Here is a 72089-nt window from a genome sequence, read left to right on the forward strand (position 1 = left end):
TGGGGAGGGTGTTTGAATGAGTGTGTGTGTGATTGAGGGAATGAATCTGTGAATGAATGATTATATGAATAAATGAGTGTGTGTGTGTGTGTGTGTGATAGCATGGATGTGTAAGTGCTGGAACCTAGGCATGATGGGACTGTGATTGCTGTTAGCAATCACACTCCTATCATGCCAAGTCAGCTAGTACATGCTGAAACCTGGCCAGCTGCCCCCCTTGTGTAGTGATGCTGCCAGCAGTATGGGGTCTGCACTTACAGCCACCCTGTACCAGCATGTACTGGCTGACTTGGCATGATAGGAGTGTGATTGCTAACAGCAATCACAGTCCCATAATGCCTAGGTTCCAGCATTTACTGGATGGATGTGTAAGTGCTGGAACCTAGGCATGATGGGACTGTGATTGCTGTTAGCAATCACACTCCTATCATGCCAAGTCAGCCAGTACATGCTGAAACCTGGCTAGCTGCCCCCCTTGTGTATTGATGCTGCCAGCAGTATGGGGTCTGCACATCACTTACAGCCACCCTGTACCAGCGTGTATTGGCCGACTTGGCATGATAGGAGTGTGATTGCTAACAGCAATCACAGCGAGCACAGTCCCATCATGCCTAGGTACCAGCATTTACTGGTTGCCTGGGTATGATAGGAGTGTGATTGCTGTTAGCAATCACACTCCTATCATGCCAAGTCATATTGCTAATTTTGTCCAATTGTGCGTTACCTACTTTTATTAAACATGTGAGTTTTTATTATTATTTTTAACAGTGGGGGTCATTTTCGGTTTTGGCTAAGTGAACCCTGAATGTTTTGGTCCAGAATTTTCATTTTAGTTCATCCCTAGAATAAATCTAGGGAATCCTGAATTTGTGAGAGGAAGAGTAAAGGTTTTGTGTCATTTTACTTTATTTTAATCTGCATATTTTATTAAAGGCCATATTTTTTGTCACAGTGAAAAATGAGTGCGGCCCGCGCACGTATACAATTCTGATGAAGTGGCCCACTGCAGAAAAAACTTGGACACCCCTGTACTATGGCATGGAGAGGTGGTATAATTAAAGAAGCTTGGTGGACAATGGTCCGATTTGCATGACATCAACTTGGTTACACATACTTGAGTAGATACTGTAACTGATAGACTACATTTTGAAGGATCTCAGGATGTTATATGTGATGTGACTGTTCTTTTCTCTTGTCTTTGGATAGTTTAAGATGAAGAGATAATAGTTTCCATGCTAAGTGATGTTTTATTTTTAAATACATTATTTCTGATGGCAAAACTAAATTGTCAATGCAATTTGAGTGGTTGAGTTCTCATATAATTTGAAAGAGGTACATAGGCTTTTTATTAGATTTATTGATCCTTATTTTTTAATTTAAGGCTGCTTTCCATGCACCTTTTGATGTGTTCTTTTTGTTCTTGTTCCATTGTCATTCTGCAGTTCTCACTGTTCTATTATGCTCCTTTTGTTTCTGTGAACTACTTTTGCCTTGTTTGTTCTCTGATGGTGATCTTATGGGCAGCATTTATTGCATCGTTGAGAGGATACCAGGTCTGCAACATATTTCTTGTAGTCAGTGTGCTGGTCTTCAAATATGACAGGGAAAGAACGTAATAGTTTTTAAAGCAAATGGCTCTAATATATTTCTGTAATTCATGTTATATTACAAAAGCCTAAGCATTTTTATGTTAGAGTTGGGTGAAAAGTTTCAACCATATCTGAAACACAATGGAAAGTGGCACTTTACATTGTCTGCAAACTCCAGCTGAAAAATCACATTTCTGTGGCTGAGTACCTACAATTGTTTTGAAGGTTTGTGCCACTTGATCTTGGAAGTTCCTGTTAGATTTGTGCATGGGAAGCAAAATTAATTCAGATGAAATTTTCTTTTTGTTGTTGCTACATTCATTTTTAGTAAAAAAAAAAATTTTCCGACCATTCGGTTCTTTCAGAGTTAATGTATGAGCGTAAAGGAGGAGGTGCTATCTCTCACCAACGCTTAAATATTATTGACTAGATTAATATGTTATGCATAAATTAGTATCTACAGTGAATCCATAACATAGTAATAATGGTACACATTTGAAATCCACATAAAGATACACTATAATGATTTCCTTCATTTAGCCCAAGGGAGTTTCCCTTTGAAGGAGTCTTTTTGCTAATCATGTCCCCGGGAAGACACTTCAATGCCTACAAATTTAAAGACAGATCATTCTGATGGTGATTATGAATGTGTCTAGCAGTCGGAGTATTGTTTTTATTCTTAATAGAACCCACATGTCCAAGTATTAGTCTGGCTAGTCTGGTTTTTGGGAGACAAACAAAGAAGGCACCTTGGGAGTAGATGGTAGTAGATATTTAAATTCTACTAGAAGCTGGTAATCATTTGTTGGATCCCTATATAACTTTTTATGGCCCCCTTGTGCTTGTAAAATGTATTTACACTTTTTAAATATTTGGAATTATCCATAATCATCACATTATCCCTTTTATCTGCTGCTTTTAATGACTATATTAGTAATAGTAGCCAGTTTCATTAGAGTTTCATTTCATTAATATGTTGATAAATTATATCAAATTGGTTACCATTTGTATAAAAAGTCTGTGTGGACAATCGTCAATTTTGGTCTGACGTTTGTTACTGGTGCAGTAAAGGCTTTAGGATCAATATCAGATTTTTTTTTCTAAGGCCCAAAGATCTTTAAGGCAGCAATATAGATATTGTTTTGCCCCTTTTATGTCCTTATTTTCAAAGAATGTGTAGAGAGCCAGTTTAACTGCAAAAAGATTAATATCCATGACCCATCGAAAGCAATCAAATTTAAATATTGGAACAAATGATAATCCTTTATTGAGAACAGCAATATGATTTGTATTTTGTGATTCTCCTGACAAGTTCATAATTTGGGTATTATTTATTATGCCTTCTAGGTGTATGCTTTTTGCTCCATTGTTTGTACCCCCAGTTTCTAAGAGTAGGTTTGGGTGTCATCTGATCCTGATCTAAAAAAACAAACCCATTTGGTACATGTGAAAGAGTCATAGTAAGCAGTTTTTGTGGAGTCAAATCTATTATACCTTCTGCCTTTCCAAAAGACTTAATTATTACTAAAGTAATTTTATCTCTTTGGAATTCTCAAATTTTTTGATTATTTTTTGATTATTAAGATTGCTTTTTCATTTCTGTTCAAAGTCATATAGATTTAACATTTGGAATCTAGTAGTCTTCTGAATCTTTGTCTGTAACTGAGAAACAATCGTGTCTAGCTTTTCTTGTTCTATGACAAACATTAGTTCCATCAATCTAAAGGATCAGTCCAGTAATATATTGTACCACTTTGTCTGAAAAGAATAGCTGAGATTGATATGTAATCCTCTAGGAATATTTTATTTTCCAAAGTATTTTCTCAGGCTGGTCACCTCCCACTATAGTTTTGTGTTTTTCCTACACAGGTAATCTAGCTTTTTAAAATATGATTTTATTTCACTCACTGTATCACTCTTATTATTTCCAGCATTGCTGGCAAATGCTGCCCTCGCATTTGGAGGGCCCTGTCAAGGGGGCCCCCAACAGCAGTGCAGCCCCACTAAATCCTCCACTCTGGTGAATGCATTCTACTGGGCCAGAGAGCCACACTCCCTCAGTTCTTGCACCCTGAGTTATAATGTAATTTCTCTGGCTCAGACATAATGAGGACCTCGAGGGAGCATAGGACCTCTCACCAGCAAGTGGACCATAAAGGTAGGAGGATGGAGGGTTGTGTGTGCATTTATTACTGTGTTTGTAGTAAAAATAACCAACATTGGAAGAGGAATTACCATATTTCTCCATGTATAAGATGCTCCCATATATAAGATACACCTTAATTTTGGGGCCCCAAATTTGAAAAAAAATGTATTATCATAAAAGTCATACCCATCCTTATCCCTCCCATCCATTAACTGCCCCTAAATTAGCCCTAAAGACCCCATCAACCATTACTGCCGCTAAATTAACCCTAAAGGCCCCATTAACCATAACTGCCCCTAAATGAACCCTAAGGACTTCATCAACCATAACTGCCCCTAAATTAACCCTAAAGGCCCCATCAACCATAACTGCCCCTAAATTAACCCTAAAGGCCCCATTAATCATAACTGCCCCTAAATTAACCCTAAACACCCCATTAACCATAACTGACCCTAAATTAACCCCCACCTCCCCTAACTTTCAGTAGCCCAAATATTAATGTTATACTTACTGTTAGATGAGCTGCTGTCTGAGAAGTGTGCATGCTATAAAGAAAGGGGCGGCCAATCGGCAGTGAATCAGAAAGGGACGGGGCCAATCGGCAGTGTGACTGCAGTGACTGGGAAGTACAGTAGTAACTGCAATCTACAACCACTATATAAGACGCATCCAGTTTTTAAACCCTGCATTTTTCAAAAAAAGTGTGTCTTATACATGGGGAAATAGATTATGCTTACATCTGCACTGGGAGACCCTCAAAGCTATGCTCTGGTTCACAGTGCAAGACAGGCTGTAGGGCTAAGCACTAAGCACCTTACCGCAGTGTCTCATCATTGCTGGAAGGGGGCCACCAGTATTATATCTTTTAATAATACACAGAAGTCTATGTTATTAACTGTCTACATGAGTATGTTGATTATTTTCATATTTAGAAATCTAGAGGTTAGTTAAAAAAAAACAGGATTTTATTTGACATTTCAACCATGTGGGAGTTTGCCCATGCAAATTTGACTTAATTTTGATTGTAAAATGTACTTAACTTGAGAGCAAGGTGATTTTAAATAGAAACAATTGTACATGTATGTATGATTGCATACAACTTTCATTATATTTTTCCATCAACTTGTTTTTTGTTTTAACAGCAGAAAAATGCCACACAATTCAACAGTTAAAAATACTATACAACACTATACTATAAAAAAAATCTTATTTTATTTATTAGATTTGAAGTAATGCAGTTTTAAGTCTATTTCAATTGCTGAAAATAGTTTGATTATGTTTTAATGTGTGTTACCTAATTATTTTTAAATAGTATGTATGTCTATATGTAAAATCACAAAAGACTACAACTAGCATGTTTACAAAATGCTCTTTTTATAATTGTTTGTATTATGAAGGCAATACGTACCACCAACCATTTTTTTTTCTTTCTTACTATTCCCACTTATTTTTGAAACACAAGATAGAACATTTTATGATGAGTTTATATTGGGTTGTTTTTCTAGTTGTTTTCCCATTTATATTAAGCACTGAAAAGATTACATCTGTTTGGAGCACAGCATACAAAAGGTTTAAATTATTTGTTGTAAAACAATGGTCAAAATTGGGTTTACTAGATAAAATTATGATTGTCTTTATGCCGTTATGGTACAATTTTATCAGCAATAGATATTAGTTCAGCAATCCAATCTCAATTTAATCTGTCCTCATATGGCTTTAGGAACTTTATTTGAGTTTAGATTTAATATCATATTTTGATAAGAGATAAGAGATATAGATTGAAACTAAGGCAAAACTGAAAACTAATATGAAATGGGAAAATAAGTATACTCTTCATTTGACATCTCATTAACCTGTTCTGTTGGTCGGATAGCAAGGATTAATTTGGTCTTAACCCTTCTTAAAAAATACTGTGATTGTATCAATTCAATAATAAACAAAATAAAACATAGTAAATTACAGAATACTTTCACATTTTAAAATGAATTCTGGGGAGTATTGTGGTATTTTGTTTCATATGTATATTGCATGTGCTACAGGACTTATATCACATTTATTATTCCAGTTTATTAGCTAAGCAGGGGAACCTAGCTTCTCTGCTCTTTTAAGGGTTTCTAATTGGCTAAAAACAACAGCTAGCATCTGTTCCCGGCCTGCCATTGGTGAAATAGATGGGCCTCCAGTCCATATAGAACTACGAGAACAGGGAAGTGGTTCCACGAGAAGCTTGAGGAAGAAATGAGCAGCAAGCATAGATGCCAACTTTTGGAAAAAAATCCAGAACTTTGCAGAACAGCAACCAATAACGTGCTGAAAAAATTACCACACCCACTGCCACAAAGCTCCGCCCACTCAACTCAACCCACATATTGCATAGTTTAGCTCCACCTAGTTATTCTGGTGCTGATTATATATAACAAACTGACTTGCCATTGCAGCTACAGAACTTGCCATTGCACTGGACACTTTAGTATTAGGAGTAGCTAGCAAGTGTATGTTGTATGTTTCTATGTTTCCTGTGATTGAACCCTACAGGCACCTGCCCGTGCTCAGCAGGCTAATGTACCTTAAAGGTGAAGGCCTAGGTCAAGAAATACTGTTTTTATAATAGCTCTGTGTTAAAATAAATAGATTTTTGCTTTACAACCAAATCCTGGGTCAGCTCTCTTGCTTTACACACACACAATTTTTTTTAATGAAAAAAAAGTTACATTAATATAAAAACTTACAAATAAAATTACTAATAAATGAATTATATAAAATCTGTTGGCATGGAGGGTATATCCAAATAATAACCTAGAATAACCTGGAAGGGGCTATACCAAAGCATGAAATCCCAGCACCTCAGTAGTTAATATAATGAATTAAATATTACAAAAAAATACTAAACAGTGTTACATGTGTGTTGTAGGAGTCATTAACTATTAACTATTAACTTTAGGCCAAAAAGAGTAATAGTCTCCACCAGTGTTCCCTCTAAGCTGTGCGCTTGTGTGCACGCACATAACCTTTGGAGGGAGCGCACACGTTCTAACTGGGAGCTGGGGGGGCGGGCAGTCCGTCCAGGGTGACGCTGGCATTCCTCCAGATACGGACATTAATGTCCGCCGCTGGAGGAGCAAGCTCGGTTGGGGAGATCAAAATTCTCACCCCAACCGGCTTAAAATCAATCAAGGGAGCGGGAGGTCTGTTAATACAGACCTCCGATCCTGCTCCCTTGCTATGCGCGCGGCAACTGATGCTGTGCGTCGGGATTTGATGTCAGATCCGGCACACAGCACTGAAGCCACGCCCACCTTCTTTACTGCACCGGAAGGACAGGACACAGAAGAAGAAGAAGAGTCAAGAGGAAGAACGAAGAGGAGGAGGAAAAGTAACTAACAGAGGAAAGGTAGGAAAACATTAAGTGAGAGTGGATTAGTAAGTGTGTGAGAGTGATGGGTGTTATGCTGTAGTTTATGCTGAATGTTTGTGAATGAGTGTGTGTGTGATAGCATGGATGTGTAAGGGGGGGATAGCATGGCATAGGGAGGCTGTAATCACATTAATATGATGTATGTACTGGCTGCCTGGGAATGATAGGAGTGTGATTGCTGTTAGCAATTATATATATATATGTGTGTGTATATATGTGTATATATATGTATATATGTGTATATGTATATGTATATATGTATATATATATGTATATGTATATATGTGTATATATATATATGTATATGTATATATGTGTATATATATGTATATGTATATATGTGTATATAGGTGTTATGCTGTACCACCGTCAATGTCTGCCTCAGTATATAGCGATAGGTGTTATGCTGTACCCCAGTCAATGTGTGCCTCAGTATATAGTGATAGGTGTTATGCTGTACCCCTGTCAATGGTATGCAGTTTTTCCCAATAAAAAAAAATAATAATATATATATATATTGATCCTTTATGCAGCCCGGAGCCCCCGCTCATGATTCGCTCATAATTAATTTTTGCGGTGAGAATTTCACCTTTAGAATAGACCATGGAGTCAAAAGGGTTGGAAATATATAGCTCCACCCCCTTGCAATGTGATTTTTTTTTTTCAGCTCCACGAACTTTATATGGACTGTAGAAGCATATTGTGCGCACAAAATTTTGGCTCTGGGAAAAATTTTGCACAACAGAAATTTTCTGCGCACATCACCCAAGAAAAATTAGAGGGAACTTTGGTCTCCACACGTACACACATACTGTACACTGCCAATACATTGCACATATACACTGTCCTTACACACGTCTGCTGATATACACACATAGAGGCCAGGGCCGCACTGGGAATGAAAAGCATGGAAACATTTGGAGACGAGCCCCATATAGTTTATCTCGCAGTCGAGCTCTTGTACCCACACGCACCCCTTATACATACCCGAGTCACACTCTACCTCCAGAAATGCCTTATACCCCTATATACCAGGGGCATATAGGACATAGTGGCATACAGGAGGTTAAAAGGCATATAGGGGGTATAAGGCATTTCTTCTGTCATTCATGAAGTTAAAGGGGCCGACGTGCAAGCACGGCGCCGCCCAATGGCCTTGCCTCAGCTCTTCGTCCCACCCCTTTTAAGATGTGGGAAGAAGTGTTGAGGCACGGCCAGTGGGCGGCGCGGTGTGTGCACGCCGGCCCCTCTAACTTAACTAGGCGCCGGGAGGAGGCAGCTCAGCTGCCGCTTTCAATCCCGCTTGCAGACGCGCAGCAGCTGTTTTGAATGTTGGTCTGCCGGCTGCCCGGCCCACTGGGATACCGGAAAATTTCCCAGTCCGGCCCTGATAGAGGCTGGCAGCGGAGGGTGGCAGTGGAGGATGACAGATGACAGCGTTAGCTGGCAGACAAGGTCAGACAAGCCAAGGTCATACACAGGTAAAACACAGAAGGTGTCACGGTCCACACAGGAGCCTGTCACGGGGTACCAGTCACACATTACACACCTCCTCTTGTCCTGTACAATAGTGGAGGCGACGGGACATGCACAGTGTGACGTCAGGCACAGTGCTCGGTCTTGGCTGAGTACACTACTGCTTGCATTAGTGCATCTATAATTGACTGATGTTGCTGATATTGCCTGTATGACTTTGTTTGACTTCTGGTTTCCCTTCCCGGCTTGCCTAATCATTCTGTTGACTTCTGGTTTTCTGATTTCGGCCATCATTCTCAATTCTGGATTCTAGATTCCTCATCAGATAACAACCATAACATAACAACCGAGTAATTATGGAATCCGCAGGATTGGCTGAAGCTGTCGCTGTACTTACACAGGAAATGGCGGCTTTTAACCAGTCACTACAAGACGTCCAAGCAGGACTGTTACAGGGTCACCGTACCCAAGGCTGGGTACCCCTGTTTGAGGGCTGAGGAATCACCAGTCAGTCCCTCGTAAGGATAGCACTCAGCTATCCACGGATCATCCAGACCACCATTCGTAGTAAACCAAGAAGAACTCTCTTTATTACAAACACACAGAATTTATATACAATCTCAATGCAATCTGTACCGAACCCAACCCCCAATCCCATCAGCCACATCCCATCACAAATCCCATCAGTATACAGGGGATGTATCAGGTGAGGGGATTACAGAATACAATGGGTTCCCCCACCTGTGTTATCCCCCCTGTAGACAGGGCTGTGTTGGCTGATTAAGAGCCCCAGCCAGATTATAGGATCGTCTCTTTGAAGGCTGGGGCTGAATCCACATCAGTCTCTGGGCCGGTTACACAATAAACACAATATAATATATTACTAAACTTCATATGACACATGAGCCAGCTAGCCTGGCCCTGTCACAGATCTCCCCCTTGACCAACGGTCCGGCAGACCAGGCAGATCCACACGGGTCTGCTGCAGGCTGTCCGAGTGGACAAAGTTCAAAGGTGCAGGCCTTAGTTCATGGCCCCCTTTGTCAGAATCATCCATTGAAGGTGGGCCAGGGCCCTGGTTGCCCAAAAGGATAGTCAGTAGTCCTCTGTGAATTGGAGGACGGTCCCAGCTCAGCCGGGGGCACATGGCTATCCCCCTCACCGGGGTAACAGGGGCACGTGGAGACTCTTGCTCCCTAGTCTTGGGAACTGAGTCTGGGGCAGCTGCCAGGCCAGGGTGGTTGCATGGAAGGAAAACCCTGCTGATCGGGCCGGGGGCACTCGGGGAACCAGGGAAACACGTAGAGGTAGTAAGCGAGGCCTTTACCGGGACACTGGAGTGACCTAGGGGACACTCTGGGACAGGAACAGGTGCCCTTACAGGGTTATTGGGCGAGCTAAGCAGCTCTGCGGGGTACTCAGGGGACCCAGGGGAATACTCCGGGGCAGGGACAGGTGCCAATACTGGACCACCGGGAGGGTTAAGCAGACCCTCGATCTTCCTCTCTGGGACAGGTGCCTCTGCCTGGGCACGGAGAGAGTCAGAGGAACACTCTGGGACAGTGACCTGGGCTTCTACCAGGACACTTGGGGAATCAGGGATCACTTCGGAAAACACAGGGATAGGAACCAGGGCCTGCGCCAGGCTACTGAGAGGACCCAGGGAACTCGGCAGCCCCTCTGGCGTCCTCACTAGGTTAGGGAACGGTGCCTCTACCGGGTCACCGGGGACTTCATAGGGAACCTCTGGGGCAGTGACCCGGGCTTCTTCCAGGACACTCGGGAAATCAGGGGGACAGTCTGGGGCATTGGCTTCTACGGGAATAGCTAGGGGTTTGGTGAGGGGGATTGTGCCACTTACTCGGGCGGTGGGGACAGTCATCTCTTCTGCCGGGGTAGAGCAGCCAGGGTTGTTGGTGGGGACATGGGTCGGAGCTTTTGGCTTCCTCCTCCGCTTCTTCTTGCTGGCGAGGAACTCGGTTCTTCTCGCCAGGACAGGGGCAATGGAGTAGGTGAAGAGGACCTCGGTCCCACTCCCGCAAGTTGTAGTACCATGCTCCCAGTCTCCTTGTAACTCCTGGAGCTCCACTCTCCGCAGCAATTCTTTATAGTCCCTCTCGAGCTGCCATTCCTCTTGGACCAGGCAATCCATAACAGCCTCCAGCTCGGGGGGAATAGCATAAACCAGGACTTCTGCACGGTTGTCCCAGATTGTATCCCTACGGTACTGGCAGGGGCTTCCGAAGGACGAGTCAAATTGGAAGGCATCATATATCAGTCCTGGGTCGACGGGGCTATACAGCATCAGAGGGTCGCTGTGGTCTTCACCTGCTAACTGCTGGGAGAATCCCTGGTAGCAGCTCTGGAGGTCGAGCTCTGCATATATGAGACCCCTCAATTCGTCTTCCCACTCCGGCAACGGGTTCTCCCCCAGGAGTGGAACTCGTATATCCCACATTGTCCAGTACTGTGCCCAGTACGTTTCAAAGTGGGGATGGGAGAAATCATCCCTCCAGTCTGCAGGCGCAGACTCTAACTGCCATTGCTGGTGTTCCAGCTCACACAACTCGGCTGTAACCCGGTCTGTCTCATCCTCTGGTTCTCGGAAGGATTGGATATCCTGGTGCAATATTTTGGTGGTCTGTTCCCCTAGTCTGGGAGATACAGACCCACTCTGGCTCAGTTCCCGGTGACACATTTCAATCACCGTCACTTGCTCCGATGTAGCCCCTACTGGGTACAGGGATAAGTGCCATAGAATGTTCTTTTGTAGAGCACTCAGTCCGAGGCTCTCCTCTGGGCCATCCTGGTGCCGGTCCATCTCTCTGCAGTCCGCAATCAAAGTAGCCTTTCCTTTGCTACAAACCTCCAGGAGCTCTCTTGGTGTCTCTCGTCTGCAATCCCAGTTGGTGGTTTGGATTTCACCCAAGTCGTGGGATTCATCCCACCGCTGCCACCAATGTTACAGGGTCACCGTACCCAAGGCTGGGTACCCCTGTCTGAGGGCTGAGGAATCACCAGTCAGTCCCTCGTAAGGATAGCACTCAGCTATCCACGGATCATCCAGACCACCATTCGTAGTAAACCAAGAAGAACTCTCTTTATTACAAACACACAGAATTTATATACAATCTCAATGCAATCTATACCGAACCCAACCCCCAATCCCATCAGCCACATCCCATCACAAATCCCATCAGTATACAGGGGATGTATCAAGTGAGGGGATTACAGAATACAATGGGTTCCCCCACCTGTGTTATCCCCCCTGTAGTGCGGGTGCCGTCTGGGCAGACAGGGCTGTGTTAGCTGATTAAGAGCCCCAGCCAGATTATAGGATCGTCTCTTTGAAGGCTGGGGCTGAATCCACAGGGCCGGTTACACAATAAACACAATATAATATAATACAAATGCACCAGTTGCAACTTAACAACCCCAATTTGCCTGAAAAACCATTTCCAGTCCCTCCTATGCTTCTGGAGTCTGCAATCTCCAGAACTGGAGTCAGCCGCTCCTGAACCACAGATACCCATGCCAGAAAGGTTCTCTGGGGACAGTAAGAAATACAACACATTCATGACCTCCTGCCAGATTATGTTTAATCTAAAACCACGAACAATACTTCAGACCACATCAAGATCCATACGGTCATATCATTATTATCAACCCCAGCTTTGGGCTAATCACCTGCTTCATATAAACAGGCCAGTACTAGAGACATGGGCCTCCTTCCGTCAAGCTATGGACGCCCTCTATGAAGATCCTTTTAGGACCACATCCTCTACTAGCACTTTACGTGCTCTGAAACAAGGGAAAATACATGTAGAAGAATATATTGCGGAGTTTAGACGGGTATCCATGGAGACTACATGGAATGAGTCTGCGCTTCATGACCAGTTCCATCGAGGCCTGTCAGAAACAATCAGAGATGAACAGGCCCATGAAAGCTGGCCCATGCAAGTTGACCATATAAATCGACAGGATACTTCTAGAAGGAAAGGCCGAATGTCTTCCCCTTCTAGCAGGCTTGCAATATGGAAAAAGGATAAATAATCCTAGGGAAGTTACGGAAGAATCAATGCAATTGGGCCTCATCAGAGGTCCAATACCTTTAGCTAAGAGAAAATGTCGCAAAAATGTTGATTTATGTCTCTATTGTGGAATTAAGGACCACTATGCCAAAGAATGCAGAGCCAAATCTCGTTCCTCCAAGGGTAAGCAATCATCCCTGCTTCCGTTAAAAAGAAAGGTCTCTTCATGTTTTACCAATCACCTATCCGTTTCCATATTATCACAGTGGAAGGAAGAATCCATCACTCTCTCAGCAATGATTGATTCAGGAGCCAGTAGCAACATCTTATACACAGAACTTGTACAGCCCCTTGGTATCTCTATCCAGCATAAAGAAACACCTATATCTATGCCATTAATGGATGGGAGCCCTCTGAAGATCGGCCCTATCACCAAAGAGATGGTACCTTTGTGTATTCATACCAACCCCAATTGTGCTGAGGTGATAATTTTCGATGTGGTTCTATCGCCTGTCTTTCCAACACTTTATGAATTATGTATTTAGAGAGATGATGGATCAATTTGTAGTGGTCTATCTGGGTGACATTTTAATCTATCCCCTTCTTTGACAGCTCACAGAGAACATGTATCTAGGGTGCTTATGATACTGAGAGAGAATGGGTTATATGCCAAACCAGAGAAACCTGACAATTGGAACAGTGTCGCTACTGACGCCCTTTGCCCCACCATGAGGGTATGCATGTGGTGGGCATCACTCAGTGGTGGTTACAGAGAGGGAGCTCGTTTTATTACCAATCTGGCTACAGTACGTACTGTTCCCGGGAAGGTTTCCGACACTGTCCCTCAGTGTCCCGATCATGTCGGTTTTTAGATCATAACATCTTCAGACCATGAGCTCGCCATTAGGATTGACGCTGCTCCCTCAGGATCACCCCAAAATAATGACTCTTTGTTGGGTGGGCATTGCTGGCCATAGAACTGTATGGTGGCGCCGGGCTGTCTGATGGTTGATGGGATTATACCTTGAATGTTTGCTCTATATATATATATATATATATATATATGCCGTCCTCAACAAAGAGAGTTCTGTTTAACCCCTTCACTAAGTCTCGGCTAGTGCTTGAAGGAATATGAAGGGTTAATCCCTCGAGCAATTAAGCTCTCAGCGGCAAGGAAGATCTCTTTGGCTGAGCTACTCAGTCCAAGTATGGGTCTCCGACACATTTGGTGGCAACGATGGGAAGTCCTTCCTTCCGAGGGATATTCAAACCACCACCGGGATACCTTCCTCATCCATGGATGAGTCACAGCTGATGGAAAGCTCAAGCTTTTGGTCGCTTCCTTTCTACTGGGATTGACTAACAGGACGGCAGACTTTGACCTCTTGATGGGGACATGGACGTGGCAGCAGAGTTCCAGGGGCTGCTGTGGGTCATCCTCTCCTGCTACACCTCTGCCTACGGAACAATACCTGGAACTGAGGCAACAGATTTGAGGGTCACTATGGCAGGTGACACTCCAGGAGGCTGTTGTACGCTGGGGCCAGTGTTTTCCAAGCTCTGGACAAAGGATTAGAGACCAGCGGGAACTACAGATGTCATTCCTGGGAAAACGACCCCAGGAGCAATGGGCATCTGAATTGGATAAGCTGGTCCAACAGGAGGTAGAGCTGGACAATCGATATCAGTCTCTGCAATGGCATGTAGAGCAAGCATATTTGGGGACTGTGACAGAATGGTCACTAGAGGGCTATGATTTTGACGGTCCTGGATTGTTGTGGGAGAGCCTCAACGATTTCTTTGAATTCAGCAGTGAAAGGGACTCTGACCTGGAGGACACTGGGGAACACAGAAAGGCTATGCTTGCTAGACCGTGTTTGGCAGACTGCCCCAGAGCCAGAGGATATTACAGCACCAGCAGAAGTGCTGGCATCAGAACAGAGTACCGCTGGTTTGCCTACTTCTCCCAGAGACTGACTGCGACAGTCCAACACCATCCGGCCCTACCGCCCCAGCTGAATCGCTTTCGCATCTGGGCACTGCCACTAGCCTCTGTCCTATTCATCAGGGAGATGGCGCAGCTGGCCCATCTCCACAGCGGCAACTGGATCACCAGGGAGAGGATGTAGGCGGCATCAGTCCCCAGCAGCTGAGTGAGGTCCCGGGAGATGGCGCAGCCGGCCCATCTCTCCAGCGGCATCCAGAGCATCAGGTAGGGGATGTAGGCGGCATCCCTCCCTAGCGGCAGAATGAGGTCCCGGAAGATGGCGCAGCCGGCCCATCTCTCCAGCGCCAGCACCAGAGAGGGGATGCAGGTGGCATCACTCTCCAGCGGCTGAGTGCACTCCAGGGAGAAGGGGCAGTCTGCATTTCTCTCCAGTGGCAGGTATGTTCATCAGAAGAGGCAGAGGATGGCCTGGTGAGCACTACCCTTTTAGGGGCAATTGGGCTAGGGGACCAATTGGGACTGGATGGACTGACTAACTTCGGAGTCAACCCTTCTGGGGTCTCCTCCTGTGTAAGTCTCCTTGCCAAGACTAACTAAGCAGCGCACAGGTAAGCAGCAGGGCCCCTGCGGTAATCCAGCCCTGCAGAGGTAGGGATAGGTGGGACAGAGTCATGCCCACCAAAAAGAGAGCAGCTTAAACACATTTCTGAAAAAAAAAATTATGACTCTTATCCCTAACGATTGGCCCCGCCCCTTTCCTGATAGCGTTTGCTCAGCAACTCCTCTAACTGTAAGTATAAAATGTATATTTGGGCTGCTGAAAGTTAGGGGAGGTGGGGGTTAATTTAGGGGCAGTTATGATTAATGGAGTGTTTAGGGTTAATTTAGGGGCAGTCATGGTTGATGGGATGTTTAGGGTTATTTTAGGGGCGGTTATGGTTAATGGGGTCTTTAGGGTTAATTTAGGGGCAGTTATGGTTGATGGGGTGTTTAGGGTTAATTTAGGGAAGTGTATTTTAACCTGTACATTAAGTAGTAAATGTACATTTAATTTAAAAAATGTAAATATTGTGAACCCCCATTGGTATTACCCACCAGCCACCACTGGATTACTCCCAGTCCCATCACATAAGATTCTATCCTAGATTATCTGTGGAGCACTGTTCTCTTTACGCAGTATATATCGATGCCGATGAGTTAATATTCTGTCTATTTTATTTATTTCCATAAAATGGCCACCAAAATCCTCAGCACCAGGCCCTGCCTTGAGTGTGCCTCAGCCATTTTAAATCCATCTTGTACCAACAGTGTGCTCCAGCCTTGTGCAGTTTTATTTGGCTATTTTAAATGGTTTGCGGACCGACTTTGTTTTACTGTTTATGTAATTTAGTATTAATAGAATGACATATAAAAGTTGATCAAAAAAACTTTTCATTATCGCCAAATTAACCCTGTATTAATTTGAATTATAAAGCTAAAAGGCCACATTTTCTCTCAGTGAAAAATTAGTGCGGCCCACACACACATACATTTCTGATGAAGTGGCCCACTGCAGAAAAAACATGGACACCCCTGTTCTATGGGATTTAGGTCTGGAGACTGGCTAGGCCACTCCAGGACTTTAATGTGCTTCTTTTTGAGACACTCCTTTGTTGCCTTGGTTGTATGTTTTGTGTCATTGTCATGATGGAATATCCATCCACCGCCCATTTTTAATGGCCTGCACGAGGGAAGGAGGTTCTCGCCCAAGATTTGACGGTACATGGCCCCATCCACGTTCCCTTTGATGTGGTGAAGTTGTCCTGTCCCCTTAGCAGAAAAACACCCCCAAAGCATAATAGTTCATAACATAGTAACATAGTTCATAAGGTTGAAAAAAGACCAAAGTCCATCAAGTTCAACCTATATACCTATTGTGTGCCTACTGTGTTGATCCAGAGGAAGGCAAAAAACCCTTATGAAGCAGATAATTGCCCCATACCAGGGGAAAAATTCCTTCCCGACTCCAAATATGGCAATCAGAATAAATCCCTGGATCAACGTTCTGTCCCTATTAATCTAATATCCATAACTTGTAATATTATTGCTTTCAAGAAACACGTCCAGGCTCCTTTTGAACTCTTTTATTGAGTTTACCATTACCACTTCCTCTGGCAGAGAGTTCCATAATCTCACCGCTCTTACTGTAAAGAACCCCTGTCTGTGCTGGTGTAGAAACCTTCTTTCCTCCAGCCGTAGAGGATGTCCCCTTGTTATAGATACAGTCCTGGGTATAAATAGGTCCTGGGAGTGATCTCTGTACTGCCCCCTTATATATTTATACATAGTTATTAAGTCCCCCCTAAGCCGTCTTTTTTCCAAACTAAATAACCCTAATTCTGATAATCTTTCTGGGTACTGTAGTCCTCCCATTCCCCTTATTACTCTGGTTTCCCGTCTTTGAACCCTCTCCAGCTCCACTATATCTTTCTTGTACACTGGTGCCCAGTACTGTACACAGTATTCCATGTGTGGTCTGACTAGTGACTTGTACAGTGGTAGAATTATTTCCTTGTCGTGGGCATCTATGCCCCTTTTGATGCACCCAATGATTTTATTTGCCTTAGCAGCAGCTGCCTGACACTGGTTGCTACAGGTAAATTTACTGTTAACTAAAATTCCTAAGTCCTTTTCCATGTCAGTCGTCCCCAGTGTTTTCCCATTTAGTACATATTCCCAGCCTGGAGTTTTCTTCCCCATGTGCATAACCTTACATTTATCTGTGTTGAACCTCATCTGCCACATTCCAGCCCAAGCCTCCAACCTATGCAGATCCATTTGTAATCGTGCACAGAGCTTAGTATCGTCTGCAAAGATTGATACTTTACTATACAATCCCTCTACAAGGTCATTAATAAATATATTAAAAAGAATAGGACCCAAAACTGACCCCTGTGGTACCCCACTAGTAACAGTCACCCACTCAGAGTATGTACCATTAATAACCACCCTCTGTTTTCTATCACTGAGCCAGTTACTTACCCACCTACACACATTCTCCCCCAGCCCAAGCATTCTCATTTTATGTACCAGCCTTTTATGTGGCACCGTATCAAATGCTTTGGAAAAATCAAGATATACGACATCCAGCGATTCACCCTGATCCAGTCTTCAGCTCACCTCCTCATAAAAGCTGATCAGGTTAGTTTGACAGGACTGATCCCTTGTAAACCCATGCTGATATGGAGTCATACATTTATTTTCATTGAGATACTCCAAAATAGCATCTCTTAGGAAACCCTCAAACAGTTTACATACAACAGAGGTTAAACTAACAGGCCTATAATTCCCCGGGTCACTTTTTGTCCCCTTTTTGAATATTGGCACAACATTTGCTATGCGCCAGTCCTGGGGAACAGACCCTGTCCCTATTGAGTCCTTGAATATTAGAAATAGGGGTCTGTCTATTACATAACTTAACTCCCTTAGAACGGGGGGGTGAATGCCATCTGGACCTGGTGATTTGTCTATTTTGATTTTTTTTAGGCGGCACTGCACTTCTTCCTGGGTTAGACAGGTGACATGTACTGGGGCATTTATCTCATCCTGCTGTATATTACCTGGCATTTCATTTTCCTCTGTGAATGCAGCAGAGAAGAATATATTTAATAGATTAGCTTTTTCCTGATCCCCGTCTATAACTTCTCCCTCATTACTTTTTAAGGGGCCCACACTTTCATTTTTAACCTTTTTACTATTTATATAGTTAAAGAACATTTTGGGGTTTGTTTTACTCTCTTTGGCAATGAGTCTGTCTCCACTTTTGCTGCTTTTATCTGATTTTTACATATTTTTTTCCCGATAGCTTTTTAGTGCTTCCTCACTGCCTTCCTGTTTTAGTAGCTTAAATGCCTTTTTTGCAATTTCTTGCCCCCTTTACATTTTTATTTATCCACATTGGTTTTCTCTTGTTCCTGACTCTTTTATTCCCATACGGTATGTACCTTTCACAGTGAGAATTTAAGATATTTTTAAAAATCTCCCATTTAGTGTCTGTACTCTTGTTTTTGAGGACATTTTCCCAATTTACAGTGTTAAGGGCTTCTCTTAGTTGATCAAACTTTGCCTTCCTAAAGGCAATGTTTCCACCTCCATGTGGGGATGGTGTTCTTGGGGTCATAGGCAGCATTCCTCCTCCACCAAATACGGCGAGTGGAGTTGATGCCAAATAGCTCGATTATGGTCTCATCTGACCACAACACTTTCACCCAGTTCTCCTCTGAATCATTCAGATGTTCATTGGCAAACTTCAAACTTCAAAAGCTTTCTTGAGCAGGGGGACCTTCACGAAGTAGTGTATTATCAATTGTTTTCTTGGTGAGTATAGTCCCAGCTGCCTTGAGATCATTGACAAGATCCCCCCGTGTAGTTCTGGGCTGATTCCTTACCGCTCTCATGATCATTGAAACTCCACAAGGTAAGATCTTGCATGGAGCCCCAGACCAAGGGAGATTGACAGTTATTTTGTGTTTCTTCCATTTGTGAATAATCGCACCAACTGTTGTCACCTTCTAACCAAGCTGCTTGGTGATGGCCTTATAGCCCATTCAAGCCTTGTGTAGGTCTACAATCTTCTCCCTGACATCCTTGGACAACTCTTTGGTCTTGGCCATGGTGGAGAGGTTGGAATCTGAATGATTATTTGCTTCTGTGACAGGTGTCTTTTATACAGGTAACAAAATGAGATTAGGAGCTCTCCCTGAGAGTGCAACTAATCTCAGCTCGTTACCTGTATACAAGACACCTGGGAGCCAGACATCATGCTGATTGATAGGGGATGAAATATAGGGCTGCAACTAACGATTATTTTAATAATCGATTAGTTGGTCGATTAATCGATTAATCGGATAAAAAAAATTAATTTTTTTTCAATTTAAAATAATGTAATAAAAAACGTACAATTTACACTTTCATCTCTTTATCACAATGGCCTCTCTCTATTCACCTTCTTATTTTACTGACATAATAATAAAAGCTACAAGAACCCAAACACAGTGTTTCTCAAACTAGGTCTTAATACAAAGTTATTAGTAAATATTAATTCATATGTTAACTATTTTTCATATTTAATAAAAACTATGAGAAAAAAGCCTTGGTTACATTTTTTTTATTTACCAAACTGCCCCCGGTTATGCACATCTGACCCCCAGCTTGCCACTCTGCCCCCATATATGCCTTATACCTCTTATATGCCAGGGATATGCAACTGAGCCCCCTTATATACCTTTTACCCCCAGATATGTTTTATGCCCCCCTGATATGCCTAATATCGATATGCCTTATACCCCTATATGCCCTGAAATTCATAATACCCCCCATACACCACTATAACTCACCCGTACACCACTCTGGCTCCTCCCCCTCCCATACACCACTCTGGCTCCTCCCCCTCCCATACAACACTATGGCTCCTCCCCCATATACCACTCTGGCTCCTCCCCCTCCCATACACCACTCTGGCTCCTCCCCTCTCCCATACACCACTCTGCCTCCCCCCCTCCCATACTCCACTCTGCCTCCCCCCCTCCCATACTCCACTCTGCCTCCTCCCCCCTCCCATACACCACTCTGCCTCCTCCCCCCTCCCATACACCACTCTGCCTCCTCCCCCTCCCATACATCACTTTACCTCCTCCCCCTCCCATATACCACTTTGCCCCCTCCCATACTCCACTCTGCCTCCTCCCCCTCCCATACATCACTTTGGCTCCTCCCCCTCCCATACATCACTTTGCCTCCTCCCCCCTCCCATACTAAGACACCAGGGAGCCGGGTAGAGAGGCAGAGTGCCGAATGGTAGGGGGAGGAGCCAGAGTAGTGTGTGGGAGGGTGGCTCCCATACACCCCTCTGACTCCTCCCCCCTCCCATACACCGCTCTGCCTCTCTACCCTGCTCCGTTACTGACAGGAACTTTCACTGCAGCTTCATAGAAGCCTCAGCGTAAGTGAAGGTGAGTAACGGAGCCGGGTAGAGAGGCAGAGTGATGTATGGGAGGGGGGAGGAGTCAGAGGGTTGTATGGGAGGGGGAGAGAGACGGAAGTGAGAGACCGGCCGACAGTGAGGGGAATCCAGGTCCCCTGCAGGGTTGCGGGGGATCTGGATTCTAGTGTTATAATCCGATCTCTGTTTGAGGTCGGATTATAATTTTTATAATCGATTCGATTAATCGATAATGGAAATCGTTGACAATGATTTTCATTATCGATTATTATCGATTTTATCGATTAGTTGTTTCAGCCCTAATGAAATACTTATTTCACTGAGTAAAATGCAAATCAATTTATAACTTATTTGAAATGCGTTATTCTGGATTTTTATGTTGTTATTGTGTTTTTCACTGTTCAAATAAACCTACTGTCACGTATTTTATTATTTCCTAACTGTTTACACAGCACACTAAGGTCTGGGAGATAATCAAATCAAGACAATGTGTATTCCTTATTTTAGTGGCGTCTGTATCATTTTGTATTGTTAATCCCTTTACTGTCCCTGTTGTTTCTGGGATGCAGATTAAGGGGGCGGTTTGTATCCCGGTATCTTGTTTTATGTTAATGTGTGCTTTGCTGGATATAGCCAGCCTTCTGTGTCTAAAATGAATCAGTTCTCCTCTTGTTGTACCTAAAGACTAGTCTTGCCTGGTTATTTGGGTACTGGATAGCGATATCCCTTTACTTTGCTTGGGGATATTGCCTACAGATTGCAGAGAATTATTGTCCTGAAGGGAGAAGTCGCTCTTGGCGGAGAGGTACAACCTGAGGTCCCTGGTCAGTCCGTCACACCTACCATTAAAATTATAGACTGATCATGTCTTTGTCAGTGGGCAAATGTACAAAATCAGCAGGGGATCAAATATTTTTTTCCTTCACTGCATGTATAAGTATATCTGAGCACGAATGTCTATGCATAAGTGTATGTGATCACAAATGTCTATGTATAAGTGTAGCTGATCATGGATGTGGATGTGTAAGTGTCTGTGTGAGCATAGATGTGGATGTATAGGTTTGTGTGAGCATAGATGTGGATGTGTGTGTTTGTGTGTGTGTGTGTGTGTATGAACATGAGTGGTGTGAGAGGAGGGTGTATGTTAGAAAAAGTGTGTACATGTGTGTTAGTGAGTATAAGTGTCTGTGTTCTCATGAGTAAATTTGTGTACGTGTGTGTTACATATGTGTGCCATAGTGTATGTTGCAGAAGGGGCAAGGGACAATAATGGAACAAACAAGTTGTTTGGGGGCCAAATACTGCACAGATAAGCTGTTTGGGAGAGCTAATAAGCTGCTTGAGGCAATGGTGGCACTCACAAACTGTTTTGGGGCAAAGGTGGCATTGTGGGATATGTTTGGTGAAGTTGGAGGCCCCGAGAAGTTTCCGCACCGGGACCCAGCAGTTTCTAGTTAAGACCAGCCCCGGAGCAAGAAATAGGTGTAGGGGCACCATGACCGGGGAAGGAACGAGGAGCACCCCATGACCTAACAAGGGGTTAAAATATTGGTTAGATACATACATCCTCTGTGACTGCTTGGCCCCTGTGTGAACTTTTGCCCACACACTCTGAATGTTCAGGAACAGGAAGAAGGGGAGGGCACTGGGTGTCATCAACTTAATAAATTTGGGAACCTGCTCACAGATGAGCTTGTAGGTTTTTTAAGTAGGCGAAATTCCCACCCTCCCTTCCCTCTTTTTCTTTTGTTATATCGTCTTGTGTGGCGGTTGGTGTTTACATTTTGGTCATTGTTAATATGTGGTTGGCTGGTTCGGTGCTTGAGACAACTATCTAAGGTATGGTTGTACTCGTGGTGCACATGCCTCAGGGCGGAAGTGCAGAACACTCCCTGGGCGCCTTGCTCAGGTGATACGTTGGGTGACGTGTGGTTGCTGGGCTTTGGACGCCGGCAGCCTCTACAGGTGACGTGGTTTGTTACGCCCTTACCAGCCCTATAGATATACGGTGTTATATGGTTGGCTTGTAGCCAAGAATTTGTGGTTTATAACGTTTAAGAAATATGATAATGAGTGTCACGGTTGGGGATAATACCGGGATTTTTGACCGTGGCCAAATTTATCCAAAATCGAACAATAAAGCAATTTTAATTACATACATTGTCTATGTGTCTTATTTGGGGAATGGGGCCGAAGTTGACGATACTAAGGTCATGCCCCTGGATATAACCAGGCTATAATGGCTTCATCAGCTATATAGTTGTTATAGATGTGGACAGTAAGAGGCATTTCCTCACCTCCGTACAGTGACGTGGAGTAAAGTCCATCCAGTTGAGGGTCATCTTTCTTTTCTCTGAGACACACTCCGATTTTCTGTATCATCACTGTGTATGTACCTCTAATTTGATCTTGCAGGCTGTAGATTTCAGTTAGATCCAGTCCGAGTGTCTTCATTAGCACCTCCCATAATTCCTCAATTCTAATCACATTTTTCAATCTCCCATCCTTTACAGATGCAAAATTAATAGTTGCATGCATTTTTCCTTTTTACCAAAACAATATAATGACATACATTGCCTTTACACATGCTTGCCCTTAAACACACACACAAACATATACACTGCCTTTACATGCCCTTACGCATGCCTGTACATACACTGCCAACACACACATATACACTACCCTTACACACGCTGCCCACACACGTACAAATACATTGCCCACTCACATATACCGTATTTGCTCGATTATAAGACGAGGTTTTTTTCAGAGCAAATGCTCTGAAAAATACCCCTCGTCTTCTAATCGGGGTCGTCTTCTAATCAGACCTCAAATAAAGTCTGATTAGGAGACTAAGATCCAGATCCCCCGCACCGCTGCAGGGGACCTGGATCCTCCTGTCTCACCCCCCCCCCCCGGAAGGAGGTGTGGCTAGCAGCGGGGGTTGTCTGCGTCCGTCGCGCAAACCTTCCCCGACTGTCAGAGATCAGAGTTCCCCGCACCGGTGCGGGGAACTCTGATCTCTGACAGCCGGGGAAAGTATACGCGACGGACGGATACAAACCCCCGCTGCCAACTCCACCTCCTTCCGGCTGCAGCAGAAGGCGACGTCAACCCGCTGCCCCGGCTGGAAGCACCGGTAAGAGAGGGCTGAGAGGGGAGGGGAGAGTGTGTGTGTGTGTGTGTGTGTGTGTGTGTGTTAGTTAAATGGGGGTATAGGGTGTGTGTGTGTGTGTGTGTTAAATGGGGGCATAGGGCATTTCTGGAGTGGCGTTAAGGGGGCATTTAATAGAGCACTCTGCCTCCTGAAATGCCTTATACACCTATATGCCACTCTGCCCCATAATATGCATTTTAACCCCCTAAATGCCAGAGTGGCATATAGGGGTATAAGGCATTTCTGGAGGCAGAGTGCTCTATACAATGCCTTTTAACTCCCTTAATGCCACTCTGCCTCCTGAAATGCCTTATACCTCCCTATATGCCACTCTGCCCCATAATATGCATTTTAACCCCCTAAATGCCAGAATGGGATATAGGGGTATAAGGCATTTCTGGAGGCAGAGTGGCATATAGGGGTATAAGGCATTTCTGGAGGCAGAGTGGCACATAGGGGGTCAAAAGGCATACCATGGGGCACAGTGGCATATAGAGGGTTAAAAGGCATATCATGGGCCACAGTGCCATATTGGAGTGGCAAGCCTGGGGGCAGATGTGCGTAACTGGGGGACAGGTTGGAAAATACAAAAAATAAAAACAAAAAAAATATTTTTCTCAATCATAGCTTTTATTAAAAAAAATAGTTTACATGAATTAACATTTACTGGTAAAACTTTTTTCCTTTAGGGTCGTCTTATATTCAGGCTTTTTCTTTTTTTCCTAAGTTAATATTCAGATTTTGGGGGGTCGTCTTATAATCAGGGTCGTCTTATAATCGAGCAAATACGGTATATGCTGAGTCCCACTAGAACCTCTCTAACCTTCCATATTAACCATTTCCTATCCAGACAAAATTCAGCAATTCAGTATTGATAGAATCGACATATAAAAGTTTATAGTATTGCCAAATTAACCCTGTATTAACCCATTAAGGACAATGGGCGGTCCCTAAACCCATTGAAAACAATGCATTTTGAGCCCGTACTTGTACAGGCTTTGTCATTAAGGGATTAATATGCATTATAAAGCTAAAAGGCCATATTTTCTCTCAGTCCCATGCACACATACATTTCTGATGAAGTGGCTCACTGCAGAAAAAACTTGGACACCCCTGGTCTAAAGCATAGTGTATGTTTTCAAAATCTGAAAAATCTATATATGCATTGTTGTTCTGACTGAGTTAATTCTGTGTGAAAACAAATTACTGCTCAGAGTTTTTCTTCATGTATTCACTGCTCATGTATAATGTAAAATAAGCTGGAGAAATATTACCAAATTGCTTGGTTGAAAATCTGATCTTCTGGGAAGATTTTATTGTGGATGAAAGAATAGTTGGCCTTTCATGCTATTTCACTGTTTGAGCTCATCAAGAAAGAGATTACTTTTACAACACATATTCTCTTAAAGCAACATGAGGTAGTTTGTGTTGTGGATTGCAATTCTTATCGAAACAAAACAGCCGAGGCTGCTTATCATTCATTCTACCATTTCAATAGCACATTGTGATTTTTTAGAATTTTAGATTTCTCTATAGAGCAGCTATTTAAACATATAATTTAACACTTTAATAACAAAAATTTTCTTATTTATTTCATGATCTAGTAGTCCTAAAGAAGCACGATGAACCTTTAAAAAAAATAAATAAATAGATGCCACTTGTGAGAAACACACAGTTTTTCCTCAGTTGCTCATTGGCTTAATCCCCCCCCCCCTTCATCCCAGTGTACTTGACTGTGTGGCTTTGTGATACCCTAATCATTCTAAACATCACTGACTATGTTATTGTCTTGTAATAAAAATCAGCAATAAAATACATTGTAAAATTTGCACTCTAAAAAATGTGTCTTAACCCTTTTAGTGTCAAGTCTCTGAAGGCATTTTCCCCTGGGAGATCAGGTCAATTTTCACAGATTTATAAATAGCTTTTTTTTCAGCACAGTTTCAGATACCTAGAACATATTTCTCCATTGTATGCTTACATATATGCCAAACCAAATAGTAGAAGTACCAGTAGATGTGGATGCACATACATGTAGATTGCACATGCAGTTGTCACGATCCCGGCCGGAGTACGGTCCGGGGGGACTCACCGCGTCGCGCTCCCGTGCGGAGTGCGTCGCCCGAGTACCCGCGGCGTCACAGCCCCGTCCGGGACGCGTCGCCCGGGTGCTCGTGGCGTCGCGCTCCGGTGCGGAGTGCATCTCCCGAGTACCCCCGAGTGGCGGGTACTCGGTACTTACCCCTCCCGGGACGATCCAGCCGCACAGGGTCCTCTTCCGCGGCGGTTCACAAAAATGAACCGCCGCACAGTGATGGACACCCACGGTGTCACAGGACACGCCCCCCTGTCGATCCTCTACCCCTATGGAGGAGAAACACGTCCATTGGACGTCATCATAGTTGGGGGCGGGAGCTGGAAGGGCGGCAGGTTTAAAAGCAGAGCACTGACACCAGTTCAGTGCTCAGTTGTTTTTACAACTAGCTGCTGTATCTACCTGGTGTTTACCTGTCTATGTTGATTCCTGTTACCGACCTTGGCTTGAATTCTGACCACGTTACCCTCTCAGCTCCTGACCCGGATTGTTTGACCATTCTCTGCCTGCTGCCTGTTACCGACCTTGGCTTGAATTCTGACCACGTTAACCTCTCGGCTCCTGACCCGGCTTGTTTTGACCATTCTCTGCCTGATACCTGGTACCGACCTCGGCTTGATTCCTGACCTCGTTTACTTCTCTGCTCCTAACCTGGACTATCTGACCAAGAAGAGACAGGTCCATTTGTTTCCTGCATCCTGGTTTCCACACCTTTGCAAACGTAACAGCAGTCCATGTAGATGTAGTACACAACATATGGCAGGTCAGGCACACATAAGGAGTTAAGCTCTATAAATATGCTATAATATATATACTATATAGTATATATATTATAGTATTAATGACCACTAGTATGCCACCTTTTTTTTTACACCCTGCTGCATTCACTTTTGAGAACATTAAACATCATTCTGGTTAAGGCTGATGACGGTTAAAGTCCACCAAAGCTCAGCAGTCGACTTCTAATGCAAAAGATTTTTCAAAATCTTATACCAGCGGTCTTAAACACACACACACACACACACTCCTTGGCAGCATGGGTGGATAGATAGGACAGGTGGTAGATAACTGGTCAGCTTTATGGGTTACATTGAATTGGCTGTCTTAAAAGATGTCCCAAATAGGACATGGGGACAGAATTGCCAGATTTGAAAAAATGGTTTTGAAATAGCAAAACGCTACTTGCACTTACTGCCCTATTACATGGGAATAAAAGAAAAAATATTAAAATCTATTTAGCGTTTTTTTCAGTAGCTTTTGTTGGAAATTAGATGATGTAACAACCAAGCCATTCTTTTTGTCAAAAAAACAATATATAACTTGTGTGGGTACACTAAATGAGAGAGAAAAATATCATAGCTAAACACCAGCAGCTCAAAAATCTTAAAACCTTGGTCACGAAAAGTTACAAAAAGAACATGGTCCTTAATGAAACCCTTTTTAACAAAAAAAAACTAAAAACCAGAAAGCTCAACTCTGTAACCTTATCCAGAAGGATGTGGCAAACCAACTCAACTGAATCAATTTGGATTGCTAGGAAGCTTAGGCGTGTACACGGCCCTACTCTCTTACCATGGGCTACCAGTACCCCAAAATCCCTGAAAACCTGTGGCACTGTTGACAAAATTTCTATGCACTGCCCTGACAAAAGAGGGTCCACAAAAAATGAAATTTTCCAGGTAATGCATGATAGATGTAAGGGCTGAAACCTGCTCCACTACCCACTCAAGAAAAGTGCTGAAAGACTTGAAATATAGAGAACTCCACCACCACTCACACCACAACAGGTGTAAACACTCAAAATGAACTGGGAGTAAGCCTCATTAGCCACCTGCACCATTAGGCCCCTTCACAAACACCCGCACCGAATGTGCTGTCCAATCAAAAGATGCAAATGAGACCCGGCTCAACGCAGAGCCAATGCTGTCATTAATGGAGCTATCCCTGGGGTATAAAAGGTTATGGAAGAGCCAAAATGTTACCGCCTCCTTTATAGGCATAACCCCAAAGGTACAAGTCTGCAGATTATCCAAAGGGGAGAAGCAAAGTGGCCCACCATCCTACCCAGGTGTAGATTTTACTGTACCAGGGTGCGCCAGGGCAGACTTTAAATTACTATCCCCCTCACAACGTGCCTCCTCCCTAAAAGGAATCCTAAAACCCTCAACAGACCCCCCCAAAAAACAATGAAGCAGCCTCTGCATACAGGTACCTACTCAACCAATGACGCATCCTCTCCAGCTGTCATTCCCTTTTTACCCAGTTGCACCCACTTTTTCCTGCTTTTGCATATATACACAATCCCTTGTTAAACGTCCAGCAAAACCTTTGTGCAAGTTTGGTGACACCCCCCCACACACCTGAGCTGGAAGTACCAATTGACCCCTTAAAGGATTGCTTCTATTGCGGGCTGGCATCATTACTTTGATCCGCAAGGCAATATTCTTGTGCTCCCACCTCTAATCCCGCTGAATAGTTGCTGGAACTGTTCATCATACATAAGCCAAACCTGACCCCCATACACCCTTTATGACTCCCCAGTGCTATTCATGTTGCTGAACAATCCCAAGCAATACTTAGGCTTTTTGTCACGGCTAGAGGACCAGCAGTGCAGGAACTTGGTATCATCCACCAGTACAGGAGCAGAGCAGTATACTGGTAGCAGCAGGCAAAAGAGTAGTCGTTACACGGAGCCGACGTCAGGAGAAGGCGAGGACAGGATAATCAAAAACAAGCCGGGTCAAACACAGGAGATAGACAGGAACGTCAAAAACAAGCCAAGGTCAGAAGCCAAAATCACAAGGTATTTAATAAGCACAGCCAACATGCACAAGGCACTATCACAGGCAATGAGCTAATGCAACAGCCAGGTTTAAATAGACATACTAATTGCATTTCCCGCCCAGCATGAAACGGGGGCTTGGAATGCACAAGGGTAGTTCCTATAAGAGGCCGCACGGTGGCGCGCGTGTACACAGAACCAGAGTCCATGCAGTCTGTGTTCAGGAAACCTGCCAGTGGCTACAGGCGTCGAGGGGTTTCAGAAGAACGGCGGTTGGGACAGACAGAAGGTAAGTACCCCGCAGTTACACTTTTTCCGCCCTACCATGCTAGCTAGACTGGCAAAGGCCTGCAGCCGGTTTGTCCAGGATGTAAAGCTATATCGCCTTTTTTTCTCGTCTCCTTTTTATTTTCTTGTGGCTTAGATACCCTGTCTAGATTGAACATCATTTCCAGAGGGAGTAAGGAGGAAATCTCAACCTATGCTCCCTTCCGTTTTTTTTCTCTCACCTCCTTTTTCAAGAGGGCCACAAAGCAAACAAAAAACTTTGTTCCTGGCAGAATCAGCACCCTGTGTTTCCCTGCAGGAATAAAAGATGAGAGTTGGTACCGTGTTAGCTGTAGAATTACAGGAGACAAGTGGAGTTTGAATGATACCTTTATTGGCTAACTGAGTAGATATAGATTGCAAGCTTTCAAGACCTCTCAGGTCCCTTCATCAGGCATGTTATACAATAATGTGAAAAACCTCTCTTTAAGTATCAGTCAAACAGTATGGTTACAATTGGGAAGCAGATAACATCAAAATGTCCAGGACAAGGTTCTTTGATCAGTCAATAGTGTTAAAATCAGAGGTGGATTGGAGTCATAAAAGGAGGTGTCAGGGGGTATTCACAACTCTAATGGGGTCAGGTTGTGTGCATGTCTGGTTTGTTATCTACAAAGTGATAATGGGATACAAATTCCCTATCCCGGTTGAGGCCAGTGTTTAACCCCTTCGTGACAATTGCCGGTCCGGGCACGTCACTGAAAATCGTGACGATTATGACAATTGACGTGCCAGGACCGGCACGTCTTTAAACGGGTGAAAAAATCGATCCGTGATCGATTTTTTCACTCAAACGGTGTTGCTCTAATGCCTCGACATCGAGGCATTGAGCAACACCAAAAAAACATTCCCGCCCCCCCCCGATCGCTCCTAGGAGCAAAAAAAAAACATGTTTGAAAGACTGCACGTCTTTCAAACATGGCGGCGCCCGCCGCCGAAAAACGGGTTTAGGAAGCGATCGCGAGTCGCTTCCTTTGCTTAGCTGGTGTTGCTAAGATGCCTCAGTATCGAGGCATCTTTGCAACACCTGTTTAGCAAAGGAAGCGACTCGTGATCGCTTCCTAAATGCTCAACTTACCTTCCCGGTGCCGGTGTCTTCGAAACACACGCGGTGTTTCAAGATGGCGGCGCCCATCAAGCCGGGGGGCGGAGCCTGCTGACATCATCGGGGGGGTGTTGCTGGATGTCATGGACATCCAGTGAATAACACCCCTAGTGGTCAGATCACTCATAAGAGTGATCATGATTTGATAAATCAAAGGCAATGTTTTCTAAACATTGCCTTTGATCAGTATTGGATCTGCCCCCCTCCTTCACTTGCTTCTAGTGAGGGAGAGAGACAGATCGGTGTGTTCTGGTATTTCAGGTATTCCCTAATAAAAATATATATATATTGATCCAAAGGCTCTTATAAGAGCCACCCATATAATATTAACCCCTTCATTGCCATTGATCACTGCATAAACAGTGATCTTGCATAGTGGCAATTGTTTTTGGGTTTTTTGTTTTTTTTACATGTTTTTTTACTTTTTTTTAGTTTTTTTTACTTTTTTTTAGGTTTTTTTTTATTTTTTATTATAGCCATTAACCCTTTCCTTCCCCACTATTTTTGCTGCAATTCTTACCATGCAGCGGTATACGGCTGAGGAGGCGTATGCCTTTTTGGCCACAGATTCTGAGGCCACTGATACAGCGTCAGATTTTGACGTTGGTCAGTTCACAGATACATCTAGTGATGTATCTGTGGCTGTTAGGACGCCTACCACACGTAGTCGTGGCAGTGCACCAGAGGCATGGGTAGCGCCTAATAGGTACAAGCCAGCTATCCCTCCTTTTTCTGGAATTCCTGGCATCAATATTGATGTTACAGGATTCACTCCACTGCAATTTGTGCAGGTTTTTTTGGGAGACGATGTCTTGGGAGACATTGTCACACAAACAAACATTTATGCCCAGCAGCACCGTGCTGCTAGCCCTAATTCTTTTTGGGCAAAACAGCCATGGACTCCCATTGACGTGCCAGAATTTCTTAAATTCTGGGCACTCACAATGTTAATGGGCATTATAAAAAAGCCCTCCATCCGCTCCTACTGGAGCACCAGCCCCATCTTTAGTACCCCCATTTTTGCCCAAACTATAACTAGGCAAAGGTATGAAATGATTCTTCGTTTCATGCATTTTAGCGACAACAGCCTGTGCCCCCCTAAGGAGGACCCCCAGTTTGATAGGCTGTACAAAATCCGCCCCCTGATTACCCATCTCGCTGCCAGGTTTCCAGAGGTTTATACACCTGGAAAGAATATCTGCGTGGATGAATCCCTAATGAAATATAAAGGAAGGTTGGGATTCAAGCAGTATATTCCTTCCAAGCGCTCCAGGTATGGAGTGAAGGTGTATAAGCTCTGCGAGAGCGAGACAGGATATACTCATGCCTTCCGGGTATACGAGGGTAAGGATAGCTACCTTGACCCTCCAAGTTGCCCAGATCATCTGGGCACCAGTGCCAAGATTGTTTGGGACCTAATATTCCCCCTTATGAACAAAGGCTACCACTTGTATGTAGATAACTTCTATACAAGCGTCCCTTTGTTCAAGCTGCTGTATTGTTTCGATACGGTAGCTTGCGGTTCTATAAAAAAGAACTGCTTGGGTTTCCCACAACGCCTGGTACGAACCCGGCTAGGAAAGGGGGAGACCTCAGCTCTACGCCAAGAGGAGCTTTTGGCATTGAAGTTCAAGGACAGAAAAGAGGTGTGCATGCTGAGCACCATCCACGATGAGAGAACCGTGGAGGTTTCTGTCCGTGGCAGAGCTGGGGTCACTACAAAGCCAGTGTGCATCAGGGCCTATAACAAGCACATGGGTGGAGTTGATCTGTCAGATCAACTCCTACAGCCCTACCTCATTATGAGGAAGACAAAGGCCTGGTACAAGAAGGTTGCAATTTATCTAATGCAAATTGCAACCTATAACGCTTTTTTGCTGCACAAAAAAGCAGACACTGGGCTGAAGCTGTCTTTTTTGCAGTTTCAGCTCGAAGTAATTTCAGGTATCTTGTACCGTGATGCACCTGGTCCCCAAGTAGTGATGGGAACCAACAGAATTGGGGCTACCCATTTTATTTTTAAAATCCCCCCTACAGCAAAGAAGCAGAATCCCCAAAAGAGATGCAGGGTATGCTACAGCAGGGGGCAAAGAAAGGACACCACATTTTACTGTCCAGATTGCCCTGGAAAACCTGCACTCTGTGTCGGTGACTGCTTCAAGCTGTATCACACAGTTTCCCATTTTTAATTTTTTTTTTGTTCCTGCTCCATTTTTGTATTTTTTTTTTAATTTTTTGTTACATTTACTGTTTTTTAGCTTTTATTTGCTCCACCATTTTTAAGCGTTTGTATTTGCACTGTCAAGTGACCCCTGTGTCCATTCCGTGGCATGAGGGACCACTTAAGGTGCTAGATCAAATCCCTTCTTGGAGATAGGCCAGGCTTTCTTGTAACCTGTCCCTACTGATAGTTGGGTACAAGCATTTTTCTTTACCCAGATGTAAAATTCCTACTGAATTTGAATTGCTCATGTTCCAAATGTGGCCCTTTTGCCCCCAAACAATCTGACAAACCCATGCATGTGGGGTATCAATGTACTCAGGAGATGTTGCTGGACACATATCTGGGTGTTGTGTGACAGCAACATATACCAGGAGCTGTAATTTCACACCTGAAGTACAAAGTATGTGAAAAAAACACCAAAAACAATTACTATCCCAAACTTTGACAAGGGTTGGTGGTAGGATTAGTGCATGGAAAGGGTTAAACTATCAGCATCTAAAATACCCTGGGGTGTCTAGTTTTCAAAAATATATGGTTTGGTGGGGTAAATTTAATTTGCTGGCTTCAAAGATGCCCCAAATACCACATAGAGACAGAATTACCAGATTCAGAGAAAAATGGTTTTGAATTAGCAAAACGCTACTTGTACTTATTGCCCCATAACGTGTAGAAGAAAGCAAAAAAACATAAAAACATTGGGTATTTCTAAACTCGGGACAAATAGTAGAATCTATTTAGCAGGTTTTTTCAGTAGTTTTTTATGATGAATAAAAGATTTTTCAAATAAAAGTGAGAAAATGTGGTTTTTTTTCAATTTTTCGTCATATTTTATTATTTTTATTATAGGAAATTACATCATATGAAAAAAATTTTGGTGTCTGAAGAAAGCCCTTCTTGTCCTGAAAAAAACAATATATAACTTGTGTGGGTTTAGTAAATGGGTTAAGAGAAAATTACAGCTAAACACAAACACCGCAGAAACGATAAAACAGCCATTGTCACGAAGGGTACAAAAAGTAAAATCAGCCTTTGTCACGAAGGGGTTAAAGAGTTAAATTTAAGTATTAATTTAACCTCCCATATTTTTCTCTCCCTCTGAGTTTTGAACAGTCCCATTAATACAGCCAGTCTGATGTCACTGATGCTATGTCCATTTTGGCAAAAATGTTCTCCCACTGGTGTCTCTGCTCTCTTGTTGTTGATGTTAAATCTGTGTGAATTAAACCTTTTATGCAATGGCTGGCCTGTTTCACCCACGTAGAGGGCTGTTGGACACTTTGCACACATAAGGTAAACCACATTAGAAGATTTGCAGGAGAAGGCACCATTGATCTTATGGAGTGTATTAGAATTTGGTAAAGGCACCATGTCCACAGTGTGGATGTGTGCGCATGTTTTACACCTTCCTTGTAGGCAGGGGAAAGTGCCATTTTTTGTGGACTTGTTCAGGGCACTCCTGGTTAATAGTTGTTTAAGATTGGGGGGCTGTCTGAAGGAGAGTAGGGGAGGCTGTGGAAAAATTTCCCTGAGTCTGTCATCCGTGTGTAGTGTTGCTTGAAGTTCTTTAGATATTTTGCGTAGAGCTTCTACCTGGGGGTGGTAAGTGACAACCAGGGGCACACGGGTTCCAGTATGATGTTCTTTGTACTTTAGTAATTTTTTTCTGGGAATGTTGGTGGCCTTCTGTATCTGGTTGTCAATTATCCTGGCATTGTAGCCCTGGTTCATGAAGTCTCCCCTTAGTTTCTGGAGCTGTTTGTCGCGATCTGCTGTATCAGAACAGATGCGGTTGTATCTTATGGCCTGGCTGTATATGATAGAGTTTTTTGTATGTTTAGGGTGGAAGCTGTTGTTTTTAAGGTAAGTCGGTCTGTCTGTTGGTTTGCGATACAGGGATGTGTGGATGGTATTGTTCTTAATGCTGATGGTGGTGTCCAGGAAGTTTATTTCTGTGGGTGAGTGGCTGATTGTGAGGTTGATGGTGGGGTGAAATGCGTTGTAGTTCTCGTGGAAGGTGAGAAGTTCCTCTTTGCTGGTGGTCCAGATGATTGGAATATCATCTATATAGCGAAGGTACACCAGGGGTTTTGTTTGGCAGGTGGATATGAAATCCTCTTCTAATTTTGCCATAAAGAGGTTGGCGTATTGTGGCGCCATTCGAGTACCCATCGCAGTCCCAGTTTTCTGGATGTAGAGGTCCTGTCCAAACCTGAAATAGTTGTGGTTAAGTATAAATTCAATGAGCTGCGTAACTGATTCGGTGTCCATGTTGTGTCGGTTCAGGTATTCCTGGCATGCTGCTATGCCATCTCTGTGTGGGATGTTGGTATATAGGGATTCAACATCCATGGTGGCCAGGAGAGTGTTCTGTGGGAGTGGGCCCAGGTCAGCCAGTTTGTTTAAGAGGTCTGTGGTGTCCTGAAGGAAGCTGGGTGTTCGTTGTACCAGGGGTTGCAGGGTGTTTTCTATCCAGCCAGATATATTCTCTGTCAGTGTACCAATTCCTGAGATGATGGGTCTCCCTGGGTTGCCTTCTTTGTGTATTTTCGGTAGCATGTAGAAGGAGCCCAATTTTGGATCTTCAGGTATTAGTGATTTTAGCTGGTCTTTAATGGTGTATGGCAGTTTTTGTATTATCCTATTGAGTTGTTTAGTAAATTCCTTGGTGGGATCATCCTGTAGCTTCACATAGTGTCTTTCATCTGACAGTTGTCTATTTGCCTCATGTATATAGTCAGTGGTGTTCATAATGACAACAGCACCCCCCTTGTCCGCCGGTTTAATAATAATATCCTGGTTGTCCTTCAGGGATTGAATGGCTTTATGTTCTTTGTGTGTCAGGTTGGGTGTTGGGTCACCCCGTTTCTCCAGTATTTCCACAGTGGCTCTGTTTCTGAAGCTCTCTATGTACCTGTCCAGTGTAGGGTTTCTGCCTGGTTTTGGGCTCCAAGTGGATCTTTTTGTGGGAACCCGGGTATTGTGATGTTGCTCTGTGGTGTTGGTGTCTTCTCTATCATGGAAGAATTCCTTGAGTCTGAGTTTTCTGAAGTATTCCTCCATGTCGCTGCATAGTGTAACCTTGTCCACAGGTTTAGTGGGACAGAATGACAGGCCTTTGGAGAGGACAGATAGTTCTTCTCTGCTCGGTCTGTGTGTTGAGAGGTTCACAATGCAGTTCTGCTTTACTTGGCTGATGGATTCTGGTGTGAAACCTGCTTTGTTTCTCAGTCTCTGTAGTTTTTTATTTTTAGTGTTGATGAGGAGTGTTTGTAGTTTCCCTGCAGGAATAGTCACACTGAACCCCATCACTGTAAGCTTCCATGAGGCATTGTGCTCCAACAGCATTCTCCTGCAGAACTGCATCCTGCTGCATCTGCTTCTCCTCCAGGGTCAGCTCTGGTACATGTGCACCAGTGGTATACTAGGCTGCCAGGCCATTGTTGGCTGCCCACTGCCAAGTAAGAGGGCTGTTGCCATGTAGATACTCCTTTCCAGACAACTGCCTGGCTCTTCCATTTGTACCCCCACCACGTGAGGATAAGGACACCCCAACTGGCCTATTTGATCCTGCCACCTTCCACCAGCTCTCCCCTTGCTCCCTCTGTGAAGCCTTGATCCTCATTACATAGTAAAATTACTGCATGAAAAGTGTTAAACCAAATATATGGTTTGATGTGGGTAAATGCAACTGATCGGCTTCAAATATGTCCCAAATAGGACATGGGGCAGGATTACTAGATTTGAAAAAATGGTTTTGAAATTGCAAAATGCTACTTGTATTTATTGCCCTATAACTTTCAGAAAAAAATCATAAAAACATTTCTAAACTCAGGACAAGTCGTAGAATCCATTGAACAGGTTCTTTTCATTAGCTAGATAATGGTATCTAAAGAAAGCTCTTCTTGTTCTGAAAAAACAAAACAATATATAACTTGTGTGGCTTCACTAAATGAGAGAACAGCCTGGTCCTTAAGAGGTTAAAACAGGGTAGATTAATACAGAGACAGAATACTTATGAGCGTCATAAATAGTCAGGCTTCAGTATATAAATTTGACCGCAATTAATCAAGGACAGGTTATAATAAGCTTTGATATTATGCTTTTATTGAAAACACACCAGTATTTAAACAGAACAAGGGGTAGTTTACATACAATAGACACAGCAAACCATGCACAGTTCTCCATCAGATCCTCCTTTGCACATGGTTCAGTATTTGCACTCAGCCAACCTCAGCCCAGTAGGGGGTCGCTATTGTAGTCGGTGGGGAGGAAGGTAAACATGGTGTCAGGAACTTACCGTTCACCCCCGCCGTCCGCGTGTGTCCTCGCCTGGCGGGGACCTCGTTGGCCATCTGCATCTTCGTCCGCATGTGTCCTCGCCCGGCGGGGACATCGCTGGACTCCGGTGTCTTCGTCTGCGGCCCACGCGGTCGCATACCACGTGGCTGCGGACCGCATCCATGGAGGATAGGCCGCATCCCCGACCTCTCCTACGGCGCACGCCGTGTAGGGCGGACGCCAGAAGGAGATTGACAGCGGGGAGGCGTGTCCTGCGGTCCAGTGACGCAGGTGGGCAGGCAGAGAGGCGGGACAAAGAGGTGACGGACAGTCACCATTAATATGGTATATTGGGGAAGGAGGGCTTATGGGAGGAGTCAGTCTTTAGCGGGCTATTTAAACCTGCAGCCCTGTACATTCATTACTTGATTGTTCTGGTTACCTGGTATAGCCCTCTCCCTTATTGCTGGACACTTGTTTATTGGATTCTACGGACTTTGACCTTGGCTTGATTATACGGACTTTGCTGATTCTCTCTACCCCTGACTGTGGATTGCTTAACGGTACTGCTTTTTGCCTATTCCTTTTTGCTTCAGTAAATAAATCATTGCTGTTGCATTATCTACTGGTTTTGTGTCTGCTGCTTCACCTGGTGTCTTTCTGCGCTGTGCTCCAACCCCACAAACCTTACATAACAATCAAGTCATTATGGAGCCTGCAGGAGTCACTGACGCTATCATGGCACTGACGCAGCAGTTAGCAGCCCTGGCCCACACTATGCAAGGGATGCAAGAAAACCAACAGGCGTTACAAGCACAGGTACAAGCATTGCAAGAGGTTCCTCCAGCCGAATTACCGGTTCCTGCACCAGCTGCACCTCCACCCATCGGAGACGCTATGGCTGCTCAGGCACCCGAACCCCAAGTTCCTCTACCTGACCGTTTCTCTGGGGATCGATCCAAATACAGAGCCTTCATCAATACTTGTGAGCTGCTGTTCGTTTTGAAACCCAGAACCTATGCTACGGACTTTGTTAAAGTGAGTACGTCCATTTCTCTCCTAACAGGAGCCCCGATGTCCTGGGCTCATCACCTTCTACAGGTTAATCATCCGTCGCTGAACAACTGGAACGAATTCCGTCAATCAATGGATACCTTGTACGAGGATCCACACAGGACCGCAACAGCAGAGACCACCATAAGAGCTCTCAAACAAGGAAGGAGGCCTGTGGAGGAATACATCGCTGAATTCCGAGGAGTGGCGGTTGAAACCCAATGGAATGAACCTGCTCTGGCGAACCAGTTCCGCCTGGGTCTTTCTGAAATCCTTAAAGATGAACTGGCCAGAGTTGGCGTACCAGAGGCTCATGAAGGTCTAATCCAACTAGTAACCCAGATGGACAGACGATTCAGGGAACGACGCCTAGAACGCTCCAGTACTTCAGGTCATCCTCCCCGCTCTGTTCCTGCTAGCCACTTCACTCCAACATCCACTGCGGAAACAACCGAAGAACCTATGTTAATAGGAATGGCTCGTGGTCCACTATCAGCGGCTGAAAAGGAACGAAGGAGGAACGCTAACCTCTGCCTCTACTGTGGGGGTCCAGGTCACACAGCATACACTTGCCCTGCACTAGCCTCCAGAGGTAAGCGTGCCCCACCACTGTCTCCTGCGTTTTTTGGGGGTCTGGCTACTCACTTGTCTATCCCTGTCTTCTTACAGTGGGAAGGAAAAACGACACAGCATAACGCCATAATTTATTCCGGAGCAAGCGAAAGCTTCATGGATCTCACACTGGCCCAAGAACTGGACATTCCTACCCAAACCAAGAAACAACCACTAACCATCCGTCTAGTAGATGGAAGCTCTATACAGTCGGGTCCAGTCACCAAGGAAACCATACCTATTTCCCTCACAGTTGGGACTGGACATCAAGAGACACTTTGTTTCAATCTAGCACAATCACCCATGTTCCCTGTTATTTTGGGTTTACCCTGGCTTCGTTGTCACAACCCCTACATCAATTGGACTACAGGTGCGTTAACCTTTTCTTCTGTTCTTTGTAGACGACATTGCCTTCTCTCCACAAGGCTGCCATCAGTCCACACCGTTTCCTCCATTGAATCCTCACCTTCTACCGACACCCCTGGCATACCTGTTCCATACCAGCACTTCACTAAGGTCTTCAATAAGAAGGAGGCTGAACAATTACCACCCCACAGATCATATGATTGCCCAATTGATTTGTTGCCAGGTGCCGCTATTCCATTTGGTAGGATATTTCCTCTATCAGAACCTGAGCTTAAAGTGCTAAAGGACTATATAGAAGAACACCTACGTAAAGGATTTATAAAACATTCTACGTCACCTGCTGGGGCTGGTATATTTTTCGTGGGGAAAAAAGATGGTGGTGTCAGACCATGTGTGGACTATCGAGAACTCAATAAAATCACGATTAAAAATAAATACCCGCTTCCTTTGATACCTGAGTTGATGGATAGGCTTTGTGGGGCACAGATCTACAGTAAAATTGATTTATTGGGTGCTTATAATTTGATTCGGATGAGAAAGGGGGATGAATGGAAGACGGCTTTCCGTACGCGTTATGGCCATTTTGAATACAGGGTCATGCCATTCGGGCTCTGTAACGCCCCAGCCACATTCCAACACTTTCTTCATGATATCTTCCGAGATCTACTGGACACCTGTGTTATCATTTATCTAGATGATATTCTTGTTTATTCATCCTCACTACTGGAACATCGGAAACATGTGACCCAGGTGCTTACACGTCTACAGGAGAACCATCTATACGCTAAATTGGAGAAATGCACTTTTGAAACAACAAAAATAGAATATCTTGGTTTCATCATCACTCCTGGTCATATCGAAATGGATCCAAAAAAGGTAGAAACCATATTGCAATGGCCCATACCAACCTCAGTAAAGGCAGTACAAAGATTCCTAGGCTTCGCCAACTTCTACAGACGTTTTATTAACAGTTTCTCCCGGATTGTACAACCGATCACTCAGTTGACCAAAAAACAGAAACAGTTTCAATGGACCCCACAAGCACAACACGCGTTTGAGGTTTTGAAGCAAAGATTCACCACTGCACCCATTCTCGTCCTCCCTGACCCCGAAAAAGCCTATTTTCTGGAAGTAGACGCCTCAGAGACTGCAGTGGGTGCTGTGCTGTCACAAAGGCACGGGGATAAGGATACCCTGCATCCCGTATCCTTCTATTCCAAACGGCTCAGTCCTGCTGAAAGTAATTACAGTGTTGGTGATCGTGAACTACTTGCCATCAAGATGGCGTTAGAGGAATGGCGTCACTTGTTGGAGGGAGCCCAACACCCTGTAACGGTGTTCACAGATCATCGTAATCTGGAATATCTCCGAACAGCACGACGATTGTGTCCCAGACAGGCTCGTTGGGCCCTTTTCTTCACTCGCTTCCAATTACACATTACATACAGACCAGGCAACCACAATGGTAAGGCAGATGCTTTATCCCGGCTCTACGAAGACCAAGAAAAAAGCCCAGAGACAAGAGACACTATCCTTCCTGCTGGTCATTTCCTTGCGGTTCAGACGACCCTCCTCAGGGATATCCAGAAACACAGTGACACTGTATCTCCTTCCATACCAAACATTTCCCTCCGTTCTGAGAATGGACTCCTTTATAAAGATGATCTGATTTATATTCCGGTTCAGGTCAGAACTGATGTTCTCAATGCTGTACACGACCACCCGTTGGCTGGACATGGAGGAGTGAGAAAGACCCATGAACTCGCCAGTAGGTCTTTCTGGTGGCCTAAGATGAGACAAGACATCATCTCCTACGTTAAGTCTTGTGATACCTGTGCCAGAGCGAAAACACAGACGGCCAAAACCACTGGTCTCTTGCAACCCCTGGCCATTCCAACACGGCCATGGGAGGAAGTCACAGTTGATTTCATAGTTGATTTGCCTGTATCCAAACAACACAACACCATCATGGTAGTGGTTGATCGCCTCACTAAGATGGCCCACTTCATACCGGTTCGCCACTTACCAACCGCTATGGAAACAGCTGATATATTTATTCGTCATGTATTTCGCCTTCATGGTATTCCAAGGTCCGTTCTATCTGACAGAGGGGTACAATTTACGTCTCGATTCTGGGCCGCTTTTTGCAGAGGCTTACAACTCAAAAGGCTGTTGTCTTCCGCTTATCATCCACAAACCAACGGGCAAACCGAGAGGACCAATCAAATATTGGAACAATATCTCCGTTGCTATATTTCACACCTTCAGGACGACTGGTATCAGATGTTACCATTGGCCGAATTTACTTACAACAATCACTTACAGAGTTCTATTCGGATGTCTCCTTTTAAGGCCAATTACAGTTATGACCCGAAGTTCCACATTGACTTGCCTCGGTCTTCCACGGTTCCTCTTGCTGTCAATAGGCTCCAACTCATTCAACAGGGATTCCGCACCCTACAGAACCACTTACGAAAGGCACAACTGGACTATAAACAATATGCAGACAAACATAGAAGACCTGCACCACAATACCAAGTAGGGGACAAGGTGTGGCTGTCTTCAGCGCATATAAAACTTCCCGGACCAACAAAGAAACTGAATCCCAAGTTCCTTGGTCCTTACCCTATCACTGCTGTATACGGTACAACTGCGGTTTGTCTAGACCTCCCTGGCACCTGGCGAATCCATCCGACTTTCCATGTATCCCTGCTGAAGCGATGGATTCCAGATCCTCACCACAGGAATCCCCAAACACCTCCTCCTCCCATCACTGTGCAGGGATCTGACGAATTTGAAGTAGAAGATATATTGGACTCGCGTCTACGGTATGGAAGGCTGGAATACTTGGTGAACTGGAAGGGATACGGTCCTGAAGAACGTACCTGGGAACCTGCATCTAACTTCCATGCACCCCTGAAGATACGTGCGTTCCACAGGTCACACCCTGGAAAACCAGCTCCTGCACGCCCCCTGAGGTCGCGTCTACGGGGGGGGTCCTGTCAGGAACTTACCGTTCACCCCCGCCGTCCGCGTGTGTCCTCGCCTGGCGGGGACCTCGTTGGCCATCTGCATCTTCGTCCGCATGTGTCCTCGCCCGGCGGGGACATCGCTGGACTCCGGTGTCTTCGTCCGCGGCCCACGCGGTCGCATACCACGCGGCTGCGGACCGCATCCATGGAGGATAGGCCGCATCCCCGACCTCTCCTACGGCGCACGCCGTGTAGGGCGGACGCCAGAAGGAGATTGACAGCGGGGAGGCGTGTCCTGCGGTCCAGTGACGCAGGTGGGCAGGCAGAGAGGCGGGACAAAGAGGTGACGGACAGTCACCATTAATATGGTATATTGGGGAAGGAGGGCTTATGGGAGGAGTCAGTCTTTAGCGGGCTATTTAAACCTGCAGCCCTGTACATTCATTACTTGATTGTTCTGGTTACCTGCTATAGCCCTCTCCCTTATTGCTGGACACTTGTTTATTGGATTCTACGGACTTTGACCTTGGCTTGATTATACGGACTTTGCTGATTCTCTCTACCCCTGACTGCGGATTGCTTAACGGTACTGCTTTTTGCCTATTCCTTTTTGCTTCAGTAAATAAATCATTGCTGTTGCATTATCTACTGGTTTTGTGTCTGCTGCTTCACCTGGTGTCTTTCTGCGCTGTGCTCCAACCCCACAAACCTTACACATGGGTGGTTCCCTGACTTCTGGCTGAAACCTACTGTATATCAGATCTTGGTGAAAATACTGGCCATGGAGGTCTCTGTCCTGTAAGTCCTGGCCTGATGGAGAGTAACACCACACATAAACTCCCTCCCAAAACGCAGGTGCCGCAAATCTGTGTCTGAGCGTCACACTTTTCAGAGTCTATGGTACTTGGGAAAACATGGCACTCTGTACCAGGGGGAAAAAGTAGTCCCCCTGTACCCACCTCCCCAAAAAACAGAACCCATTCCAAGGCCAGGGCCCATAGTCTGTAGGAAGGAGGCTGGCCCTCAGGCCCCTCCAGGAGCCCATGGCACGGAGGCTTCCGTGACGTGCATTATGAAACTTTCTGAGGTTTTCTTCTCGTTTTGTCTAAGTGAAGAAAATATAATGATTGCATTTGTAGAGTTTGTGAAGTTACATGCCCAAAGATCATTGTTCCAGGTTGACGATGAATAGATTGTGGTGCCACCCTGGTCCCCATTGCAGTGCCCATTATTTATAGATATATCGCTGTTGAAACTGAAGTGGTTTTGTGTGAGGCTGAATGATTTCATGGTTGTATTTCTGGATGTGGGTTTGTGATGTGTGAGGGTGAATTCCCTCTTTGTGTGGGATGTTACTGTACAGAGATTTCAGATACATCACTACAACTATGGACTTGTCAGGCAACTTTGTTATCTGGTTTCTGGTGTAAAACATTCTATTTAATAATCTTCTAAAACTGCCTTTAGTTCAAAGTCATTGCTTATACCTTGTGGGTCTAAGGAGCATACATCATAATTCCTCTTATTTTCCTCATCTATTCCTAAAAAGTAATCCTATGGGGCTAATTCCATGTGCAATTTTAAAATGGAATATTATGTACTTTTAGAGTATTATTTACATGTTCATTTATTTTTTTATATAAGGGTTTCTATGTTTTCTGGGACTGAACCGCGCAGGCACCTGCCCATGCTCAGCAGGCTAATGTGCCATCAAGGGAAGAAAAGAGACTCTTTTGTATAACAACGCTGTGTTAAATAGCAGATTTATTATTACTTTCTGATAAGAAACTCTATGCCGTATTTTCCGGCATATAAGACGACTGGGCGTATAAGACGACCACCAACTTTGCCGTATATATACGGTATATATATATATATATATATACACACACACCAGTTTACAAACACATAAATACCTACACTGCTCTTACACACACCTGACCATACACATACACTGACCTTACACACACATATATACACATACACTACACTTACACCCCTTTCTCCCCATCTCTTACCTTTCTCATCTTCTATCTTCCATCCAGTTGATCAAGGCAACCCTTTATATCTTCTCCCCTTTTTCTCTCCTACTGCTCTTTAGCTCTCACCTTTCTCAGTATTACCAGCGTCCCTTTCTTCCTATTTCTTACCTTTTTCCCTTTAATTCCTGTGGTGAGAGTGTGAGGTATGTTTCTTCAGACCTCTGGCAACCTTGTGGTGTGTGCGGCTTTCACTCTAAATACCGGGATATGACATCATATCCTGTCACTCAGCATCATTGAACACAGTGTTAAGGACTGCTGAATCTGAGGTCTGAAGGAACAGACTTCACGCTCCCTTAATTCTGGTCCAGTTAAAGGGATATCTTTGATCTCTTCAACCTGCCCTGCACCCGACACCCACAACTGCCAATTTCCCAAAGTACCGAAACAAGTGTCACCTACCTGAACTTTCAGCACCCACTACGGAGGAGGGGGAGACCCCCTCCATAAGTCAGCAGCCACCACAGAGGAGAGGGATATCCCACTCTGTCAGCCAGCAGCCACTCCAGCTGCCACAGAGCAGAGAAAGACCTCCATCTGGCTCCAAACGCCCTCTGGTGGTGAATGATAGACTATACTCATAGTGTCATGACCCTGGTAAGCAGGTCGGGTAGGAGTCCAGTCGCAGGGGATACAAGGGTTTCTGTCTGTACCCCACGATGCATGACGGCTAGCAGGATGCTACAGACAGGCACAATGAAACACAGCACAGGCAGAATACTTTGAAAGGTACTGTATTAACGAAGGTAACAGGAACAGCAAATACAGGCAGTAAGTCTCTAGGGAGGATGCCCACTGGCAGGGCAGACGGCAGGATGCCCAATGGCAGAGAAGACGGCAGGAAGCCCACTGGCAGGGCAGACGGCAGGATGCCCACTGGCAATGCAGACGGCAGGATGCCCACTGGCAATGCAGACGGCAGGATGCCCACTGGCAATGCAGACGGCAGGATCAACACAGGGTCAGGTACAGGGCCAAAGCAGAGCGGTCCAAACACTTTAATGCAAAGGCCCTGACTGAAGGGCAGGGCAGGTCTTTTAAAGGCAGGGCTTTACTCAGGTAATAAGGCTCAGCTGTACTTGGTAATCTGATTCTGAGCACTCCAGAGGGAGGAGGGTGGCCACTAGAGGAAGCAGATGGACATGGCAGCAAAATAATTACGCATGGTCCGGGCTAGCAGGGTGGAATCCTGACACATAGGTTACAGTCATGCCACACACAAGATGGCCACTGTACGGGAAGTGACGTCAGACTTTTCAAATATTATGGTACCTTGTCACTTCCCATCCAATATAAGCCCTCGGTGGACATCAGACCTTGCCCTCTGATGGTCATGCCTATGCTACATAGTGCCTATTCCTCAGTGCTCATTCTGTTACAGTCTCCAGTATTTGACCTCGGCTTGACCTTGTTTATTCTGACCTGTGGATTCCTGACCTCAGCTCGTTCTTTGTTGTTCCCTGATTTGTGGCGCCCCGATCTCGCCTTGACTTTGACCTTGTTCTAGTCCACTCCTTGTGGAGCAGTGTCTCCAAACCTCTCTGTGCATGACAACAAGCTCCTAAATCTTGAGACAGCCCCTGGGCATCAAATAGTAGAGTGACTCAATGGGCTTTGATACATTTTAGCAACGAACAAGAACATCAAATTCAGGGTTAATACCAGCCACCTTACTGCTACTGTATCTGTCAATTTTTCATTTCTGTACTGTGTTGTTTTGTTACAACTGTTTAACTTTCTGAATATTGGGAGCCCTGGAGACAGCTAGGCAAAAAGGGGCGGCATGACCAGGCCTGAGAAAGGCAAATGAGAGGGCAAGGGGTCAGCTAGGGGACACCAGGCCTGTTGCTGGGCAGCCCCTGCCCCCTGATTTGCGTGCTGGCATCTGGGTGTTTTGTTCCTAGTCTCTTGGCATCACAATTTAGTTTGAGTTTAAAAGAAAAAGTTTTGACTTCTTACCTGATGGCAGACCTTGAGGCGCTGATTGAGTGCATAGCGGCCTCTGCATTGGAGAATGGAACATCCTGCCTGCTGGAGCAGATGGGAGAGCTTAGGGCTGGACCATCGCATTCAGCAATACCCACTCTACCAGCACGGGCACCTCGGGCACAGCGTTCCAGGCCTCCTGTGCTGTTAAGTCCAGATGTTGAAGCGAGCCCCCATTGGCGCTTCAGGAGCAGTGGAGCCAGTGTTCAGGATGAAGGCGGGTCCCGTAAGAGGCATGCTGAAAGCAGATCTGGTGAGGCAGTGTGGAGGGATCATTCCGTTCATGTCCGTGTTCAGAGGACTTCAGGATCGCAATCGGAGGGCGAAGACGACAGCGGACCTTCTTCCATCTCAAGTTCCAGCAGCGCGACGAGAGGCAGCATCGGGCCAGTTTCCTGAGAGACAAGGAATAGACCTGCGGGAAAGGCCGCCACGTCTCATGTCAGGATGGCGTGGCGCTTAGCAACGCACCAGGGACTCCAGAGATCCTTTAATCAACCTCATCTTCACAACCAGCAAGACAGTAAGTGTCTGCAGGAGGAACGGCTGCTCCACTGGCTGAGAGTCAGCTTGGTGGACACTGGTCCTACTACATCTACACAGCACCACACTACACCTTTCTTTAATACTACTGTGGGTGACACTGTGGGTTTGTTTGGGTTTGCTAGCAGTGCTATATTGTCTGCCAGTCAGGGTCAGTTAGGTTCATTGTTGACTTCAGTTAGGGCTCTTTTAGGTCAGTGTGCGGCGATGGCATCCCCGGCTTTAGGTTCCCCTTCACCAGTGGCAGTATGGGACGCTTCTAGTGGTGCACGACGGGTTAAGGGTTCCCATGGACAGGCAACGGTTGCTTCTGCGGGATTTTAGGCAATTGGTACCGGATGCAGGTCCTCAGGGTTTAGAATTTGGTTGTGGGCTTTTGGGGCACGATTCTAGGTACAGGGGTTTTGTTTACTTCAAGTGTTGTATTTTTTTTTGTCATGGTTTTATGTCTCATATTGTTCAGCAGCCTGTAGGGTATTGATCGCGGGACATTCCCACGTATATTGGACAGCAAATGGGGCAGCGGTTAGCGCCAACGGTGGTCAACTTGGTTGCGCAGGGCATACAGCACAGGGTTTTCGAGGATCACATTGGATGGATGTGCTGATTGAGGTGTTGGCCCGGGTTCAGTGGAGTCTCTGCCTCATGTGTTATTTCATTTGGGAAGTAATGACCATTGTCATAAACCTATTAGGATTCTTATGAGAGACATAAAATGCAACCTGCTCCGTTTATGGGATCGTTTCCCTTCACTTATTGTGGGTTGGTCCAATGTCATCCCCTGCCTTTTCTGGAGTGGAGCCCGTTCCATGCAAGGGCTTGGCAGGGCAAGGGTTAAGTTGAACAAGGCGATAGGCGGGTTTGTCTGCCGTTTGGGAGGTTTTGCGGTATCACACCTGGAGTTAGAAGTTGATAACAGTAATCTGTTCTGGGGGGGATGGGGTGCACTTAAACAATATAGGTAATGATATCTGGCTGCTCAATGATAGATTTGGTATAGAAAAGGCAGTGGCTCTGTGGGGTATCCGGTGTGTGCAAGGTATCAAACACGCAGGCTATGGCGGAAGCGGTCAGCATGACAAACAAAGAAGTTAACAGAAAATTGGAGGAGCCGCAGGACAAAAGGCAGCAATTTTGGATGTGTGCTTTGTTTAAATGTTTCCTAATGGGTTGGGTCCCTGGGGAATTTGAGTTAGCAAATCCCCTTGCTATTGTAGACTTTACAGCTTGGGGGGATTTGTCGGCAAGTGTACTAAGTGGTTTATGTTTAAGGAGTAAGTTCAGCTAAGTGAGGGAGTTGAAACCATAACTCTCCAGCCTGGAAAGCCTTGATATTATCTTAGCCACTGATAATGTTCTACCACAGTCCAAATTAATCACACGTATGATGTTTTATTACATGAGTAAAGTTGGACTAGTTTATCAATTATTCTTGCCAGGATTAGTTAATAGGAGCTGGCTGGATTGGATGAATTATGGGTTAAATTGGATTTAAATCAATAGGCGCTAATTCTGCTTAAAAAATATTATATAACAGAATATTGGTTTATATAAAAAAGAGCATTAAAACAGTAATGTTATCAAATGTTCCAGAGGATCCTCTATGAGTGTGTGGTATCAGGAACCCACCTCTTCTTTAAATGATTTTATGGTGAAACGAGGGCCGGCCCTACCATGGAGCACAGTAGGGCAATTGTCCCAGGCTGCGCCTTTTTTTTTTTTTGAAGCAGAGAGAGAGGGGCGCCGATTGGTTTTCGCTTATCAAGTTGTCAGTACCCGCTCGGCGCCCCTCTCTTTCCTCTGCGAGCCCTCTAGCTCGGTCTCGGTGCCTGCTTGTAATGCTGAGCGCCGGAATATGACGTCATTTTCAGCGCTCAGCAGTAAAGCAGTGCGCACCGTGGCAGAGCAGGGAGACTCGCCGCAGGACTGCTGAAAGGTTAGTGAAGTACATGGGGGGGGGTAGGGTAGATAATAAGGAGGGAGAGATAGGGTAGATAATAGGGAGGGAGGGAGAGGAAGGGTAGATAATGACCCCTGGCATCGGCAGGGGGTGGGCACCATTTTAAACTTCGCCCCAGGCGGCATTATGTCTTGGGCCAGCCCTGGGTGAAACATTAACAATTCAAGATAGCTGGTCATATATTGCTTTCCGTTTTTTACAAACATAAACATGAGCGATATTAAATGATACAAGAAAAAAACGTTAATAATAGACATAATAATGTCTAGTGTATATCACCAGGTTTTTACCTTACCCAGAATTAGAAACTGTATGAATGCAATTTATACTTGACACTGAATTCATGGCATTTTCAATATGTCAGAGTCAAAAGTCCAGACACAAAGAGACTTTGTCCTTTGTTTCAGTAAGACCTTCTGTTGTATGTTTTTGTGCATCTGAAAGCTATTGCTGCATTAGTAAAGCATCTTGTCAGGGCTGGGTATTAAGTAAGCCTTGCCTGTATCCTTTTTATATAATTTCCTCAATGAATTCAGCTGTGACGCAACAGGGAAAGAGGATTGTTAGTTAGATAATTGTTACTACTTGCTGCCCTCTAGTGAAAAGTTTTTTGCATATAGAAAGAGGTATATGCATTTTTTTCATATAAACAGTAAGTGAATTATATAGTTAAAAAAATGTGTGTGTATATATCTATCTATATATATATATATAATTCTTGAGAAAGACTCATTGAGACCCAAAACGTTGGACCTTTACTAAGCCAATAAACTTTATAAAAAGAAGACTTTTTGGATTGTTAGCACCCGGGCATATTACAACTGCTTCCAGTCAAGTGAGTGTATATATTTTGTTATATATATATATATATATAAAATCTTTAAACATTTAAATAGGCAAGATACACTACAGAAAGCATGTAATCTTGTGGCCCAGATATGCATTGCTCAGGTATTTCACACTTGTGCAAAAGTAAATTTTTTAAGGGTAATACTAAAGAATAAAAGTCATGACAGGTGTAGCACTGACACACCAAAATTGGGGTTAGAAAGGCCGTAGCCTAAATCTGCCGGCACCACCAGTTTTTTGTTTTTTTTTAGTTACGGGGCACGACCAGCTGCCCCCAAAACTCCTGAGGTTTGAGCTCCAAACCCAGCTCACATTCTCCCACCATAGGCCTCATTGACTACCCCAGCAAGCAGGCCCGGACTGGGTCAAAAAATAGGCCCGGGCATTTCAGACTGAGCAGCCCATTTTTATGAAAAAACATATATGTACATACATATACATAATACTTGGTCATTCAACATGGGAAGCCTGAAGCCACAATTTAGTACAACTAATCCTTTAAAAAAATATTAGAGTAAATAACACAATACCTTTTCTTTTCCACTAAATGATTTCAGGGCCTTGAATGTTTTGTCCCCTGAAGTCACTACTAATTCAGGAGGGCATTTTATCTCTGGATAAGTAAAAATGAAATTGTTCCTACTATAAATTAATGAAACAGATAAGCAAACACACATACCAGGACAGGCTTTTCCACACCGACACCCAGACACACACACCAGGACAGGCTCTGCCACACCGACACCCAAACACACACCAGGACAGACTCTTCCACACCGACATCAAAACACACACACACCAGGACAGGCTCTGCCACACTGACATCCAAACACACACACCAGGACAGTTAAAAAAAAGAAGAAATGGTTCAGCACTCAACTCCCAGGAAGCTGGGAGCTAGCAGGAAAAAAGGGCAAAACAAAAACAGAAAGCATAACAAAAATAGCAACGTTTGGCCGAAACGTTGCTTTTTTGTTTTGCTTTCTTTGAATAAAGTAACCTAAGGATTGGAAGCTGATTGGAGTGCTGGGGTTCTTTTCTGTGTTCAAACACACCAGGACAGGCTCTGCCACACCAACACCCAAACACACGCCCCAGGACAGGCTCTGCCACACTGACACCTGAACACACACACTAGGACAGGCTCTGCCACACTGACACCCAGACACACACATCAGGACATGCTCTGCCACACTGACACACACCAGGACAGGCTCTGGACAGGCACACCGACACCCAAACACACCAGGACAGGCTCTGTCACACCGATACCCAAACACACACACCAGGGCAGGCTCTGCTACACTGACACCCACACACACACACCAGGACAGGCTCTGCCACACCAACACCCAAACACACACACAACAGGACAGGCTCTGCCACACTGACACCCAATCACAAACACCTGGACAGGCTTTGCCACACTGACACCCGCATCCGGAGGGTTTCCACGAACGGTTTCACTCAGCCTGCCTGTGGCAACTTTGCCACCAAAACAGCCTGCCTGTTGCATTTTTGCCCCCCCTCTTACACATCCATGCTATCACACACACATATTCATTCACTCTTTCACAAATATTTATTCACTAATTCACAGATAATGTCACGAACCGAGGACACAGGTTGATAAGGAGCCCAGGTGCAGGGGATACGAGGGGCTCTGTCTGTACCCCACGATGATTTATGGTCTGGGGTTGTTACAGACAGGCGCAGGAATAAACCACAGACAACAGATCTGGATCAAGAGTTGTATTGAATGAGGTGGTACAACAATATATATAAAGAGTCACGCGACTTGGCAGGAAGCCCACTTGCGGGGCACACGGCAGATAAGCCCACTTGCGGGGCACACGGCAGATAAGTCCTCTTACGGGGCACACGGCAGATAAGCCCACTTGCGGGGCACACGGCAGATAAGCCCACTTGCGGGGCACACGGCAGATAAGTCCTCTTACGGGGCACACGGCAGATAAGCCCACTTGCGGGGCACACGGCAGATAAGCCCACTTGCGGGGCACACGGCAGATAAGCCCACTTGCGGGGCACACGGCAGATAAGCCCACTTGCGGGGCACACGGCAGATAAGCCCACTTGCGGGGCACACGGCAGATAAGCCCACTTGCGGGGCACACGGCAGATAAGCCCACTTGCGGGGCACACGGCAGATAAGCCCACTTGCGGGGCACATGACTTGAAGCCCTCTTCCGGGGCACACGGCAGGTTGCCCACTTGCAGGGCACACAGCAGGTTGCCCACTTGCAGGGCACTCAACCAGGGTCGTCCGCTAGTGGGCAGTCATCCTGGGAGTCGCGATGCAGGGCACTCCTCTTGGGAGTCCACTTAGTGGGGCACAGGCCGCAACTCAGGAACACGGCAGGTAATGGAACAAGGCAGGTACTGGAACAAGGCAGGTACTGGAACAAGGCAGGTACTGGAACAAGGCAGGAACTAAACAGGTAGTCCTCCAACTTCAATGTCAAGGCCCAGACTGCAGGGCTGGGCAGGTTTATCAAGGCTGACTTGATCAGGTAAGCCACTGCAGCTGGACCTGATAATCAGTCTGAGATGTCCTGATTGGCTAGGGCGGCCACTAGTGGCAGGAAACGTGAAAATGGAAATGGAAAGTTTGAACAAGTCCAGCTAGCGCATGGTGAAACGTGACATACCCCCACTGCAAGGAGCAGCCTCCGGATGCTTGCGGACCTGTGGTCTCTTTGTGTCTGGGTCTTCGTGTTCACCACCGATTCCCGTGCTGCAGGTATCCCCGCGAACTCCTTGTGTTGGCCTTGACATTCTGTCACGAACCGAGGACACAGGTTGATAAGGAGCCCAGGTGCAGGGGATACGAGGGGCTCTGTCTGTACCCCACGATGATTTATGGTCTGGGGTTGTTACAGACAGGCGCAGGAATAAACCACAGACAACAAATCTGGATCAAGAGTTGTATTGAATGAGGTGGTACAACAATATATATAAAGAGTCACGCGACTTGGCAGGAAGCCCACTTGCGGGGCACACGGCAGATAAGCCCACTTGCGGGGCACACGGCAGATAAGCCCACTTGCGGGGCACACGGCAGATAAGCCCACTTGCGGGGCACACGGCAGATAAGCCCACTTGCGGGGCACACGGCAGATAAGTCCTCTTACGGGGCACACGGCAGATAAGCCCACTTGCGGGGCACACGGCAGATAAGCCCACTTGCGGGGCACACGGCAGATAAGCCCACTTGCGGGGCACACGGCAGATAAGCCCACTTGCGGGGCACACGGCAGATAAGCCCACTTGCGGGGCACATGGCAGATAAGCCCACTTGCGGGGCACACGGCAGATAAGCCCACTTGCGGGGCACATGACTTGAAGCCCTCTTCCGGGGCACACGGCAGGTTGCCCACTTGCAGGGCACATGGCAGGTTGCCCACTTGCAGGGCACTCAACCAGGGTCGTCCGCTAGTGGGCAGTCATCCTGGGAGTCGCGATGCAGGGCACTCCTCTTGGGAGTCCACTTAGTGGGGCACAGGCCGCAACTCAGGAACACGGCAGGTAATGGAACAAGGCAGGTACTGGAACAAGGCAGGTACTGGAACAAGGCACATGGCAGATAAGCCCACTTGCGGGGCACACGGCTTGTAGCCCTCTTCCAGGGCACACGGCAGGTTGCCCACTTGCAGGGCACTCAACCAGGGTAGTCCGCTAGTGGGCAGTCATCCTGGGAGTCGCGATGCAGGGCACTCCTATTGGGAGTCCACTTAGTGGGGCGCTGGCCGCAACTCAGGAACACGGCAGGTACTGGAACACGGCAGGTACTGGAACAAGGCAGGTACTGGAACAAGGCAGGTACTGGAACAAGGCAGGTACTGGAACAAGGCAGGTTCTGGAACAAGGCAGGTACTGGAACAAGGCAGGTACTGGAACAAGGCAGGTACTAAACAGGTAGTCCTCCAACTTCAATTTCAAGGCCCAGACTGCAGGGCTGGGCAGGTTTATCAAGGCTGACTTGATCAGGTAAGCCACTGCAGCTGGACCTGATAATCAGTCTGAGATGTCCTGATTGGCTAGGGCGGCCACTAGTGGCAGGAAACGTGAAAATGGAAATGGAAAGTTTGAACAAGTCCAGCTAGCGCATGGTGAAACGTGACAGATAATCATTCACTCATTCAGATATTCATTCATACATTGATACTCATTAATTTCCTCATTCAGATACTCATTTACATATACTCATTCACAAACATTCATTCACTCACCCCTTCACATATACTCATTAATTCATTCTTTCATTCAATCTCACATACTCTATACAGCCTCCCTCACCCCCTTACCTGAACTAATGATGTACGCGCCGCTCGCAGACTTCTGCAGATCTGCACAGGGGAAGCAGACGTGCAGCAGGGTACGTCACATGGTTCCGTTGGATTCCTGCGTCCCCCTGGCGGTAGAAGAGGCGCTGCTCACACGCGTCTGCCAGGTAAGTAGCGGCCCCGCTGCTAGAGTTGCGGGCCCGGTCGCCGTTGCTGCGGGCTTAAGGGGCAGGTGCCCCTTTTGCCCTGCATTAAGGACGGCCGCATAGGCCCAGTCAGTCCGGTCCTGACTGGGCCTATTTTAAGATAGGGGCCTGGAGCTGCAGCTCCAAAAGCCTCCATTAGCCCCTAAGTCAATCCGGCCCTGCCCGATGGCCAGTCCGGGCCTGCCAGCAAGTACCTGGCAAGCTTCCACCACAGCACATCAGCTGTACCTAGATACTCGCACGTGCTTCCCCAAAATGACCCTTAAGGTTTGCTCTAAACCCTCATGTATGGAGAGATGGTAACAGATGATCCCTGTCATCAGCGAAGAGACCCATTCGCTCACCTTCCAGAGACCTATGGTGAACGACTACGCCTGTACCAACTGTTTTGTGGACTTTGTGCCTATGTCATTACCCCCTGCATAAAGAACCACAATGTCCGTTTTTCTCCTAAGCGTAAATACCTTGCCCATGTCATACCACTTACAACAAACCATCTAATCCTCAACAGTTTCTGAGGGAAACCTACCTGTGTGCCATTACCCTAACTGACGCTTTCTTCCTTGCCCAGTACACAAAAGAATGGCCCACGATCAAAGCCGAATTTAAAGGATCTGTAAAGAATCAGAATGTAAAACAGGTCAAGGTTATCCCTTACATCATTGTTGCTCAAGTAGCCTGCGCGGGCGGATGTAAGAGTGGAAGCACTCTGATTCCCATCTGCCAATTCTCTGGACCATCTGGTGACTAAGACCAAGCCTTCCCACCTCATTCACTGCCTCAATTGAATGAATGAATAAGTGTCCCAAACTCTGATGAGACAACACTAAGGGCATCAAGGACCTGTCTAAAGAATTGGAATCTCGATAAGGGGGTACAGTCCTTGTGCAAGAGGAAAAAGCCCTCTCCTTGCCGCAAAACGGCCATAAGTTTTTTTTATACAAGTAACAAATAACAAGTAAAGTGTGATGCTTTTTCCTTTGCCTAAGATGTCCATCTTTGATGAACGCAACCATATGATCACCCCGCGTTCTGCACATAGTGAATGTCTTGTGACTGAATCCCTCCTAGCACTGTCTTATTCGTGCTGTCTTGTTAACTAACTCAGACTCTGAATGCATCGAAAAGTGAATACGAAAGCCGTCTGACAGAAGCAGGATTCGTACTTCAATGCGCGCAGGTTATTTAGGGCCTCAAATAAACTGCACTGATTAGGGGCAAAGCCAGTCACTGGCCTTTTTCCATGACACAGTCCACACAAGATTTGCTATACTATGAAGTGCTTAGTTAGGTCCCTCCAGCCCCAGAATTTGAAAAGGAATACCAAAGCTGAAATACATTTCCCAATGCAAGAGGGGGAGGGATCACTCAAAGCAAGGAGTATGATGAACCACAAGAGAACCTCTAAGCAGGATGCATCGATAGACACATCACCACAAACATTACTAGGGAATCCCATTCCTGCCACACGTTGAAGAAATAGGCCCAAGTTGGGACATGACGCATGTGAAATGACAGTTTAGCAGCATGAACAGCAATATGAACCGCTGCAGAAGCTTACCTACGGGTGGGGAGGAGGGGGACAGGTAGTTGATTATACCACCGCCATGTTGTTTCTGAAAATTATCACCCTGTGAATGACCAAAGAGAGCCACAAACAAGGGGATCAATTCAAGGAATGCCAAGTTTCCAAGTAAGTGACTGCTCATCCAGTTTTCAGGCCATTGGGCCGTACCCCAAAGAAAGTGCCAGAGTCGAGATTCCTTGACATGTCTGTGTATAGGTCCAAGGACGCAGCTGATTTGAGATGGCCCTGGGAGTATATCAGACCATTAAAGTTCTTAAGAAACACCCCCAGACTACGGGATTGTCTCTAATAGATCTGGAAACCTGAATGAAGGGGTGGGCTGAGTGGACTCTAGCTGTTGCCCGGGCCACTAAGCCTGAAGGCAGCTTGGTATGTTTACGTCTGTATCCAAAGATGCTTACCCAACACACAAGAAGTCATCTACCTGTAGGTAGTGCACTTAAAGACCATGAACCACACTTTCCAACTGGTATAACGTGGCATGCAAAACCGAGTTGGCTTATTAGGGATGCAGCTGACAAAGGGTTACCTATTTTCCTACTCTCAGTTCCCTAACTGCAGTGCGCAGTGCAAGTAGTTATCATTGGGCAAGCAGGAAACACACATAATCTATTTCTAAGCCCAATAAACTAAAGCAGTACATGTTATAGCCTGAAGGCAGCTTAGTATGTTTACGTCTATATCCAAAGATGCTTACCCAACACACAAGAAGTCATCTACCTGTAGGTAGTGCACTTAAAGACCATGAACCACACTTTCCAGAAAGGAGCTGAATTTTTTAAAGTAAGCAACGGAGATGGAGCACCGCCTTGAACCAGCATTCAATTTCTGCCTTTGCTATGAGTGCTCCCTGACGTTATCCCTCACCAAGTCGACAACTTTGCTTATACTGGTTGCCTTTTTGGTACTTGTTGTGGTCTATATCTTTGAATGTGACTGTGGATTTAGGGTTTTGAGGAAAAGGAGTGCATAGGATAACAAAGCCTTCCATAAATCTGGTGGTGAGGAATTGTGCATCACATTTGATAACATATATTTTTAGCTACAGTAGCATCACGTTCAAATTCAATTGTGTGCAAGGTGCTGTGTGACAGCTGTTGTTTTTCCTTGCTTGAAGCAACGAGAAGAGCTTTGCGCGCCCCCACAACCTGAGCATTCGTGCCTAAATTGCTTTGAGCGCCGAACACAGACCATTTTTTGTGCTGGCCGATGAGTTACCATTTTTAAACCCAACAAGGGACGCTACCCTTTGTGCCTTATGAGGCTAAGCCAAAGGGTAATGTCCATTTGGTCCACCCTTATGGTTGGATTGGCAGCGAGGCATTGACCAAATTGCTTCTTATATTGCCACCAAGCTAAACCTTCATGCACCCTGTATGGCTCTCCTATGCTGTCCTTATGAGTAAGTAGCGAAGAGCAAATTTTCTGGTGCCCTATCTCCAGTGATGTTAGCTAAAATATTGAAGGCTTGTGTCCAATTATCAAACGTCCTAGGGATTCTGCACTACCTACAACACTCCTTTTCCTCTATCTTGTAATTCTCCTTTCTATTTAGGAAGCTAGGATTAGGAAGTAGGTTCTTACAGGTTCCCTGGTAAAACATTGAGATCCACTCTGTAGAGGGGCCTCATGAAGATGACTTGATCCAACCCCGGTACCAGCATACTCAGGAATCCCTTTAGAAGGTGAAACTTCCTATTGCTGGAAAACATAGAATGGTCGGACAGTACTTTCCCAAAGCTTTGAGTCCCCTGTTGACCTGTTTGCAGGGTTTGAGAGCAATCACTACCCTCAGTGTCCAAGTGAAGGTAAGAAGGTGGTTGTGCTTTGTCTATAGGAGAAATGAATTGTTCTAGGGAAGATAACTCTGCATTACCTTCTTTGTTCATGGGTGCTTTCAACCTAGTGTTGTGTTCTCTTCCTGCCCCTGAGACCTGAAAACTGGTCTTGATGTCCCTCCTCTTGTGGACTAACTGAAGTCAAGCTATCAGACAGTTTCAAATCAATGGTCAAGCCATCAGGCACTTTTTGTTTTAGATTATATATATATACTTTTATTTAAAAAAAAAAAAATAAATAGGTATAAAACTTCAAATATCAGCCCATTGCCAGCAAGACATTTTCAATTATTTCTGCAAAACAATCTTTTATTAGACCAATATATTTACACTGCATATACCTCACACACATCCCCCTCTATAATATCTGACAATATGTTAGGATTTTACTGTGGATCTTTAAAGATACAGCACACAAAATATTAGTCTATTTTGTAGAGACTTTAATTTTCCAATAGTCTATATGGGGTAAAAAAAAAAATCCCAATATAATCCCAATATAATAGACCAATATATTTACACTGCATATACCTCACTCTCATCCCCATTGATTCGTATTTCACTGTTAACCCTTTCGAGTCACAATTTTCTTCCAGACACTACACTTTCTGATGTTAGTCTGGGTGCACTAAAAGGTATTTGTTTTTATAGTTAGTCTTTACAAAATTTATTAACACTGTAATCACTGTAATACCATTGAATTTAACTTTTTCTTTACCATATCAAATCTCAAACTACATTTCACAATAATATCATTACAATTACACAATTATTGCACATTACTTTGGAACACCTTCATCTTGCTATGTAAGATATTGCAATAAATTACAGCATACTATATTTGCTCAATCAACCTCAGGGATTTTTTTACATTACAGACCCGATTTTTCATGCCATTAGTTAACTACTCAGAAGAGAATGTCATAGGGATATTTGAATTTCAAATGTGTTAGGAATGTTCACTTGGTTAATCAGGTACTGTGAAATTCGTCAGGCAAATAAATGAAATTTATCAGAAAATCAATTGTCCATTCTCTGTTGGGCAACTATATACAGTGTGTGTGTGTGTATATATATATATATATATATATATATATATACAGTGAAGGAAAAAATATTTATAAGGGGTAAGCAGGTCAGATAGGAGCCTAGCTGCAGGGGATAACAGGCTCAGTTTGTACCCCACGATGCATCATTAACAGAAGGAAAGTACAGACAGGCAAAAGGAAACACAAAGCAGGCTGAATCTTGATAGGAGATGATCTGTATTGAGAAGCTGGCGAGGCAGGCAAGTACAGGGTGTAGACACGACCTTTGTGCTGTACAGGCACAAAGGCACATGTAGAGCATGATAGCCCCTACTTGGGGTAGTACATTAAACTGGGGGGGATCACTCTCTGGAACACGGCCGGAAGCCCTCACGCAGGGCACACAGTAAGAACAAGCCAGGTCAGAACCAGAAGGGACGATATCAAAGCCAAATCGGAATCCAGGAGGAGTGTCAGAACAATCCGGGTCAACACCGGCAGTGGAAGAGCCAAATCAGGAACCAAGGAACAACGTCAGAAGCAAGGCAGGTCATATGGGTCACTCCTAGCACGAGAACCGGGCCAGGCAGAAGGCAGATACACCAAAGTACTCTAATATATTGGTGGGTCCTAACTAGACTTGTGCATTCGTCTTCGGGCGAACATGAAACCGAACATGAAGAGTTCCGAAGACACGCCGAAGAGAAGACGGCGGCGGTAAAACGTAGGCGAAGACGAAGACACACACCAATTGGTTGATGCCAGAGGAAGACCCTGCAGGTGACCAATAGGCTCACTCGCACGGTCTTTGTAAGTTAACCCCTGACAGCGAACCTATGGATTTCCAGTGGCATCTCCAGGGTAAGTTGCAGCATTGGGGTTTTAAAACCCCAATGCTGCAACTTACCCGGCACATCCCACTGGTCTCCCTCCCTGTTCAATTAGTTAAATGTTCGTACGAGCGACTTCATTGGTCGCTCGTACGGACATTTAACCCGGCACAGACTAACTAATTGAACAGGGAGGGAGACCAGTGGGATGTGCTGGGTAAGTTGCAGCATTGAGGTTTAAAAACCCCAATGCTGCAACTTACCCTGCAGATGCCACTGGTCTCCCTCCCTTTTCAATTAGTTAAATGTCCGTACGAGCGACTTTATTGGTCGCACGTACTGGCATTTAACAAATTGAACAGGGAGGGAGACCCGTGGGATGTGCCGGGTAAGTTGCAGCATTGAGGTTTTAAAACCCCAATGCTGCAACTTACCCTGCAGATGCCACTGGTCTTTAACTAATTGAACAGGGAGGGTGACCAGTGGCATCTGCAGGGTAAGTTGCAGCATTGGGGTTTTAAATGCAACTTACCCTGCAGATGCCACTGGTCTCCCTCCCTGTTCAATTAGTTAAATGTCCGTACGAGCGACTTTATTGGTCGTTCGTACAGACATTTAACTAATTGAACAGGGAGGGAGACCAGTGGGATGTGCCGGGTAAGTTACGGCACATCAACCAATGGCAGACGAGCCCCCTGCTGACGACCAATAGAGTTGCTCATACGTACATTTAAACTCCTGGCGCCAGAGCTGCGTTAACCCCGTATTAACCCCTTAACCGGGAAAATGAAGAAAAACCGAACACGGAGAATGTCCACGAATATTCGCCCGAAGAGAAGACAGGAACAGGCGAATATTCGCGGAATACGAAGATTTTTTTCCCCCCGAAGACGAGCACGAAGACGAACACGAAGAGCCCCCTGGTGCCCAAGTCTAGTCCTAACACGAAACCTGCCTAACATTATAACTGATAACTACAGGCTATAAACAGATGAACTAAGGGAACACATGAATAGACATGCCTTAAGCTGGATAATCAGGAAACTGAACTGAAACTCAGAGCCTGTGTGGCACATATATACATATACATATATATATATATATATATATTATACATATATATATATATATATATATATATACACAAACGAAGGAGAAGCAATGAAACAAAGCAAGACCAGAAATACAACAAGAAGGAAAAACTGGAGAAAATGCATACTGCCTGGATGAGCCTTCCCTCGGAGCGGACGTTACAGTACCCCATTCTCAAAGAGTGACTTCCGGGCGCGACCAGCACTACTGCTTAACAGAACAGACTAACTTCTTAAAACTCAATAAGACCACACAAACCAGGATTAGGAAATAGGAGATCCACTTTGTAGAGGGGCCTCAGGAAGATGACTTGATCCAACCCCTGTACCAGCATACTCAGGAATCCCTTCAGAAGGAGAAACCTCCGGCGACCAGAACCACTGCTTAGAGGACCAACTTCCTCCAAAGCACGAACTAGCATATATGACTGGGAATGAGGAAGCAAACTCTCCTCTGGAACAAGGATCAGCATATCTGAATGAAAATGAGGAAGCTGTCTCTAGTGGATTTTCAGGTTCTGGTAAAGGTACTCTCATAGTAGGGGGCAGGGCCGGCCCGACAATGGAGCCGAGTGGGGCAACCGCTCCAGGCGGCACTTTTGAAGGGGAGGCACTTCGCCCCGAGCCCTTTTTTTTTTTTTAAAAGCGAAAGAAAGAGAAAGGGGCGCCGAGTGGTTTTCGTTTACCAAGCTGTCAGTACCCGCTCGGCGCCCCTCTCTTCCTCCTCTGCGGCGAGTCTTCCTGTTCGGTCTCGGTGCCGGCTTGTAATGCTGAGTTCCGGCGCTCAGCATTACAAGCCGGCACCGAGACCGAACAGGGAGACTCGCCGCAGGACTGCTGAAAGGTAAGTACAGGGGGGGGGGAGGAAGGGTAGATAATGGGGGGGGCGGCAGGGACGGAGGGAGAGGAAGGGTAGATAAGGGGGGGGGCGGCATTTTAAAATTCGCCCCAGGCGGCATTTTGCCTTGGGCCGGCCCTGGTAGGGGGACCCAGGCAGAGCAGAAGAAGAGACCGCCGGATGACTGGAACACTGCTTTGCAGACCGACCTCCCCCAAGGCAGGAATCAGGTTAACTGAACAGGGATGAGGAAGCAGACTCAGGTGCTTCATAACAGGCAGGAACGGCTGACAAGCTGAAAGGACAACGCAACCAGCAAGACCGGGCAGGAACAGCCTACGGCTATATGTCATGAATGGGGTCAATACAGATGACTGTAATGACCCAGAGTGCCCAATGATAGAATTCAGGAGTCACAGTGCAGAAGTGGAGACACAGGGCCTGGTGCAGAGTAACCACACCCCCCAGAGTGTTGAGCCATCATGATTGTGTGGCCACATACCAGGACCCTGAAATAGCAGCAGGCGGTATCCAGTATAGATAATAGAATCTAGAGATATTCTGCGGGCATGGACAGAAAAGACAGAGCAGAGCCAGAGAAGTAGAAGCAGGTTATAGAATCAAGAATACAGGTTACAGGGACAGGCAGAAGAAGGACAGGACACCCCTCTACCGGGGCACAGGACAAGGCTGACAAGACTGACCAGGTTAAACATGACTGACAAGGCTATACAGGAACAACTAGACTGAACAGGACAGACTAGACAAGGACGTGAATAGAACCCCTTTCTAAGACAACAAGATTGGAGATCCAGTCATATATTATGGCCATAGTATGCTTAGCCCACCACTACGCCAAAGTACTCCAATATATCGGTGGGTCCTAACACTAAACCTGCTTAACATAATAACTGATAACTAAAGACTATGTCAGGTTGGGGGGAGCGGAGCAGAGCACAAGTGTCAACACACAAAGTCCAGTAACGCGGTAACACAGGGGCAAATCCAAGCGAGTAGTCGGGGTCACGGGGTCTGTCACGGGGTCTGACAGACTATTAACCAAACAGACCCAGAGAACACATGAATGGACAAACAGGAAACTAAACTGAAACTGAGAGCACACAAGTGTGGCACATATAAAAATACAAAGGAGGAGCAAAGGAACAAAGCAAGACCAGAAACACAGCAAGAAGGAAAACCTGAAGAAACTGGATACTGCCTGAACAGCCTGGATAAGGGGGGGGGCGGCATTTTAAAATTCGCCCCAGGCGGCATTTTGCCTTGGGCCGGCCCTGGTAGGGGGACCCAGGCAGAGCAGAAGAAGAGACCGCCGGATGACTGGAACACTGCTTTGCAGACCGACCTCCCCCAAGGCAGGAATCAGGTTAACTGAACAGGGATGAGGAAGCAGACTCAGGTGCTTCATAACAGGCAGGAACGGCTGACAAGCTGAAAGGACAACGCAACCAGCAAGACCGGGCAGGAACAGCCTACGGCTATATGTCATGAATGGGGTCAATACAGATGACTGTAATGACCCAGAGTGCCCAATGATAGAATTCAGGAGTCACAGTGCAGAAGTGGAGACACAGGGCCTGGTGCAGAGTAACCACACCCCCCAGAGTGTTGAGCCATCATGATTGTGTGGCCACATACCAGGACCCTGAAATAGCAGCAGGCGGTATCCAGTATAGATAATAGAATCTAGAGATATTCTGCGGGCATGGACAGAAAAGACAGAGCAGAGCCAGAGAAGTAGAAGCAGGTTATAGAATCAAGAATACAGGTTACAGGGACAGGCAGAAGAAGGACAGGACACCCCTCTACCGGGGCACAGGACAAGGCTGACAAGACTGACCAGGTTAAACATGACTGACAAGGCTATACAGGAACAACTAGACTGAACAGGACAGACTAGACAAGGACGTGAATAGAACCCCTTTCTAAGACAACAAGATTGGAGATCCAGTCATATATTATGGCCATAGTATGCTTAGCCCACCACTACGCCAAAGTACTCCAATATATCGGTGGGTCCTAACACTAAACCTGCTTAACATAATAACTGATAACTAAAGACTATGTCAGGTTGGGGGGAGCGGAGCAGAGCACAAGTGTCAACACACAAAGTCCAGTAACGCGGTAACACAGGGGCAAATCCAAGCGAGTAGTCGGGGTCACGGGGTCTGTCACGGGGTCTGACAGACTATTAACCAAACAGACCCAGAGAACACATGAATGGACAAACAGGAAACTAAACTGAAACTGAGAGCACACAAGTGTGGCACATATAAAAATACAAAGGAGGAGCAAAGGAACAAAGCAAGACCAGAAACACAGCAAGAAGGAAAACCTGAAGAAACTGGATACTGCCTGAACAGCCTGGATGAGCCTTCACTCGGAGTGGACGTTAAAGATCCCCTCTGATTTTGTACATTTGCCCACTGACAAAGACATGATCAGTCTATAATTTTAATGGTAGGTTTATGTGAACAGTGAGAGACAGGATAACAACAAAAAAACAGAATAACGCATTTCAAATAAGTTATAAATTGATTTGCATTTTACTCAGTTAAATAAGTATTTGACCCTTTTGCAAAACGTGACTTAGTACTTGGTGGCAAAACCTTTGTTGGCAATCACGGAGGTCAGACGTTTCTTGTAGTTGGCCACCAGCTTTGCACACATCTCAGGAGGGATGTTGTCCCATTTCTCCTTGCAGAGCTGACTTTTGGCAACTCGAACCTTCACCTCCCTCCACAGATTTTCTATGGAATTAAGGTCTGGAGACTGGCTAGGCCACTGCAGGACCTTTATGTCTTCTTGAGCCACTTCTTTGTTCCCTGGGCCATGTGTTTTGGGTCATTGTCATGTTGGTATACCCATCCACGACCCATTTTCAATGCCCTGGCTGAGGGAAGGATGTTCTCACCCAAGATTTGACGGTACATGACCCCATCCATTGTCCCTTTGATGAAGTGAAATTGTCCTGTCCCCTTAGCAGAAAATCACCGCCAAAGCATAATGTTTCCACCTCCATATTTGAAGGTGGTGTTCTTGGGGTCATAGGCAGCATCCATCCTCCAAACACGGCGAGTTGAGTGAATGCAAAATAGCTCGATTTTGGTCTCAACTGACCACAACACTTTCACCCAGTTCTCCTCCGAATCATTCAGATGTTCATTGGCAAACTTCAGACGGGCCTGTGCATGTGCTTTTTTGAGCAGGTGGACCCTGCGGGTTTCAGTCCTTCACGGCGTAGTGTGTTACCAATTGGTGACTATGGTCCCAGCTGCCTCCTGTGTAGTTCTGGGCTGATTTCTCACCATTCTCATGATCATTGAAACTCCATGACGTGAGATCTTGCATGGCCCCAGACCGAGAGAGATTGACAGTTATTTTGTGCTTCTTCCATTTGCGAATAATCGCACCAAGTGTTGTCACCGTCTCACCAAGCTGCTTGGCGATGGTCTTGTAGCCTATTCCAGCCTTGTGTAGGTCTACCTGGGAGCCAGACATCTTGCTGTTTGATTGGGGATCAAATAGTTATTTCATTGAGTAAAATGCAAATCAATTTATAATTTATTATTCTGGATTTTGTTATTCTGTCCCTCACTGTTCAAATAATCCTACCATTAAAATTATAGACTGATCATGTCTTTGTTAGTAGGCAGACGTACAAAATCAGCAGGGGATCAAATAATTTTTTACTTCACTGTATATATTTATATATATATACATATATATATATATATATTCAATATACCGTGTTTGCTCAATTATGAGCAAATGCTCTGAAAAATACCCCTTGTCTTATAATCAAGGTCATCTTCTAATCAGACCAAATAGAGGTCTGACTATGAGACAAAGATCCTCCTGTCTGGTAACCTCAGCTGCTGCTGGCACTTCCACCGGGGCTTCTATCGCCAAGCGCCGGCAAAGGTTGTCACCTTCCCGGCTGCCAGAGAGGAAAATTCCCTGCAGCCTCCAGAAATGCCTTATACCCCCCTATATGCCACTATGTCCCATGATATGCCCTTGGCATATAGGGGGTATAAGGCATTTCTGGAGGCAGAGGGGCATATAGGGGGTTAAAAGGTATATCATGGTGGAGAGTGGCATATAGGAGGGTATAAGGAATATCAGGGAGGCAGGGTGGCATATAGGGGGGTATAAGGCATTTCTAGGGACAGAGTGGCAAGATTTGGGGGCAGATGTGCATAACTGGGGGGGCAGGTTGGCAAATAAAAGGAAATGAAAACTAAAAAAATATTTTTCTCAAAAAAAAAAAAAAAATAGTTTACATGAATTAATATTTGCTAGTAAAAAATGTTTTCCTATAGGGTCGTCTTACATTCAGGTTTTTTTCCCCCCTAAATTAATATTCAGATTTTGGGGGGTTGTCTTATAATCAGGGTCGTCTTATAATCGGCCAAATGCGGTAGTATTTTAAACTTTATCTATCAGAATAATATATGTAGGCGTTCACAACAACTTTTGATATTCCGTTATTGTGAAATGGAAAACTCTATAAGACTTGTGCATTCGGATTCGTAAAAATTGTTTTTTTAATGGAAATTGACTGTTCAGTACATTTGTACGAAAAGAGGGCGATTTCAATAAAATGATCGAATTGCAAGACTGCCAAAATTTTGTTAAATTTGCCAATTTCTTTGCCTGCTATAGACAGTTATCTCTCTCTCACATTTTTTGATGATTAGCATTTTTGGCAGCATTCCCAGAAAATGTGGTTAAGGTTCATGTGTTAAGTATTCAAAGCCCAATAAATCAAGCAGATTCTGCTTATAAAGTATTAGCAAATGCCATAGTTAACTATTTCAATGCGAGAGACATTTATACTGAAAAAAATATATCTCAGATCACTCTAAAATTAAACCTTTAATAATATATTTAAAAATCTCAACGAAAACACCAACCTTTATGAGAGAGTGGCAAAGATGAGGATAAAAAAAATAAACATCTAAGTGATTTTGTGGACCTCAAGTTAATTCTAGTGGGAGGCTGTTCCACATATCCACCACCCTCTTAATAAAGTAAGTGTTCCTTACACGATGTAAAACTTTATTAGTAAAAATCTCAGGAGGAGCATAATTAATATGCAAATGACAATTAACAATTTCAGTGACTCTACAGACAATCAAGGATTATATTATAATTTAGAGAGGCTTCTATTGTAGGCACTGTGTGTGCACAAAATGCCACTCTTCTTCTGCTGTGTTTTTTTTCTATGCAGCAGGACATAGTCTCACATACTGACTCCCTGTCCCCTCTCCCAGCTGCCTGTCAGCATGGTCTCTGCATCTGCCAGAATATCAAGAGGAAGAAGAAGGTAAGTGAGCGGGTGGGGGGCAGATACAAGGCAGGGGGAGGCTGCATGGGCAGAAAACTAAATTTGTTGCTCAAAAACAAATTTGTAAAAAACAAAACCAAAAATTTGTCAGAAATTATTTTAGACCTTGTGCAGAAGTCTACTATCCATATTATAGCAAAGTGGTATATATTTAATTTATTGTATGAGGGACGTTCGAAACGTTTCCGCACTTTTATATTTTCGCTGCAAACTAGGCGGGAGGAGTAGTAATTGGTTGTGTCTTAGCGTGTCATGTGACTAGTTCTGTCTGGCAAGCCAGCTGCCCTTGTAATTTAGTATAAGAGTTTTCACCCTGGGGGTGAAGATGGCTGCGAAACTTGTAAATTACTGTCAGGACCCTACCGGTAATCGGCGGGGGTCCTCACCCGGCGGCGACACCGCCGGGCGCCCGCGTCCTTGGCCACGTTCCGGTCGGGTCCCAACCCGTCGGCGGCGGAGGTCCTTACCCGGCGGCGTCCCCGCCGAGCAACCACGTCCTCACGGCACGGCATCTCCGTGCCGCAGGCCGCGTCCCCGGTCTCCGTTGCGGCGGCAGCCGCACGCGGCAGACGCAGGGAATAGCAGTATGGCGGGGGGGCGTGTCCTGCGGTCCCAGACCGCTGCTAGCAGCCAGGGGGGGCGTGTCCTGCGGTCCCAAACCACCACTGGCAGCCAGGGGGGCGTGTCCTGCGGTCCCAAACCTCACTGACAGCCAGGGGAGGGGTTAGGGACTAATTGACAGCCACAGAGAGAGGAGGAGTATCAATTAGGCGGGCTATTTAAACCTGCAACCCTGTAACTTCATTACTTGGTTGTTCAAGTTCCCTACCGGATTCCTATACCCTGTAGCTGTTATTTCTCTATTTGGATTATATGGACTTTTGACCCTCGGCTTGATTCCTGGACTTTGTTTTTGGATTACCCCTTGTACTGCGAACCTTCTGATCGATTTACGGACTTTGACCCTCGGCTGGATTTATGGACTTTGTCTTTGGATTACCCTTGTTGTACTGCGCACCTTCTATTTGATTACACGGTCTTTTGACCCTTGGCTAAGATACTGGACTTTGTGTGTTGGATTGCCCTTACTTCACTCCCTTGCACCCGGTGTCTCTCTGCGCTGCGCTCCGAACCCCACTCAGCCTTGACAATTACACCAAAGAGGAACATCGTTCTGTCATACGATTTTTGTGGACAGAAGGTGTGCTGGGAGCACAAATTCATCTTCGCATATGTGCTCAGTATGGGAAAAAAATTCTCTCTCAAAGAGTGGATTGAAAAGTTCTAAAATAGCCGTACTGGTGTGATGGATGCAGAATGCACCCTTAAGTTCAGTAAAGTGTGTGTGTGCCAGGTGAGTGATTTTTGACAAAAAATAGTGTAACTGTATGCAAATGAGGCTTAGCAGTATTGTAGGTAAGTAATGCACTCACATTTCCAAGGACATAAATGAGTTCATCATAAAATATTCTTTAACCCCTTAATGACAATACTGTTTCTTACTCGTAGTAAACTGTGGGACAATGGCTTTTTAAACATTTTTCAGTGTTGCTGTTTAGCTGTGATTTTCTTCTCTCATTTCGTGCTCCCACACATGCTATCTATTGTTTTTTTTCAGGACAAACAGGTCTTTCTTTAGATACCATTATTTTTATCATATCATCTAATTTATTACCAGTAGCGTTTTGCTATTTCAAAACCATTTTTCCCCAAAGCTGGTCATTCTGCCCTATGTGCTATTTCAGGTATCTTTGAAGCCGGCCAATTAAATTTACCCCATCAAACCATATATTTTTAGACAACCCAAGGTATTTCAAATGCTAGTATTTTAACAATTTCTATGCACTAGTTCTACCATGAGCCTTTGTCAAACTTTATGGTAGTAAAAAAATTGTATTTTTTTCACACACGTTATACTCCAGGTATTAATTTACCGCTCCTGGTATATGTCCATGTCAAACAACACCCCAATATGTGTTCAGTAATATCTCCTGAGCGCAGTGATACCCCACATGCATGGGTTTGTTGGGTTATTTGGGAGGTAAAAGGCCACCTTTGTGAGGTGTGTATTTTTTGCCATTTAGAAATCTGGTCCTACTGCCCCCAACCTGCAGGAGGAGCTCGAGAGTTCTCAAGAGGGTCTGGATAGACCCTCTGTGAACTCATTCAGTTTTCTATGGTTGATGCCATCTTGTGAATGACGGCAATGTCATTTACATGATGGCACTTGTCGTTGCTCTTCGGAGCAATCATACGGCTATCGGGTTAGGGGGGTTGTGTTTCTACATGCCTCGATATTGAGGCATGTCAGCAACACCGTTTATGCTTCCTAAGCTGTTTTAGCCGGGCGACCATTTTTCTTGCGAGGAGGGCTTTCCCCCCCGGATCCATGGTCAGCCTCACTTGTGAGGCTTCCGTGGATGCTGCAAAGCCGCCGATCGTGGCGAAAACGCAGCGATCGTTGCGATGCAGCTGTTTAACAGCAGCCCGTACATGTAAGGGCTTTGTCATTAAGGGGTTAATTGTTCATAGATAAAAAATATAAAAACACAGCAATGGCACAGTATCACTCGGTTATGTGGATACGGTAAAGTATTGCACTTACAACAGATGAAATGTACAAAAGCGTGTGCAAGGTAATCAGCATAAAACCAGGCACAGGAAAGTCCACCGTCCAGCAGCAAGAACTTCCCAATATATCCCTCTCTCAAAGCGTTTCACCGGACAACCGGCTTCCTCAGGAGATGAATCAGGATTTTCATTTGCAGCTTGCTGGAAGATATAACATAGACCACCTTCCTTATGACTCAACAAATCCAGAGTGGACTTTCCTGTGCCTGGTTTTCTGGCCAGGCAGACCAGCAACAGCAAAACGAGCCCCCACAAGCCTTTTGATAACTCCTACAGGAGTGATCCAAGCGACCCCTCTTTGATATCGCCGATGCATCAGCGATTGTGTCCCAGCTGCCAGAGGCAGGGACAAGGAGAAAGACCAGCCCCCACCCTCCACTGCTGCCCGATTACTGTTAAAAGCAGTGTTAACCCCTTCAATGTTGCGATGGTACAAGCTTGTGGGGAGTAAATATCAGTCAATGCTGTGCTCCAATGGAGCATCAGCATTGAAAGAGATAAAAAATAAATAATAATTTAAAAACTAACAGCACTGACCTAAAAGTCCAGGGTGCTTCCAGGTCAAATGCTGTAAGTCTGGTAACTGCAGCAGTTAAAAACTGAAGAAAAAAAACAATATATGATTATGTGGGTGCACTAATTGAGAAGAGAGAATTTACAGTTGAAGAAAGACATAGCAAAAACACAAAAACGTAGTAACAAAAACCCGGTCCAGAAGTGGTTAAGCCTTTTTAGGCAAAACACGTAAGATGAACTTCCACTTGGTCCTATGAAATACTGCATGAATTTTTATTGAAACTTCATATTTTAAAATAAATATTATTAACTACATTATTCAGAGGATAAAATAACGGAGGCATTCCAGGAAGTGTCAGAAATTAACAGAAAGATAACATTTTGCAATATTAAAAAGAGAAATGAAAGAGATAGCAGCATTGTGGTTGACATCTGGCCTTCTGATTAATGGCTCTGTACACTGAAAAAGCGACGAATTAGACATTATACAGTGTATCTCACAAGACTGTGATGCAGAAAAGGTGATGTCCACTAACTACAGCTGCCACTGGGGCTGTGCCTCTAGGTAGACCCCTGCAACCCCTTCTTCTTGTCTCCTTGTACCGGTGAAAAATAGTTTAGAAAGTATTTTGAACCGGCACGGGAAGACAGGAACGTATCAGGTCACATGGCCTCAAGTGAGCCTGTGGTGAAACCAAGGCAGCCAGTAGGAAAGCTGCAGCAGTGGTGGAAGATAAGTGGGGGCAGGAGGTGGGATATATATATATATATATATATATATATGGATGTGTACTTGTGTGTGTTCGAGCTTGCATGCGTACTTGTGTGTCTATGTGTATGTACGTGTGTGAGAATGTGTATGTGTGTGATCATACATGTGTACATGTGTGGGTGTGTGAGCATGTATGTGTACGTATGTGTGTGTGTGTGAGAGAGCCCATACATGTGTATATTTGTGTGTGTGAGCATGCATGTGTACATGTGTGGGTGTGTGTGTTTGAGCATGAATGTGTACTTGTGTGCAGAGCCGGCCTTAGGCGTTGTGGCGCCCTGTGCGGACTACTCCTCTGGCGCCCCCCCTTCACTACCCCCCCTCTCTGCCCCTTCAAACTACCCCTCCTCTTCCCCTTCAAACTACCCCCTCTCAAACTACCCCTCCCCTCTGCCCCTTCAAACTACCCCCCTCTGCCCCTTCAAACTACACCCCCCCCTCACTTACCTTGTTGCCAGAGTCCTGCGGTGAGAGCGGGAGGCATCCGTCTTCTCGCTCTGCCGCGGTTCCGCCATTTCATGTTTGGCGCCGGAATAGTCTCAACATGAGATGCCGGCACCGCGACGGAGTCACGGAGAGTGAGGGGCATCGAGCGATTGCTGAGAACTTCACGAGCAACCGCTCGGCGCCCCTGCCCAGGACTTAGATTAAAGCATCAGGTTTTTTTTGTTTGTTTTTTTTTACTTTATTTAACATGTATGATGTTAAATAAAGTAAAAAAAAACAAAAAAAAAAAAACACCGATGTTTTAATTTAAGTCCCGGGCAGACGCCCCTGCTACCATGGCGCCCTGTGTGTGTGAGCATGCATGTTTCCTTCTGAAAAACTCAAATAAAATTATGATTGAAAATAAGTTAGTAAAAGTGTGAAAAACCAATAAGTGTAAAAATAGCCTTAACCCCTTCAATCCCAGGGGTTTTTGGTACCTCAAAGCCCGGAGCAATTTTGCCCTATGTCAGTTCAGCGATTATTCTGTTTTCCTGTGAATAGTGTACCCATGTAAACTATATATTGTTTTTTCAAGGAGAGATAGAGCTTTCTTTTGATACCATAGTTGGATGATTAGCTGAAAGTTTAGAATTAGAAATTTAGTAAGAACTAGCAAAAATTTGAAAAAACAGTATTTTGTAGTATTCTTAGGATTTTTTGTACAGGGTATGTGTTACGGCAGAGAAATCGATCCTTAGTTGTTCAGCCGCCTCTCCTGATTACGGAAATACCCCACATGCCTAGTTTTTTTGTGGTTTTCTGGATATTACAGGGCACAAACGGGACCATGCGCGTTTTGCTTTAGTAGACCTATGTTTCATTTGGGCCTGTTTAGCACCCCCTAATTATAAATACCCCCATAAAAGTATATATATCTGTAAAGCAGACAACCCAGAGTATCTCATGAAGAGCATTTGGACAATTTTCATGCAACCATTTGGCCGCCAATCACTGCCAAAGTCAGCCGTTGCTCTAATTTCCTGCACTTTTTTCACCAACACTTCTGTGTTGCTGAGGATTTTTGGCACAGGGTATGTGTTACAGCAGATAAATCCAGCCTAAAGTGTTCAGCCACCTCTCCTGATTATGGAAATACCCCACATGCCTAGTTTTTTTGTGGTTTTCTGGACTTTACAGGGCACAAACGGGACCATGCGCGTTATAGATTCCAAACGTGAACTTTTCACATTTTGCTTTAGTAGACCTATGTTTCATTTGGGCCTGTTTAGCACCCCCCTAATTATAAATACCCCCATAAAAATATATATTTCTGTAAAGCAGACAACCCAGAGTATCTCATCAAGAGCATTTGGACAATTTCAATTTTCATGCAACCATTTGGCCGCCAATCACTGCCAAAATCAGTCGTTGCTCTAATTTCCTGCACTTTTTTCGCCAACACTTCTGTGTTGTTGAGGATTTTTGGCACAGGGTATGTTTTAGAGCAGCCTAAAGTGTTCAGCCGCCTCTCCTGATTACGGAAATACCCCACATGCCTAGTTTTTTTGTGGTTTTCTGGACCTTACAGGGCATAAGTTGTAATGTGCTGGCATACTGGATCACGGTGTGTGCTAAGCTAATGCTATCTATGAAGCAGTTTAGCAGTCCCACAGGAGAACATGTTCCCATAAAAGTATACATTTTTGGAAAG

The 72089-nt window shown here is 45.1% G+C and overlaps 1 non-coding gene across 1 annotated transcript; it reads left to right on the plus strand.

Moving 5' to 3' along the window:
- The first annotated feature begins 32344 nt into the window (after positions 1-32344).
- LOC149282093 (small nucleolar RNA SNORA35) lies at positions 32345-32474 on the plus strand. Its single transcript, XR_016277991.1, has one exon. It is a non-coding gene; the product is annotated as a small nucleolar RNA SNORA35 (small nucleolar RNA).
- The last annotated feature ends 39615 nt before the right edge of the window (positions 32475-72089 follow it).

The sequence above is a fragment of the Sceloporus occidentalis genome, unplaced genomic scaffold (assembly GCF_023333645.1).
Source record: "Sceloporus occidentalis isolate IW3139 unplaced genomic scaffold, rSceOcc1.0.p SCAF_123, whole genome shotgun sequence".
NCBI lineage: Eukaryota > Metazoa > Chordata > Lepidosauria > Squamata > Phrynosomatidae > Sceloporus > Sceloporus occidentalis.